Raw genomic sequence first — 60,948 nt, 5'->3', positions numbered from 1 at the left:
TGGCAGGTTCAAATCCCACTGCTGCTCCTATGTGATCTTGGGTAAATCACTTAACCCTCCATTGCCTCAGGTACAAACTTAGATTGTGAGCCCTCCTGGGACAGAGAAATATCCAGAGTACCTGAATGTAGCTCACCTTGAGCTACTACTGAAAAAGGTCTGAGCAAAATCTAAATAAATAATTAAAGATTCTAGAATTCTAAAGAATAGCAAGATTCCATGCCAGAATTTCAAAGTGTAGCAACATTCCATGTAGAACCCCAAAGAGTTTTGGGGTGGAGGAGTGGCCTAGTAGTTAGAGCACCGGTCTTGCAATCCAGAGGTGGCCCGTTCAAATCCCACGGCTGCTCCTTGTGATCTTGGGCAAGTCACTTAACCCTCCATTGCCTCAGGTACAATTTGTGAACCCTCCTGGGACACAGAAATATCCTGTGTACTTAAAAGTAACTCACCTTGAGCTACTACTGAAAAAAGGCATGAGCAAAATCTAAATAAAATAAAATATTATGCCCTCAGACATTAGGGTTTGAAGTACCATCATGGCTTGAACCTTCCACCACATTATTTAACTGTAGCAATGTCTTCATAGTGTAGACCACAGCAATTTATTGTAGTTACTGCAAATACATATGTACCTTTCCTAAATATATTATTTAAGATACTTCATGGATTGAGCCCGGGCTGCTTATCGGTTCTGATTCAATTACGATCGTGTTTTAACATTAAACATTCAGCACAACTCAAAAATCTTGATATTCCTTTTGCTGCTTCCATTAGATTAGGATCAAATTATAAAATGATATGTTTAAAACAGTTGCTTTCAGTTTATGGTAGTTTCTTCCACTTGTATTATAAACAGTTGAAAACCTGGTTATTCTTTAAGGGGGTCCTTTTACATATTAGAAAGTGGCCTTAGCACGTCCTCACGCGAACCTTTCCTGCGCACTAAGGCCATTTGTACTGCAGCTGAAAATCGGCCGATTTTCCATTTTCCAAATTAATGGCTGTGTGTTAATATTGCCATCAGTGTGCGGCTATTAACCAAAATTAGCGCATGAGCGCTACCTATTTTGTTGGCGGTAAGGGCTCATGCGCTAATTTTGTGCTAATTAGTTAGCGTGCGGCAATGCCATTGCATTAACTGATTAGCAGAGAAACACCCACTCTGTGCCCCCTAGACATGGCCCCTAAGCCAAAAAATAAAAATATATTTTAGCGCACCAGTAGCACTCTCACATTTGAAACGTACCATAGGACACCTCAGTGCACCCTGAGATAAGTCCTATTATGTTTCTAATCATTTCTATTAAACCACAATTAAAACAAGAACATTCGGTATTGTATAGATAATAATTGGTGTAAATGTAGAAAATATCCTCCCAATCCCCAACCCCCCTGACCGTTCACCCCACCCCCCTAAAAAGTCCTTCCTTTATGTAAAATAATCCTAAGGTGCTCAAAAGTTCAGTAGTCGACTTAGCACCACTGGAGATAATGTTGACCAAAATGAGGTCCATCTATGTTGAAATTGGAGACCGAAGGCTGAAAAGATTTCCCTAATCCCCAACCGCTCCATTTGTATTAGCACAAGCATTTGGACACGCCACTGTTGCAGAGAAGGGCCACACTTGGAAAGTCATTCCAATAAAATTATTCTCTTGGACAGAGAAGGGTGATGAAAATGATAAAGGGGATGGGACGACTTCCCTATGAGGAAAGGGTGAAGTGGCTAGGGCTCTTCAGCTTGGAAAAAAAAGGCTGAGTGGAGATATGATAGAGATCTATAAAATAATGAGTGGAGTGGAATGGGTAGACGTGAATCGCTTGTTTACTCTTTCCAAAAATACTAGGCCTAGGGGGCACGTGATGAAGCTACAAAGTAGTACATTTAAAACAAATCGGAGAAAAAGTTTCTTCACTTAACATGTAATTAAACTCTGGAATTCGTTGCCAGAAAAGGCAGTAAAGGCAGTTAGCTTAGCAGGGTTTTAAAAAAAGGTTTGAATGGCTTCCTAAAGGAAAAGTTCATAGACCATTATTTATTTATTTATTTGTTGCATTTGTATCCCACATTTTCCCACCTATTTGCAGACTCAATGTGGCTTACAATAATACATCCTGACAATCGCCAATCAAGAGTAGATACAGCCATTGGTTACATAAAGAACAAGTGTAACATAATGGATAAAATCAATTCAATAAATCAGAAAACAGACTGATTAAACAATTCGATAAATCAAAAAACAGATAGATTCTCTAGTAAGTAATGATGTGTTGGAGTTCCTGTTATTGATTATTATGGTAAGTCTTGTTAAAAAAGTAGGTCTTTAGTGATTTTCGAAAGTTGATAAGGTCGTGAATATTTTTTACGTTAAGTGGTACTGTATTCCACAGTTATGTGCCAATGTAAGAAAAGCAGGATGCATGTACTAGTTTGTATTTTAAACCTTTACAACTAGGGAAGTGGAGTCCCAAGAATGTACGCGCTGAGTTTTTAGCGTTCCTGGGAGGTAAATCAATAAGGTCTGACATGTATGCCAGAGCATTTCCATGAATGATTTTATGGACCAATGTGCAAACTTTGAACATAGAACGTTCCTTAACTTGGAGCCAATGACTTGGGGAAAATCCGCTGCTTATTTCTGGGATAAGCAGCATAAAATGTATTGAACTTTTGTTGTGATCTTGCCAGGTATTTGTGACCTGGATTGGCCACTGTTAGAAACAGGATGCTGGATTTGATAGACCTTTGTTCTGTCCCAGTGTGGCAATACTTATGCACTTATGACTGTGGTCCAAGACACAAATTCCTTAGAGCTTATTGTAGCTTAGTAAAAGACACCTAAATATATGAATTGAGTTGGGTAGAAGACTGTTCTCCTTTTTCTTTAAAAAAAAATAGTCTAGAGTGATGGTATATAAGAGTTTTTATATTGTATTGTATGTGTGTGACTGGTGATTCTGTGTGTGTGTATATGTGTTTTGATTATAGCTCAGAAAAAGCTCCACTTCTCACCCACATACAGAGGATATGACATCTCCGTCTCTCTTCCAAGATCAGATTCCTCCATGAAGTGTCAAACCTGCAGGTTTCTGTTTGCTTGTTACAACTACAGTATTAAATTTATGTTTGATGTGGGAAAAGTCAAGACACAGCTCCCTTTCTGTGCCCTATTTTCTCTTGGCCTCAGCTTTTGATGAAAAATCTGTCCAAAGGATTTACCAATAGCCTTGATTATTTTTATTTAAGAAAGATCAAATTAAGGCATTTCAGAGTGGAAGACATTATAATTAGGAGCTGAACAAGAATAGGGAATGTGGTCCTGCTGCTTGGAAATGCATTTAATACTGCAGTGATTTTGTGTGTTTATTTCTAATGCATTTTCATTTTTGTATTTTATATATTCTGCATATTGTACTACTCTGTTGATTTCTATTTTGTGATTCGGTTTTTACCATGTCTTGCCTTGGCCACATTAGCGATAGAGCAAAGAACATTAAACCCCCGTTTGAGGGGCATAATCGAACGGGGTGACCAAGTTTTCCTGAGGGCGTCCTTGCAGGACATCCTTGCGAAGGGGCGGGGAAACCCGTATTATCGAAACAAGATGGGTGTCCATCTTTCGTTTCGATAATACGTTGGGGACACCCAAATCTCAACATTTAGGTCGACCTTAGAGATGGTCGTCCCCGGTTTTCGGCCATAATGGAAACCGAGGACGCCCATCTCAGAAATGACCAAATCCAAGCCATTTGGTAGTGGGAGGAGCCAGCTTTCGTAGCGCACTGGTCCCCCTGATATGCCAAGACACCAACCGGGCACCCTAGGGGGCACTGCAGTGGACTTCAGAAATTGCTCCCAGGTGCATAGCTCCCTTTCCTTGTGTGCTGAGTCCCCCAAAACCCACTCCCCACAACTGTACACCACTACCATAGCCCTTAGGGATGAAGGGGGCCACCTACATGTGGGTACAGTGGGTTTCTGGTGGGTTTTGGAGAGCTCACATTTACCACCACAAGTGTAACAGGTAGGGGGGGGGGATGGGCCTGGGTCCGCCTGCCTGAAGTGCACTGCACCCACTAAAACTGCTCCAGGGACCTGCATACTGCTGTCAGGGAGCTGGGTATGACATTAGAGGCTGGCAAAAAATATTTTTAAAGTTTTTTTTTTTAGGGTGGGAAGGTGGTTAGTGACCACTGGGGGAGTAAGGGGAGGTCATCTCCGATTCCCTCCGCTGGTCATCTGGTCAGTTCGGGCAACTTTTTGAGGCTTGGTTGTAAGAAAAAATGGACCAAGTAAAGTCGCCCAAGTGCTCATCAGGGATACCATTCTTTTTTCCATTATCGGCCGAGGACGCTCATGTGTTAAGTACGCCCCAGTCCCGCCTTCGCTATGCTTCCGACACGCCCCTGTGAACTTTGATCATCCCCGCAACGGAAAGCAGTTGAGGACGCTCAAAATTGTCTTTCGATTATGCCGATTTGGGCGACCTTGGGAGAAGGACGCCCATCTTATGATTTGTGATTTGTGTCGAAAGATGGACGCCCTTCTCTTTCTAAAATAAGCCTGCAAGTGAACCTGCAGTTTTGCACCCTCTGTAATTAACTTCAAGCCTCCCAGGAACTCCTCAAAATCCACCCTCCACGATTTTGATTATTAAGCTTAATCACCTTCCTACCAATTTTCCCAGAATGATCCTGTAAAAATGAATACTTGGAACTTCAGGCCATGTTCCAAAAGGAATTCACCTGGTACATAAGCACATAAGCACCGCCACGCTGGGAAAAGAGTAAGGGTCCATCAAGCCCAGCATCCTGTCTCCGACAGCGGCCAATCCAGGCTTCAAGAACCCGGCAACCCCCTCCCCCCCAAAAAATAATTTTTTAATAATGTTCAATGGACTTTTTCTTCAGGAATCTGTCCAAACCCCCCTTAAACTCCGTAAGGCCAGCCGCTGCCACCACATTCTCTGGCAACGAGTTCCAGAGTCAAACTACACGCTGAGTAAAGAAAAACTTTCTCCTATTTGTTTTAAATCTACTATATTCTAGCTTCATCTTGTGTCCCCTGGTTCTATTGTTGTTTGAAAGTGTAAATAAGTGGTAAATAAGATAGTAACATAGTAAATGTACGCAGATAAAGACCTGTACAGTCCATTTAGTCTACCCAACAAGGCGGCCAGAACTGTATTTGACACTTTGTGCAAATACTCTTCTGATTAATAATGGACAGATTTGGATGGGCTGTAGTGGGGCTTCGATGACAGCTTCAGCAGCAGAAGAACAAAGCCGGTGCTGGGCAGAGTTCTATGGTCTGTGCAGAGCCGTAGCGAGGGGAGCTGACACCCGGGGCTGGTCGCCGCTGCGCACCCCCCCTCGGGTGCAGCATGGCTCACCCTCCTCCCGCTGGAGCGCACCCCCCCCCCCCCGGAGTGCATACCTCCCTCCCCCGGAGCGCATACCTGAGGCGAGGGACGGGCGGGAGGGCCGATCTGCCCCTACTGCACATGGCTGGGCTGGGGTGTGTCGGCTCCGCGCTGGTTCACTGCTCTCTTTGTCCCGGAACAGGAAGTAACCTGTTCCGGGGCAGAGAGGGCAGTGCACCAGCACGGAGCTGACACCCCCCAGCGGCGTGCACCCGGGGCGGACCATCCCCCCCGCCCCCCTTCCTATGCCACTGGGTTTGTGCCCTGAAAAAGGCAAGAACAAATCAAGATCAAATATACATATGTAGTATCACATCATACCTTATGTTATGAGTTTGTCTCGTTGGACAAACTTGACGGACCCTACAGGTCTTTATTTGTCATCATCAACTATGTTACTCATGGGGCCTTTTTATGAAGATGCGTAGGCAGCTACGCGCGTACAATGCACATCAAATTAGAATTACCGCCCTACTACCACATGCCCCGGGCGGTAATTCTAATTTTGGAGTGCATCCAAAACACACGGCAGAAAATAATTTCTATTTTCTACCTCCAGGCGCTAACCGGGCGGTAATTGGCAGTGTACGCTCGCTGACGATTACCGCCCAGTTAACGTGTGAGACCTTACTGCTTAGTCAATGGGTGGTGGTAAGGTCTCAGGCCCAAAATGGACGAGCGCCAATTTTCACTTTGCCGCATGTCCATTTTTGTCCCCCAAAAAAGAGGCCTTTTCTGCAGGTGCGCTGAAAAATGAACCTGCATGCGTACAATACACGCGTCTACACCAGCGCAGGCCACTTTTTGGGGCACCTTAGTAAAAGGACCCCTTAGCGTCCTAGCGTGGGGTTTTCCCATGCACTAAGATCATTTTTACTACAGCAGTAAAACGGCCAATTTTCCTTTTTTTTTTTTTTGCATTAATGGCCATGTGCTAATTTTGCTATTGTGTAGCAAAGAGAGGGAGCAAAGTGCAAACAAAAGTCCAAAAAAGCAAAACAAAAAAGCACCAGAGGTCTTCAAGAAGAGGGAAAAAATAAAACCTTTAATCATGTGTTTAGATAAGAGAATCCTTGAATGGACCCGACACAGTCCATGTTTTGGCGCCCAGCGCCTGTGTCAGGGGTCTTATATCAGTTTCAGGTAGCTTACTTACAAACTATGGAGACCCAGACTCCAGGGCAGCTTCTCACATGTCCCCTTGATGCAAAAGTAAAAAACATTTTTTTTATACAGGTAGCCATGCAAATTAGGAACTTATTGCAGGTTGTCTGAGCGCATCCTGTGGTACGCCATTTTAAGCTGTAAGCATGTGTGATACTATTTACCACAACTCAGTAAAAGGACCTCTCATAAATGGGTATAAATGTTTATGCCAACCTTAGAGCTGGAGTAAGTGCCCATGCTTGAGTGTGGCGAGTATTTTAACTAATTAACTTTTTTTATATTAAGTGCAGTGAGTATTTTAATTAATTAATTGAGGGCTGCCTTCACAATCATGGCAGATTTGATGAAAACACATACAATAATAAATCAGATTATATACAACATAAACCAAAATTCATAAGATAAAGAGGCATCTAATGCAGGTTCATATCCTCATAAGCTTGCACAGCTATCAAATGCTAGAGTGGAATGGGTAGAGATGAATCGCTTGTTTACTCTTTCCAAAAATACTAGGACTAGGGGGCATGCTATGTAGTACATTTAAAACAAATCGGAGAAAATATTTCTCCACTCAACTTGTAATTCAACTCTGGAATTTGTTGCCAGAGAATGTAGTAAAAGCAGTTAGCTTAACAGAGTTTAAAAAAGGTTTGGCTAATTTCCTAACAGAAAAGTCCATAAGCCATTATTAAGATGGACTTGAGAAAGTGCACTGCTTATAAACAGCATAAAATCTGTTTTACTGTTCTGGGACTTTGCTTGGATTGGCCACTGTTGGAAAGAGGATACTGGGGCTTGATAGGCCTTGGGCCTGTCCTAGTATGGCAACGCTAATGTTGTTAGGTTCTTATGCTCACATACAAACTGAACAATATATATACTACAAGCTTCCGATATATACACTGGCTTCCGATCAGATACCGCATCCAATTCAAGCTTCTCCTCCTTACTTACAAATGCACTCACTCTGCTGCTCCACCCTACCTCTCTACCCTCATCTCCCCCTACGTTCCTGTCCGTAACTTCCGCTCACACGACAAATCCCTCCTCTCAGTACCCTTCTCCACCATTGCCAACTCCAGGCTCCGCTCATTTTGCCTTGCCTCACCCTATGCCTGGAACAACCTTCCCCAATCCCTACGACAAGCCCCCTCCCTACCCATCTTCAAATCCTTGCTTAAAGCTCACCTCTTCAATGCTGCATTCGGAACCTAACCTTTCGAACATATAGGTTGCCCCAATCTGTCTGACCTATCTGATTAACTGTACATTTGTCTTTTTAGATTGTAAGCTCTTCGAGCAGGGACTGTCCTTCCATGTTAAATTGTACAGCGCTGCGTAACCCTAGTAGCGCTTTAGAAATGTTAAGTAGTAGTAGTAGTAGTAGTATGGCAACGCTTATGTTGTTACGTTCTTATGCTCACATACAAACTGAACAATATATATACTACAAGCAAAAAAGCCCGTTTCTCCAAAAACGAAATGGGCCATAGGAAGGCTATTGTCGAAGTGATTTCTCCTCTCTCCCCTGCCCTCCCCTCCATGTCCAGTGATTCTCCCCTCCCCTCCCCTCCCATCCATGTCCAGTGACTCGCCCCAGCCCCCACCTGCCCCCCTTTCAAGCACCCGAGTTCCAGTTCAACCCCAGCCCTCACCTGCCCGCCCTCTTCTCCCACAACTGTCCTCCTTTCCTTCCTGCTGCCCTTCCTTTAAAACGTTTATACCTCAAGTTACAGCGGCGTCAGTGAAAGCGGCAGGCTCGGCTCATCTCAAGCCTTCCTTTCCCTTCCCTCTCAGTGTCCCGCCCTCCTCAGATATAATTTTCTCTTTCCGCGAGGGCAGGACACAGAGGGAAGGGAAAGCTGGAGGCGAGCCGATTACGTAGTAGCTCATTTGCATATGGTTACGAACCCAGCCATCCAGGGACGCAGATTGACAAATTATTATATAGGTGATTCTCAGCTATACCCCCGAAAGCAGCCAAAAATAAATAAAAGTTAAACAGTTTCCTAAGGGCTCCAGTGTCAGGTACCATCTTCAGTCTTCTATAAGTTACACGTGTAAGTGAGAGCCCCGTCTGTGTCCTGCGTTCTATCGTTTATGAGAATAAGTGTGCACACGCACATGTAAATGTTAATATTCCATTCACAGGCTGGTGGTGCACGTAAATGTGAGCTCCTGGGTTACAGATTGCCCTTTTCTAAGTATATCTGAGAATACCTGAGCTCCACAGTTCACACCGAACTCCTGATATGATCCATTTGCATATTGTAACGATTCAGACGGTAGTAATGCAGATTCGTATTATTTATTTTATAGCATTTATACCCCGCTCTTTCCCGCTCGATAGCAGGTTCAGTGCGGCTTACAAGGTGTGGTACAATGGTATAACAGAGATAACACAAGGTATGGTACAAAGTACTACTACTACTACTAAACATTTCTAAAGCGCTACTAGGGTTACACAGCGCTGTACAATTTACATAGCGGGACAGTCCCTGCTCAAAGAGCTTACAATCTAGTAGACAAGTGAACAGTCAAATTGAGGCAGTCTAGAGTATCAAAAGATGATCCAGTTAAATGAGTAGGACAATAGGAAGAGATGTGGGGGAGAGGATAGGAGTATGGGTAGTGCTAGTGGTGTGGATTAAGTTCGAGAATTAAGTTGGGTTGTTTAGGTAAGCTTGTTTGAAGAGGTAAATTTTCAGCAGCTTTCGGAAGGGCACTACTACTACTACTATTAATCATTTCTATAGCGCTACTAGACTTACGCAGCGCTGTACAAATTAACATGAAAAGACAGTCCCTGCTCAACAGAGCTTACAATCTAAATTGGACAGACGAACAGACAGCTAGGGGTGGGGAAATTGCAGTGGTAGGGGTGATAAGTGAGGGTGTTGAGTAAGAGAGTCATGGTTAGGAGTCGAAAGCAGTAGCAAAGAGGTGGGCTTTAAGCCTAGGCTTGAAGACAGCCAGAGACTGAGCCTGACGTACCGGCTCAGGGAGTCTATTCCAGGCATAGGGAGCAGCGAGATAGAAGGAACGGAGCCGGGAGTTAGCAGTGGGGGAGAAGGGGGACGACAGGAGACATTTACCCAGCGAACGAAGTTCACGGGGAGGAGTGTAGGGAGAGATGAGAGTGGAAAGGTACTGAGGAACTGCAGTGATTTAACCAGAGCTGACATTGTGATGTCATAATGCCTCAGTCCACCAATGCCTAAGAGCCAACCTCATCAGTGATGTCACAATGGCTTGACTGTCCTATACTTGGCTCATACTACTACTACTACTATTAAACATTTCTATAGCGCTACTAGACTTACGCAGCGCTGTACAAATTAACATGAAAAGACAGTCCCTGCTCAACAGAGCTTGCAATCTAAATTGGACAGACGAACAGACAGCTAGGGGTGGGGAAATTGCAGTGGTAGTAGGGGTGATAAGTGAGGGTGTTGAGTAAGAGAGTCATGGTTAGGAGTCGAAAGCAGTAGCAAAGAGGTGGGCTTTAAGCCTAGGCTTGAAGACAGCCAGAGACTGAGCCCGACGTACCGGCTCAGGGAGTCTATTCCAGGCATAGGGAGCAGCGAGATAGAAGGAACGGAGCCGGGAGTTAGCAGTGGGGGAGAAGGGGGACGACAGGTAGGTGTTCATTGCTTGTTCGAATGTGTCGCGGTATTGCGTTCCAGAGTTGGCTGTATTAGACACCCCCTTCTAAAAAAAAAACACCTTTGGGAAAAATATTTAAAGTCCTTGAAGCTGTGTGTCAAAACTGATAAGAAGCTGATAAAAATGTGTGGGAAAGTTTGCTGGATTGATTCAGCATGCCTCCCTCTGCTCAGCACACACGTTCTCGTTAACTCTCTTGGCTGCTGTGTTTGATCTGAGCGGGTTAAAGACCTGAAAAAGAATGTCAGGCATTCGGCTGGGCCTTCACAGGAGCTGATAAACCACGGGGGCAGCCTGGTTTGTGGGACCTGGCTTTACACCTGTCCGACACTTTCACTCACATTTGTCACTTTTCAGCCCAGCTGCCAAGGTGGTGACAACCGGGGGAAAGAAATGAGACCCTGGGAGTCAACAAATAAAAAAGTTAAAAGTGCAAATCTGATTTTCTGACACACCGCAGTATATTAGGGCTTCTTTTTTTTTCTTTTTCCACTATGGGTGCAATTAGGTCCCTGAGTGCAGTCGGTAGGGCCTGTTCTTCAACTGAATCTGAGCACCTAAATTCCATCCCCTCATATTTAGGTACCTGCAGTTATACCAGCCATAGAGCTGGCATAAATGCGGGTTCCTAAGGGGCCCTTTTAAAAAGCGGTAGTAAGCCCAATGCAAGCTTAACGCAGGCTAATCTGGAACTATCACTGGCCCAACGTGAGCACCGCATAGTAACATATGGTAACATTGTAAATGATGGCAGATAAAGACCTGAACGGTCCATCCAGTCTGCCCAACAAGATAAACTCATTTTACATGGTATGTGATACTTTATATTTATACCCGAGTTTGAGTTGTCCTTGCCTTTCTCAGGGCACAGACTGTAAAAGTCTTGTACTAAAAGTTCTGAAGATTCTGGAATCCTAAAGAGTTACAAGATTCTGGAATCCCAATTAGTAGCAACATTCCATGTAGAACCCCAAAGAGTAACATAGTAACATAGAAAAATGATGGCAGATAAAGACCTGTATGGTCAATCCATTTTGCCCAAGATAAACTCATTTTACATGGTATGTGATACTTTATATGTATTTCCGAGTTTGACAAAAATGATAAAGGGAATGGAACGACTTCCCTATGAGGAAAGGCTGAGAAGGTTAGGGCTTTTCAGCTTGGAGAAAAGGCGGCTGAGGAGTGATATGATAGAAGTCTACAAGATAATGAGCGGAGTAGAGCGGACAGATGTGAAGCGTTTGTTTACACTTTCAAACAACAACAAAACCAGGGGACACAAGATGAAGCTAGAATATGGTAGATTTAAAGCAAATAGGAGAAAGTTTTTCTTTACTCAGCGTGTAGTTAGACTCTGGAACTCGTTGCCGGAGAATGTAGTGACAGCAGCTGGCCTTACGGAATTTAAAGGGGGTTTGGACAGATTCCTGAGGGAAAAGTCCATTGAACATTATTAATTTTTTTTTTTTTGGGGGGGGGGGGTTGCCGGGTTTTTGAAGCCTGGATTGGCCGCTGTCGGAGACAGGATGCTGGGCTTGATGGACCCTTGGTCTTTTCCCAGTATGGCGGTGCTTATGTACTTATGATTATACCGATTTGGCCAGCTTCAGGAGATGGCCGGCCATCTCCCGATTTGTGTCGGAAGATGGCTGGCGATCTCTTTCGAAAATAAGCTGGATAGTACCGTAAAGGCGATCGCCAATTCCGGTATGTACAAATGCAAAGTGATGTAGTGGTAGAATAAAGTGGACTTTGCTCCTTGGAAGTTATATTCTGTTGAAGAGTTTGCAATATCACACCCTCCGAGTGTACATTTGGAAGTGCTTTTCTTGCGATATTAATAGTTTTATCAACTTTTGCCAAGAGATTGTCCTGGAAATAAGTCTGTTGCCACAACAAGTAATTTCCTGCATCTGTCTGTGGCCCAAATAAAAATGTGCCTGTTTTAATTAGATGAAGTGTGTGCACAACAGGGGCAGGGTAAACAGAAGATTGCACCCTACTTGACAAGTTCCGCATAGGATATGGAAAGTGTTAATGAACGGGCATAGCTCACACTTTGTTGCCTGAAGCTGATTGTAGAGGGCACCATGAAGCCAAAGCTGAATTTTTACACTGAAGCCCCTCAGTGTATGACTGTAGCACTGGATAGAGTTGTCACCTCTTTACCTTCTTCCTTGAGGGAAAAATAATACCCCTGTTACTTTCTCTTAAACGTTTTTCTAATGCAGGGGAGTTCACAATGGACACTTCTCCGAACATGTGTCTTAGGAGCTTTTGAATGTTGTCCTGCTGACTGTAAACATATGCAGTGTTCAATCAGGATAGGTAAATGTTAGGTCAAGACGTACGGATATAATAACGAATGTTTGAGAGATTCCTCCCCACTGCAATGTCTGTTCTTTTGCTGTTTTTGGATTTTGTAATTTTGTGTCTTCTGCTTTCTTGAGTTTCTAGTGGGGATATGCACAGGATAAAAGTTATTAGTTCGTTTTAAGTTTTCGGAACTTTTTCAGTTTGTCTCACATATTCGTCAAAATATTGTTATTATTATTATTAGCATTTGTATAGCGCTACCAGACGCACGCAGCGCTGAACACCTGATACAAAGAGACAGTCCCTGCTCAAAAGAGCTTACAATCTAAGTAATACAGACAAACAAGACAGTTACGGGTGAGGGAAGTAATGGGTGAGAAGGGAGGAAGGGACAAGGGGAGGGCAATTGAGTAGTGGCTAGGAGCTAAAAAGCAGCAGTGAAAAGGTGGGTTTTCAGCATAGATTTGAAAACAGGTAGAGATGGAGCTAGACGTATAGGTCCAGGAAGTCTATTCCAGGCATAAGGTGCCGCGAGAGAAAAGGAGCGAAGTTTGGAGTTAGCAGTGGAGGAGAAGGGGGACCACAAGAGAGATTTGTCCAGTGAGCGGAGTTCACGGGGAGGAATGTAGGGAGAGATGAGAGTGGAGAGGTAATGGGGGGCTGCAGAATGGATGCATTTAAAGGTCAGTAAGAGAAGTTTAAGCTGAATGCGGAAGCGGATGGGGAGCCAGTGAAGTGACTTGAGGAGTGGGCTAGTGTGGGTTTAACGATTTTGGCGGAAAATAAGTCGTGCTGCAGAATTTTGGACAGACTGGAGAGGAGAGAGATGGCTGAGAGGAAGACCAGTGAGAAGTAAATTGCAATAATCCAAGCGAGAGGTGACAAGGGTTTGGAAAAGGGTTCTGGCAGCGTTTTCAGAAAGGAAGGGGCGAATTTTGCTAATATTGTAGATAAAGAAACGACAATAAAAAATGTTAACAGGCATTAACACTTTTTAACATGCGCTAATTGACTTAAGGCCCCTTTTACTAAGTGGCGGTAAGCCCAATGTGAGCTTACCGCTCGCTAAACAGGAATTACCACTGGGCTACTGCGGTACTTCCCACTCCTAGTGCGCTGTCATATCCAGCGCTACAAAAATCTATTTATTTTTGTAGCACTGTAGTGTACCTGGCAGTAATCAGGCAGTGCCATGCACTGCCTGGTTACCACCGGGTTAGCATGAGAGCCCTTACCGCCACCTCAATGGGATCCCCCTTGAAATAGCCGCGTGGCAAGTGCTTTACTTGCCGCACAGTCATTTCCTGCAGGAAAGAGATACTTCCCTTTTACCCGCTGCAGTAAAAGGGGGCCTCAGCGCTTGTGAAAAACATGGTCAGACGCCAGTGCAGGCCCCATTTTGCTGTAGCTTGGTAAAGGGGCCCTTAATTTACAAATTAAGACACACGCACACTCAAATCATTTTTGTGCATACTAAATGCGAAAGAGCCAAACCCCTCAGAGAAAAATTACACTGGATCCTACTAAAAGATCGAATTACATTCAAAACCTGTAGCCTGGTTCAAAAAATTGGCGAGGCCCCGATATATATGTCAGACCTCATAGAACACAAAAAAATCATCACGCACATTCTTGAACCTCCATTACCCCAACTGCAAAGGACTCCAATATAAATCATTATATGCATCTACTACTACTACTACTATTTAGCATTTCTATAGCGCTACAAGGCGTACGCAGCGCTGCACAAACATAGAAGAAAGACAGTCCCTGCTCAAAGAGCTTACAATCTAATAGACAAAAAATAAAGTAATCAAATCAATTAATGTGTACACTACTACTACTACTACTATTTAGCATTTCTATAGCGCTACAAGGCATCTAGCTTCTCCTACATCTGCACGCAACTATGGAATGCATTACCAAGTGCCATAAAAGCAACGCACGATTTGGCAGCCTTCCGGAAATTATTAAAGACTGACCTGTTCAAAGAGACTCATCATTTGGAGCCTTCTTAAATGAACTGACATCATAACTTTACCAGATCAAGTCAACATTGAACTATTTTTACTTATTTACTTTAATCTCATTGACATCATTGAATGTTATACATTATCCTTGTCAGGGCCGGTCCTAGGGTCTCTGGCGCCCCCCTGCAGACTATGAGTTGGCACCCACGCGCCCCCCCTCCGGCACCCGCGCGCCCCTGCCCCCCCCCCCCCAGCATCTCTTTTCTCTCTTCTCCCACCCTGCCCCTGTCCAGCGATTCTCCTTTGCCCCCATCCCCCGCCGCCCTTGGTGCTTTAAACCTTTAATTTACCTCCGTTCCAGCAGCCGCGTCATTTGAAAGCCTTGCCCCATCTCTAGCCTTCCCTCCCTTCGTGAGTTCGTTCTGCAGTCCCGCCCTCGAGGAAATGACGTCAGAAGGCGGGACTGCGGAACGAACTCACGAAGGGAGGGAAGGCTAGAGACGGGGCAGGGCTTTCAAATGATGAGGCTGCTGGAACTGAGGTAAATTAAAGATTTAAAGCACCAAGGGCGGCGTGGTATGGTGGCGCAGCACCGCAGTGGTGCCCTTGAAGGCAGGCGCCCCCCTGTGGTGTTTACCCCGCTTACTGGGTTTGACCGGCCCTGATCCTTGTTCTCAAATAACTGAAATGAATTGTATATCTATTCATTTCTAATTTATATTATATTTTCTGTACTTTAAATGCAATAATATTTTGTATTTCTCATTCCGGTAATGGCGATCGCCATTACGGCATAATGTAAACCACATTGAGCCTGCAAAGAGGTGGGAAAAAGTGGGATACAAATGCAGCAAATAAATAAATAAATACATTTCGTAAGGTGCACCAACAAACAAAATATGTGGTATTGAATACACATCCCTAGTTTCTAGTTCACTTGGAATTGGCATCTGTTGGGCTAACGAACTTAGTTAGTATCCAGGGCAGGAGTGATCCCCCTCTGCTTCCACCCTGTTGCTGCCCAGGATCATAGATGCCATTTTGATCCAAGGCAACAAAGAGATGGAAGTGAAGGGGGATTGCTCTTGCCATGACACTAGGCTACCGGTGATACTTCTGGACGAGCGCTTTGGTGGTGTTGGAAAAGGAGTAGAAGGAAGGTCAGATATCGAGCAGAGGGGGTGTGTGATAGGCATGAGGTTGATGTCATTGGAGGGTTGTGTGATCAGCAGGGGAAACGTCATTGGGGGTGTGTCACAGAGGAAGGGGATTTCATCAAGGGGGATCATGTAGGTGCTTGTGATTGGGGTAGGGTTTGTTATTTCAGCAGTGCTGGGGCCCCCATTAACCCCCAGATTTTTGTAAGTGGTGCTCAAAATTGCACCACCAACAACAACTTTGACCCTCCCCCTGCCGACGACCCTCTCGACCCCCCTCCCGCCGCCAACCCTCCCCCGCTGTGCAGGATGTCAGACTCAGAAACAGAACAAAGCCTTGCACCAGAAGAACAGGACCTCGGCTGGCGGGGGTTGGGGTCCCCCGCCAGCAAAGGCAAGCGATGGTGGTTTGGCGGTGGGGGGGGGGGGGGGTCGAGAAGGTCATCGGCAGGGGGGGTCCAGGGCCAAATCTATGGGGATCCAGGTCCCCGTGGCCCCACGTAGCTACACCACTGGTTCAGCACTAGTAAATTTTCAAAGAGGCCAATTTAGAAGCATAACTATCAACCCCCTCTTTTACAAAGCCACATGGGTAATGCCAACACTGCCCATTCTTTGAATAGGCTGTGTCAGAATTACTACACCGGCTGCTGCTAGCGCAGCTCTGTAAAAAGGGGAGAAAGTTAGAAACAAATCCCTTGAATATCGAGCCCTCTCTTTTTTTTCTTCCGAGTCTTCATTCATCCTAATTTCCTTCGTATGAGTTCAGGTTTACTGGGCTCAACAAATAGTTAAGGTCTGGAACTCTTTGCCGGAGAAGGTGGTAACAGCAGTTAGCGTATCTGGGTTTACAAAAGGTTTGGACAAATTCCTGGAGGAAAAGTCCATAGTCTGCTATTGAGACAGACGTGGGAAGCAACAGCTTGCTCTGGGATTTTTAGTATGGAATGTTGCTACTCTGAGATTCTGCACGGAATCTTGTCACTCTTCAGATTTCAGAATCTTGCTATTCTTTGAGGTTCTATGTGGAATGCTGCTAATCTTTGAGATTCTACATGGAATCTTGTCACTCTTCGGATTCCAGAATCTTGCCATTCTTTGGGGTTCTACATGGAATGTTGGTGCTATTTGAGATTCTACATGGAATCTTGTCACTCTTCGGATTCCAGAATCTTGCTATTCTTTGGGGTCCTACATGGAATGTTGCCACGATTTGGGTTTCTGTCAGGTACTTGTGACCTGGCTTGGCCACTGTTTGGAAAACAGGATACTGGGCTACATGGGCCATTGGTCTGACCCAGTATGGCTACTCTTACGTTCGTATGTTCTTATCCTTCTCTTTTGTGTTGACATCTATACGAATGCAGGATTTTTATTTATTTATTTATTTGTTACATTTGTATCCCACATTTCCCCACCTATTTGCAGGCTCAATGTGGCTTACATAATACCGTAAAGGCAATCGCCAAGTCCGGTATGGAAACAAATACAATATGACATTAGGGTCGGGTAAGGAAAGTATAATCATCTACGGCGAAGCCCCTGCATACACGGACACCCTGATCAACTTGCCACCTAGGAACTCACACAGGTCTGCATGATCGTACTTAAACCTGCATTACCCAGTATATTCTGGACTTAAATACAAAAGTATCTACGCATCAACTTTCTCCTACACTAGTGCCCATCTCTGGAATGATCTACCTAAGATAGTGAAATTTACCACTGATCATCCTACCTTCAAAAAGCGCCTCAAGACCTTTCTATTTGGCAAAGCGTACGCACCACTACCGTCTGGCACCTCTACTTTCTGAGCTGTCTTCCCTGCTGTCATATTACCATCTCTGCTTCTTCATCTCGCTTCTGTCCTTCCCATTATACTTCTAGAACATTTACCGTTTGACCTTCTTGCCTGCTGTATGTTTATGTAGATTGTTGTAAGCCACATTGGGCCTACCCTTGGGTGGGAAATTGTGGGATATAAGTGCCGTAAATAAATAAATTAAATAAATAAATAAATAATCAGGTACATAGGGATAGAAAATAGGAAGGAATATATAATGTCCAATACAATCTATAGTTTTGCTGTGTTGCAGGGTTATATATAAGTACATAAGTAGATAAGTAATGCCATACTGGGAAAAGACCAAGGGTCCATCGAGCCCAGCATCTTGTCCACGACAGCGGCCAATCCAGGCCAAGGGCACCTGGTGAGCTTCCCATACGTACAAACATTCTATACATGTTATTCCTGGAATTGTGGATTTTTCCCAAGTCCATTTAGTAGCAGTTTATGGACTTGTCCTTTAGGAAACCGTCTAACCCCTTTTTAAACTCTGCTAAGCTAACCGCCTTCACCACGTTCTCCGGCAACGAATTCCAGAGTTTAATTATGCGTTGGGTGAAGAAAAGTTTTCTCCGATTTGTTTTAAATTTACTACACTGTAGTTTAATCGCATGCCCCCTAGTCCTAGTATTTTTGGAAAGCGTGAACAGACGCTTCACATCCACCTGTTCCACTCCACTCATTATTTTATATACCTCTATCATGTCTCCCCTCAGCCGTCTCTTCTCCAAGCTGAATAGCCCTAGCCTCCTTAGTCTTTCTTCATAGGGAAGTCGTCCCATCCCCGCTATCATTTTAGTCGCCCTTCGCTGCACCTTTTCCAATTCTACTATATCTTTCTTGAGATGCGGCGACCAGAATTGAACACAATACTCAAGGTGCGGTCGCACCATGGAGCGATACAATGGCATTATAACATCCTCACACCTGTTTTCCATACCTTTCCTAATAATACCCAACATTCTATTCGCTTTCCTAGCCGCAGCAGCACACTGAGCAGAAGGTTTCAGTGTGTTATCGACGACGACACCCAGATCCCTTTCTTGGTCTGTAACTCCTAACGTGGAACCTTGCATGACGTAGCTATAATTCGGGTTCTTTTTTCCCACATGCATCACCTTGAAGCATCTAAGTTAGGTCGGTGGGGAATGCTTTTCTGAATAAGTAGGTCTTTAATGATCTCCTGAAGTTTAGGTGGTCGTAGATTGTTTTCACATGAGAAAAGCAGAAATGTAAACCCACCCCCCCATTTTCTTACGTTAATTCAGAGATGCTGAGGGGTCCTTTTACTAAAGTACGCTGAAAAATGGCCTGCGGTAGTGTAAGCGCGTGTTATGGGTGTGGACAGATCCATTTTTCAGCGCGCTTGCAAAAAATGCCTTTTAAAAAAATTTTTTGCCGAAAATGGACATGCGGAAAAATAAAAATTGGCACGCGTCCATTTTGGGTCTGAGATCTTACCGCCAGCCATTGACTTAGCAGTAAGGTCTCACGCGTTAACTATGCGGTAATTGTCTACGCGCATAGAATGATGATTACCGCCTGGTTTCTGCCATGCGCCAGAAAGTAAAAATGATTTTTCCGGTGCGCGTAGTGGAACGTGCATCAAAAATGAAATTACCACAAGGGCCACGCGGTAGCCAGGTGGTAACTCCAAGTTGACGCATGTTGGGCACGCGTAGACAACTACACGGCTTACTAACAGGGTCCCTGAGTTTGTGCAACAGATCTGAGAATATTTCTGACATTTTGACACCCTCCCTGGCACAGCAACAGACAGAACTACAAATCCCACCATGCACTGAGATCTTAAAGTTAAAAAAAAGAGGACCAGCAAAGCCTCTCTGCTGAGATTGGGGGGTGCCTATGTGGCTTTGGGCGTATGCTTGCTGCTTGTTATTGGTTATCAGACATACATAGTAATAAGTCAGCAAATTGGATCAAAGGCTTCAATCGTTGCTATTTGTTCTCTTGTGGCCTCACTAGTTGGCCAGGAGTGTCATGGCGGGATAAGTCACCGCACGGGACGTGCAGGAACCTTTCTGTAACTTCTTTGTTTCCTTTCCCTAGGTACGAAGCTGCTGCAGCCACAGTCGAGCTACGTTAGCCTCTTCCCTCACCACTGAAAGTAGACCTTGTCTTCTTCACTCTGACAACAACCGGAAAAAAAATTGAGAAAGAATGGCTCGTTGGAATGCAACAGAACAGAGGCAGATTGTTCACACTGCCTGAAGAAAGAAGAAAGCATTCCTTGTCAGCTATTTCTCTATAGATATTTTGAGGATACTACAGTTATTCTTTTTTTATTATGGCAAAAAGAACAGGGGTTTGTAGGCACAGCGGCCTACACAGAAAGGTGACATTTGCGAGAACAATTGCTATGTTGTTTGGTACACTTTCTCCTATGAATGGGGCTTAAGAAAGGTGTCCTTGGCCTCCAGTTAATAGTATACATCTTCAGCTCTCTTGCTCTAAGTGTATAAAGTTGCCTTATGAAATAGGGGCACAAGAGGCAATACACAATGAACTATAAAAAGACCAGGCTGTGGCTCTTTCCAGTCTCACTGCTCCGCTGGAAGCAGCAAACCAACTGCTGCAGAGGCACTGGGTGAAGACCATCATTTCTGGCTTGGTGGCCCTCTGGCAGATGTCTTCACTTGAAGAAGGGGGGCTGTAACATTGGCATTCGTAGGGGTCCACTTGAAGCAGGTTCTCATCTGGATTATAGCATGGAATTGTCAATGCATTTCGGGACTATTATTCTCAGCTGCGACCGAGTTAAACCGCAAGGTAAGACCCTGTAGGACTTCTTCCTCGTGCATTGCATCCACCAGCACCTGCTGGCTTTCACACCATCCTCCATAATTTAGTGAGCCAAGAAACAGGTTTGGGATTCTATTCCATCTCATGTTGTCTCTTTGTCAATGCAATAAGTGGCTGGAAACTGGTAGAAATCTCGTCAAAAGAAAAATACAACTTTTATGAAGGCAGGTGTCAGGTTCCCCAGTGACAAGCTGCCAAGACACAAGGAAAGGAAGGGGATGTTTTAACCCAGCAACAATAACCTTTAGGATCCCTGAGACAATGGCTGCGAATGTGGATGTGTTGTTCTTGGTTAAACTGAATCAGATCGGGGGGGCTTTGCAAGATGAATCGCTGTTTGTTATCCTTATATGAGATTTGTTTTAGTATGTATAATTAGTCATATATATTATGGTACTGTTTTTCATATGTTTATGTTTGTTGATATTGGAAACTATATTTTTCTTTAATTTTTTATTATTATTTTTTTTTTGCAAGTCGGTTTGGGCATAAGTCAGAATAGTGCAAATCCCTAAAATATTGTTGACTTCTTTCTTCTGAGGTCACGTCTCCTCCTCTGTCCTAGTCCACATGTGAGCAAGTAATAACTCAGAGCTCTCTGGATGCTGCGGAGATTTCTGGAGCTTAAAAGGGAGCAGATATGTGGGAGAAAACTTTTCCAGCTCAGCCAGTTTTGCTGCCCCCCATTATCCGTAATGTAAACCGATGGAGCCTGTTCAGTGGACAACCTCAGCTGATATGAAGTTAGCTGCAGCAGGTTTTTTATTAATAGCGCAGTGACAGGTAGCGTTTGTCATGGACTGGGTGGTATCTTTAAATTCCTTACGTGCATTGTGACTCATCTCCCCGAACTTGAATCCTAGAAAGAAAGTAAATATATTAAGTAGACTGTAAGTATTTCTGGCACTGTAGTATTGTTTTATAAACTTGCTCTGTTCCCTGATGTTACTTTTACATTTCCTTCCTTGCAGTTTCATTTCATGTCTTCTGACTCTACAGCCTCCACATTTTTGGAAAAAAAAAGTTAGCATATAAATGTCTGTATCGTGTCTCTTCTGTCCCTCTTCTCCTCCAGGGTACATATATTCAGGTCTTCAGATCTCTGGGAAGACCCCACCCCCCCAATACCATTTTGGTTGCTTTCCTATTAAAAAGACTCAAAGCCGCCCAGATAAATGTTACCAACATGGTCTGGGGTCTTTGCTGGAAGACGTTGGGCAGACTTATACGGTCTGTGCCCTGAAAAGCACAGGTAAAAATCAAAGTAGGGTATACACAAAAAGTAGCACATATGAGTTAGTCTTGTTGGGCAGACTGGATGGACCATGCAGGTCTTTTTCTGCCGTCATTTACTATGTTACTATGTTTGAGAAGAGACTGGAAGACCTGAATATGTATACCCTAGAGGAGAGAAGGGACAGGGGAGATATGATACAGACATTGAAATACTGGGACGGTAGACATGAACAAACAGAAATGAACAAACAAACCTTTTCTGAACATGGGGAGGCCATAGAACTAGAAGACATGAAATGAATCTGCAAGGGGGAGGGGGGAACTGAAAAGCAACGTCACACAGAGGGTGCTGGGTGCCTGGAGGAGGTGGTGGGGATGAAAACCATGACAGATTTCAAAATGCCATGCCATGGGATAAACACAGAGGATCCCACTGTGGCAAAAGGATGGGATAAAAGTATAGAAATCTTTCCACTCCAAACAAAACTTAAATAACTTTCACACTTTAATTAAAAAAAACATGGTGTGTGTGTGTGTGTGTGGGGGGGGGGGGGGGGGGGGGGGGGACCTGCAACAACTGTCACTTATAATCCCGTAAACAGAAGGGAGTAACCTGAATGGAGTGACAGGTATAACTGTGGCCCCCCTTTCTGGTCTCTGTCTGCCTTCTGTTTCTATAAGTGTTTGCTGTATGGTGTATACAGTTCGAAGGATTTTTATACGAACAAGAGTTGGACATTTATACATGGGATGCATTGTAATATGAGTTAATAGGTCAGAGTGGGAAGGAGGAAAGAAAATCATAGACTGAGGAAACAACCGTGATAACACATGAGGCAGACGAGATGGATCGTGGTCTTTATCGGGCAACAGTTTCTATACAAGTGAGGAAATGTATCTTCCGTGGGATCTATGGTGATACAGTAGGAAGGGACAACTAGGAAGACTTCATGAACTAAGAAATGCTCATCTATCAATAGCTATACTTGAGGAGAGGGTTCTCTGGATTTTTGGGGGGGACATTGGATGTTTTTATGTTTGTTTGTTTTTTTGTGATGTTTTATGTGTTATTTTATGAGTGTTATATTGTACTCCGCTTAGATGGTTGGATAGGCAGTCTATAAATGTATTACATAAATAAATAGTGCATTATTGTAAGAAAGAGGGCGACGTATTAACGTATGGGATTTCCGGCACATTACAGGCCTTCTTCATGCCAAATGACATATGCAAATTAGCTGTGTCGAAAATTTCCCTACAAACCAAACCTCCGGTGTCAGCATTAAGAAGGGTGACTACATCTCACTGAAATAAAGTTACCCTTTTGTGATAACCACACAGGGGTTTTGCGGTGTTCCGAGAAAATGAGCTGCTTTGTTTAATATTGCATCAGAGCAACTATTAACGCTCATGTAAGACAGATTACTCATGAAAACAGACCACATGCTACAGTCATGAACATTAGCTAATTATACTTCCGCTATTTGACTTGTTTATGAGTAAATGATTGTAATGAGAAATGTTATTGGCATGGAGGCAGTACGGTTACCACTTATGAATTTCACAAGATGCTTAAGAATACGAGAGTTGCCATATTGGATCAGACCAAGGGTTCATCTAGCCCAGGATTCTGTTTCCAACAGTGGCCAGTCCAGGGCACAAATATCTTGTAGACCCCCCCCCCCCCCCCCCCCACCAAAGTAGCAAGCTTCCATGCTACTTACCTGAGGGATAAGCAGTGGCTTTTTCCGCATCTACCTTAATAATGGATTATGGACTTTTCCGTCAGGAATTTGTCTAAATTATTTTTAAATCCAACTTAATTAACTGCTTTGGTCCAGTCTTATCAGCCAAGTTTCATTAGTTGTAACATGGTGTTAATAGTAATGTGTGCAGAAAGGGAAACCCCAGAACTCAATGGGACATGAATTAAACTCAATTTTTCTGTTGTGCCAGAAGCAAGACGTAGGAACCGTTTACGTAGGAACCAGTGTACCTCCACCCCTTTGGGGTGGTTTTCTTTGCTCTGTTGTGTCAGAACCAGCTGGTCCCTCTTGAAGTTTGCAAATCAGTCTTAAGGATTCCATTACTTTTGAATGCTGTTCCTTAGCGATTATGGGTTATCAGCAGTAGAACAGGGCTTCCTGGTCCCTATGACTCATTCAACCAATCTGGTTTTCAGGCTGTCCACAATGAATATGCATGGGATAGATGTGCATGCACTGACTTCATTTTACATCATCCCACATCTACATTTATAGAGAAGGTGAGCGTTATTAATATCGTTTATCGCTTATTACAACTTTTTATACTGCCTGGTAACCAGTGATCATGATGGTTTACAATACAGAAACAGAGAACATGATGGCAGATAAAAGTCTTACGTCCTATCCAGTCTGTCAATCCATATCATCCTCCCCCTAAGAGATCCCACATATAAAATACATAAATGGAAAGGAACTCCATAATAGATAGGACAGACCTAAGCCATACATGCAGTAGTAGGTAAGTAGAAACAATAATAATATAAAAAAAGACCAGATGCTATATTTGTTTCCCTATTTATCTGAGACATTAGGAAGACTAAATGCTAGGGTGAAAAATATGTCTTAAGTCTTTTTTTGGATTTAGGTAAAGATTTTCTTTTATGGATGTTGTCAGGAAGGTGGTTCTAGCCTAGTGGTTAGTGTAGTGGACTTTGATCCTGGAGAACTGAGTTCAATTCCCACTGTAGCTCCTTGTGACGCTGCGCAAGTCACGTAACCCTCCATTGCCCCAGGTACAAAATAAGTACCTGTATATAGTAAACCGCTTTGAATGTACTTGCAAAAACCTCAGAAAGGCAGTATATCGAGTCCCCTTTCCCTTTCCCCTTTTATAGTTCCAGCTTAGCTGCAGTGGGCCTCATTCACAACTTTCAGGGTTTTTCTAACAAACTTACCCTTTCACTGCAGTGATGATCCTCAGCCAAGGCCCATATAACAGGGTGCTGTTATGAACTCTAAACCTAGTCTCCAGATATCACTCTTAAATAATGACTATGATTCCCTCCTTCTTCTTCCCCTGCCCCCCTGGGGAATGTGAATGCTGCCTCCTCAGTATCCCAAGCCCCAACTGACCCAGGGAGTTTAGGACTTGATTTAGGGATCAAACCATGGACCTTCTGTCCTTTTCAGTATCATTTGAGTTACTGGATCAGCTTCTGTCCTTTCTTGAAGGTCATATCAAGTTTCGAGTTTAATGAGGCTTGATATACTGTCAAATCGGAGAACTTTCTATGTGGTTTACAAATTTACCGATTGAAATGTATTATTTGTAATCTGACCTTACCCAGGGCAGATTAGAAAAGAACATGCACAAATCAGAAAAACAAAACACATGAACCAAGAAGATCTTAATAAAGAGAACAACAACATACAATCCCAGAAGGGGAGTCCAACTATTGACCAACGTCCTTTCTTTAGACGGAGTCATGATAAGTCTGGAATAGTAAAAATTCTGCCAAGCATTTCTTAAAAGTGGACAAGCAGGTTTCACTTTGAAGCTGCAAAGGCAGTTTATTAAGTTCGATGGGTCCATAAAAGGAAAAATATCAGACCACGTAACCTCCGAATGTATATGTTGAAGTGCTGGAATAACAAGTTCACATTTGTGTTGGGATCTCAAGGATGGAGCCGGCAGATACCATTTTACAACATGCCTAAGATAATACGAAAATCATGGTGGATCTATATTATATTAATAAGACAGTAATAAAGGGGAAAGGGATTAGGATAGTTACATTGTTACAGTTGGAGGTAATCAATAGAAATCAAACAAAATAAAACATGGAAAAGAAAATAAGATGATACCTTTTTTATTGGACATAACTTAATACATTTCTTGATTAGCTTTCGAAGGTTGCCCTTCTTCCTCAGATCGGAAAGGCAACCTTCGAAAGCTAATCAAGAAATTTATTAAGTTATGTCCAAATAAAAAAGGTATCATCTTATTTTCTTTTCCATGTTTTATTTTGTTTGATTTCTATTGATAACCTTTAAAAGTGGACTAACGGCTTCCACACCTCTCTACTTACAGTTGGAGAGAAGAGAAGTTAAAATCAAGAAATGAAAAAGGGTTAAAGGCACTTCAAGTTCTGGTTCCAGGCCGGCCCAGCACAAAGTCCTCTCACCAGCCAAAAAGAGGGAGGTAGAAGGGCAAACTGCAGACTCAGGTGACGTAGCTTTCTGTATACTTCTCGCTTGGAAAAAATAAATATAATGAAAGGAACGGAGCGAGAACAGGAACTTTATTACCTTGGAAATGACATCATTGAAAGAAGCCTGAAAGGGAAGTGTTTACGAGGAAAGATGAAGGGAAAAAGGTACATAGGAAATTGGAGAAAGCCTGGGGCTGATTATTATAGGAACTGCTACCAACAGAACTTCTAGACAATAACCAATATATAGATGAGCTGAAGAAAGAGCAGCAGGGTAACAGCTGGGCTTCATGGGCATTTGCCATATTTAACTTGCTGTAACATAGAAACATGACGGCAGATAAAGGCCATATGACCCATCCAGTCTGCCCATCCTCTGTAACCCCTAACTCTTCCTTTTCCTAAGCGATCCCACATGCTTATCCCATGCCTTTTAAAATTCTGGAACAGTCCTCGACTCCACCACCTCCACCAGGAGGCCATTCCATGCCTCCACCACCCTTTCTGTGAAATAATACTTCCTTAGGTTACTCCTAAGCCTATTCCCATTATGACATCACAATATGAGCTCTGGTTATCAGAGACTGAAACTCTTCACACTAAGTGGGGAAAGTAAGCCAAGAATAGGACAATTGAGCCATTGTGACATCACTGATGAGGTTGGCTCTTAGGCATTGGTGGAATAGAAACATAGAAGCATGACGGCAGATAAAGGCCATATGACCCATCCATCTGCCCATCCTCTGTAACCCCTAATTCTACCTGTTCCTAAGAGATCCTACATGCTTATCCCATGCCTTTTTAAATTCTGGAACAGTCCTTGACTCCACCACCTCCACCAGGAGGCCATTCCATGCCTCCACCACCCTTTCTGTGAAATAATACTTCCTTAGGTTACTCCTAAGCCTATTCCCTCTTAACTTTGTCGTATGCCCCCTCATTCCAGAGCTCTCCTTCATTTGAAAAAGTTTCTCTTCCTGTACATAAATGCCCTTGAGATATTTAAACGTTTCTATCATGTCTCCTCTCTCCCTCCTCTCTTCCAGCGTATACATGTTGAGGTTCATAAGCCTGTCCCTATAATGTTTACATTCAAGACCGCTTACTAATTTTGTAGCCGCCCTCTGGACCGACTCCATCCTGTTTATATCTTAGGTGCGGTCTCCAGAACTGCACGTAGTACTCCAAATGGGGCCTCACTAGAGACTTATACAACGGCACTATCACCTCCTTTTTTCTGCTGGTCATGCCTCTCTTTATGCACCCAAGCATCCTTCTGGCTTTGGCCGTCGTTTTTTCAACCTGTTTGGAAGCTTTAAGGTCATCAGACACAATCACCCCAAGTCCCGCTCTTCCTTCTCACACTGAAGCACTTCACCCTACCGTTCCCTCGGATTTTTGCGACCCAAGTGCATGACCCTGCATTTTGTAGGTGTGAACATTTTACTCCTCAGCATTTGTTTAAAAAAAAAAAATCCCATTTTGGTGCCAGACAGCTCTTGAAAGTGGTATTTTCTAAGGCTGTATTCGAAAGAGAATTTTCGTACCCTGTGTTGATGGAAAAATGTTTCTGTTTAATAAGGCCCCCAGACTGTTGCTTGTGCTGTGAGAGTCTCTTGGCATGTGCAGAGCCTGCATTTGTCTAAAGTCTTCCACATTTGCAGCATATGCCCATCTCATAGCAGGGGCGTAGCCAGACAACAGATTCTGGGTGGGCCTAGACAAGAAGTGGGTGGGCACCAAGTGTTCTTCACCACCACCACCACCAAAAAAATATTTCAGCTGGCGAGAAAACTCTTCTTTCCATCTTGGCTTACCATCAAAGGGAAGTCTTCAGCTGATAGAGCTTGGGATCTCCACAAGCTACCACTAAACGTATGCTACTGTTGGGTGGGCCTGAACCCTAAGTGGGTGGGCCCTGGCCCACCCAGGCCCACCTGTGGCTACGCCACTGTCTCATAGATGCCAAGCTATCCAGTTCCAGGCTGGAGACATTATGGCCAGTCCCGGTTTTGAACTTACATCCCAAAGCAAGTGTGGGGTTTGTAGTGCCTAGTCCTGCCCATTGAAATCAGTGTGCAATTCCCATAATACACTAGGAAGGGGTAGTCAAAAATCCAGGACAACAATGAATATCACAGGTCCTATGGTTTCAGAAGATCACTGCGCTTGGAGTGATGAGACCCAATTCCATTTGCGCACCGAACATCCTATGGAAGTCATGGAATTATTTTATTTATTTATTTTATTTATTGCATTTGTATCCCACATTATCCCACCTATTTGCAGGGTCAAAGTGGCTTACATAGTTTTGTTAACATATTCATTGCGGATTCAGTGTGGCTTACATATTTTGTTAGCAAAACCTCCAGGGTTCAATGTTAGCAGTCAAAGGGGCCCTTTTACTAAGCTGCGTAGGCGCCTATCCAGCTTATTTTCGAAAGAGAAAGACGCCCATATTTCGACCCAAATCAGGAGATGGGCGCCTTTCTCCGTGGGCGCCCAAATCGGTATAATCGAAAGCCGATTTTGGGCGCCTCAAACTGCAGTCTGTCGCGGGAACGAACAAAGTTGACGGGGGCGTGGTGTTTTATAGGCACTATATTAAATAAACTAGACCATCGACCATGATCTTAATTCTCCTAAAACTACGCCATGAGCCTTCATATTATCTCCTTGAGTCTCTTTCTGCTCTTTGACCTTATCTTTCTGCGTCGGTCTATTCTTGGGGCTGATGGAACAACCTTCTGCAATCCCACTCACTGACATTAAGAAGTGAGGGGTCCTTTCACCAAGCTGCGGGAAAAAGAGCCCTGCGGTAGCTGTTTTTCCCGTGTGCCAAAGCCCTTTTTAGTGCAGCGGGTAAAAAGCCCTCAAAACAAAATGGCTACGTGGTAAGAAAACTCTTACCGCATGGCCAATGCGGCGGAAAAGACTTACCGCCACATCAGTGAGGTGGTGGTAAGGGCTCTTGCGGTAACCTGGTGGTAACCGTGCAGCCCGTGGCAAGGCCCGATTATCACTGGGTTCCCTCCATGCTAACCATTTCTGGGGTTTTCCCCCCCAGAATGATGCATGCTCGACCCGGATCTACCGCCGGCAGCTCTGTTGGACCAGTGATGGTCCTGGCATAGCGAGTGGTAAACCTGCGTTGTCATTACTGCCGTTCTGTTGAAGGTGGCCCCTGAAAGACTGGATGTGCCATCATGTTTCGTAGAGTTTCCTTTATTTTGAATACTTCTTCCTTAGCCCACTCCTTCCGCAGAGAGATCTGGACTTCTGTTCACTCATGAACCTAAATAAGCCCCCAGTCCTGCTGTAGGTTTATTTATTTTTAGGATGCTGATTTTCTACTGATCCAGGGAATTCCTTCTCTCTGCTTATTACAATAAAAACACAGAGTACAGTCAACACACAAAAGGGAAAACTAAACTGGGGAATTAGGTAAACAGCTTTGCAAAAACAATAAAAGCATGGGTTAAACAGATGTCGCTGCTGAGTGATTGTTGGACTCCCTTATTTCTGGGTGGCTGCGACTATTTGCCTGTACAACATCTGTCCTCCCTGCTGAACAGACTCTGCTTCTAAACCCTGGACTGGAGTCGCACCTAATCCGATCAATATTCGGGCAATTTCAGGGGCATTTTCGAAAGAACACCCCACCAGTTCAGGTATTTCTTTTGGTGTTTGGAGGGGGTGGGGTGAGGAAGAGATGAATCTTTGGGCTCACCCTCCTTGGACTCAGGACCACTATGAATTGGTCATCTGGCTAGGCCACTGATTCACACATGGCCATTAATGCAAAAAAAAAAAAGGCATTTTTACAGCTGCCTTAGCACGTGGGAAAGACCTGAGAAAGGGTGCACTAAGGTTATTGTTACTGCAACTTGACCGTTGAGAACAGGCCCCTCCAAACCAAAAGGTGTTCTACTGCCCATGAATGTATGCAAGCCTATCTAGAACCAGACCGATCCGGTAAGAGTCTAGGACATAGCTCAGAACCACTGGACTACATGCTCTTTAGCTCTCCGAATGGCCACCGTGCTTTGCAAGAAATTTCTTTGTTTACATGGCTACCTAATTGGCAACACAAAAATAGGTAAGCTCAGAAAATGCTTTCATAAAAGGCAAGATAGTGTTTGAAATAACATAATATTTAACCTGATTTGACGGAGCTGCACTGGCTCCAAGTTAAACACTGAAGGCTGCAAGGGGCAGGAGTGAGTGGTCTTCGCTCCTACCCCCATTGCCCCCAACTGGACGACCAGGGTATCAGGTAGGCCCAGGGGACTGAGATGGGGGTTGGGGGGGGGGGGAAGTCTGGTGGTTATTCCAGGGGATGGGAGTGTGGTTTTTACTTTTAACTCTCACAGACTGGGAGGAGAGGGATGTAGGAGGGGGGCTGTTTCAGTGAGGCCAGAGGGGTCTCCTAGGCAGTGGCGTAGCAAGGGGGGGGGGGCGGGAGGGGCGGTCCGCCCGGGTGTCAGCTCGGGGGGGGGGTGCTCCCTGCCAGCCCCCCCTCCTCGGCGCATCGACCCCCCCCCCCCCCGACCAGCTCCCGCACCCTACCTTTAAAAAGAATATCGGAATCCCAGGCGCCTGCCCTGCACGTAAAACAAATGTGGACTGTCGGGCCTTCTCTCACTCTATCTGTCCCGCCCTCCGCTGATGCAACTTCCTATTTCCGCAAGGAGGAGTGGAGGAGTGGCCTAGTGGTTAGGGTGGTGGACTTTGGTCCTGGGGAACTGAGGAACTGAGTTTGATTCCCGGCACAGGCAGCTCCTTGTGGACTCTGGGCAAGTCACTTAACCCTCCATTGCCCCATGTAAGCCGCATTGAGCCTGCCATGAGTGGGAAAGCGCAGGGTACAAATGTAACAAAAATAAAATAGATACTATTGGAGATTCTACATGGAATGTTGCTACTATTGGAGATTCTACATGGAATGTTGCTATTCCACTAGTAACATTCCATGTAGAAGCCTGCGCGGCCACATTGGTGATCTGCAAGGGCCGACTTCTACATGGAATGTTGCTAGTGGAATAGCAACATTCCATGTAGAATCTCCAATAGTAGCAACATTCCATGTAGAATCTCAAATAGTAGCAACAGTGGAGGAGTGGCCTAGTGGTTAGGGTGGTGGACTTTGGTCCTGGGGAACTGAGTTTGATTCCCACTTCAGGCACAGGCAGCTCCTTGTGACTCTGGGCAAGTCACTTAACCCTCCATTGCCCCATATAAGCCGCATTGAGCCTGCCATGAGTGGGAAAGCGTGGGGTACAAATGTAACAAAAAAAAGTTTTAATCCAATAATGAAATACAAAAATAAAAATACATACCTAGGAATCTATTAAGTCAAACATATTCCCAGACAAGTCATGAAACAAGGTCTCCTATTGACAATCTAAACGTTGTAAGTGAAAAAATAAATAAACAAAGAAGTTGTACATTCAACAGATAAATACAAATTGGCATGTAAGAGACATATAAATAAAAAGGAAGCTGTCATATAAGATCATAATAAATATAGAGAGACATCAAAATCATAAACTGGCTTGTATGAATCTCACCCGTGGCTTTCTTCATTTAGTTTCCTGAGCTAGTGCATTTCAAGTTGTAACATTCAAACAAAAATAAAACCAAGCAGGCTGATGCTCAGAACCAAACTTGGGCATTAGAAGCCATTAGTGAGCGTAGAATGCTCAGAGGCTCTAGCGCGGGAGGCAAGGAACGTTCCAAAGATTAGCGCCAATAGCATGCTAATGCAGTGAAACGGATGTTAATGAGGTCATTTCCTCTTCCCTCCCTTGCTCAGGGAACAGCGCCTAAAACGAAGCCACCTTACGGCTGAAAAAAATAACACCAGCTCAGAGCAGTCATTAGAAGGTTTGAAGAGAGGATTTCTCATGATTCTTTCTTTAAGATCTGCCGAGTTTTATTTCATTCGGAAGCAGAAGGAAGCCCAAGCAAGCCCCTAAGCGCTGCTAGTGAGAGACAAATGTGTGCGAGTCGGAGCAAACCTGAAAGTGAAAGCGCACATTGGTGCTTGTTTCCCGCGTTTAAATATAAGCAGTGCCGTAACGAGGGTGCCTGACACCCTGGGCGGGTCGCCGCTGCGCACCCCCCCCCCGGGTGCAGGGCATGGCACCCCCCCTCTGGAGCGCACCCCCCCGAAGCGCACCCTACCTTGCAGTGGGGGGCAGGCGGAAGGGCCGATCCGCCCCCAGTGCACGTCACTGGGAGCTGCGTCGGCTCTGCTGCTTCCCTGCTTTCTCTGCCCCAGAACAGGAAGTAACCTGTTCCGGGGCAGAAAGAGCAGAGAACCAGCGAGCCGACACCCCCCCCCCCCCAGCGCGTGCACCCGGGGTGGACCGCCCCACCGCCCCTCTTCTTTAAAGGTGGAGAAAACAGATCCCAATGTGGTCTTCACATTTGGGTTTGCACAGAAGCTGAGCTTACCATGAAACTCTTCTGCTCGTGTGCCAAGCATGTTCCGCCTTGCTTTGGTGAGCTAGGTTTCTGCGTTGTTCTGGTGGTACGGTTTCTGCGCTGTTGGCTTACCATGAGAGTTTTGAGCATCGCCGTGAAGGCTTGGTGTTGCTAGTGTTAACATATATAGATATGTTACCCATCTTCAAATCAATGCTCAAAGCCCACCTCTTCAATGTCGCCTTCGGCACCTAATCACTACACCTCTTCTCAGGAAATCTTACTACCCCAACTTGACATTTCGTCCTTTAGATTGTAAGCTCTTCTGAGCAGGGACCGTCCTTAATTGTTAATTTGTACAGCGCTGCGTAACCCTAGTAGCGCTCTAGAAATGTTAAGTAGTAGTAGTAGTATATTTATTTTTAAAAATCTAGCTTAGATGAGTGGAGCATTGCTTTTCGCTTAACTCCTCCCATCTCAAGTCTCCAAAGCTCTGCCTTGCTAGGATGGACTGACCTGCCCCTACAAGTCTCCCTTGGCTTCCTTTCGTCTTAGGCCTCAGACCACAGCATAACAGCCATTGTATAATGCTGTCAGCTGACCGTGAGGTGATGTTAGTTTACAGAAAGAGCACACGCTGAGCTCTGAATGCTATTTTTTCAGGGCAGGAGCTTGGCGTATAGCACAGTGAATTATAGCACGTAAACCAAGGAGACAAGAGAGTGCAGAGCATCCCTCAAAGAGCAACCCGAAAGGTGTCAGTTTTAGTGGTTTTTACCACTGCCAAAAACTCTGAGAAGAGCTTTCAGCATATTTGCGACCTGGCAGGCAATGACATGGTCTGATACACCAACGCCCATGGGTGTGTTGAAGTCCAGAGACCACAATATTGAACAAATATCAATGATTCTGACGGGGAGCCAGAATACGAGGGCACACATCAGGGCTCACCAAATCTGTACTGGTAACCCCAGGGAATAAAATCTAAGATTAAACTGACTCTGTTGTTTTGTTCTCAGGCTGCTTTTTACTGGAATGCTTTACCATTAGTTATTAGAAGGAAACTGGGGACCTTTTACAAAGACGTGTAAGAGCTTACATGCATCTAGCATGTGCAAAATCAGCATTACCAACCGGCTACTGCATGCCCCGGGCGGTAATTCTGAACTTGGTGCATGCCGAAAACACGCGGTAGTGTGTCACGAGCATTCCGTCTATTAACATGTCGACTTATAGAACATTATGAGTTGTGCGCGTTGCAAGGCCAACTTAGACTAGCCAGCTTATAATCGAAAGTAATCGCCGGCTAATTCCCGACACAAATCGGGATATGGCCGGCGATTTCGCAAAAGCGGCGAAAAGCATATAATCGAAAGCTACATTTGTGATAGCTTCGCCGCTTTCCCTTCGCCTCGCCGGTGAAAGTTCAAAGGGGCGTGTTGGCGGTGAAGCGAAGGCGGGACATGGGCAGGCTTAGGCGTGGCTACCAGATGGCCGGCTTTCGCGGATAATGGAAAAATAAAACCCGGCGATAAGCAGTATTTCGCCGGGTTTACTTGGTCCTTTTATTTTCACGACCAAGCCTCAAAAAGGTGCCCCAACTGACCAGATGACCACCGGAGGGAATGGGGGATGACCTCCCCTTACTCCCCCAGTGGTCGCCAACCCCCTCCCACACTAAAATTATTAAAATACAAACCTTTTTGCCAGCCTGTATGCCAGCCTCAAATGTCATACCCAGCACCCTGACGGCAGTATGCAGGTCCCTGGAACAGTTGTTGTTGGTTGCAGTGGACTGCAGAAAGGCAGAGCCAGGCCCATCTCCCCCCCCCCCCCCCCACTTGTGGTGGGTAATGTTGAGCCCTCCAACCCCCCAAAACCCACTGTACCCACATGTAGGTGCCCCCTTCAGCCCTTAGGGCTAGGGTAATGGTGCACACTTGTGGGCAGTGGGTTTTGGGGGGAATTTGGGGGACTCAGCACACAAGGGAAGGGTGCTATGCACCTGGAAGCTAATTTGGTTGTTTATAAAAGATGTTTGAAGTGCCCCCTAGGGTGCCCGGTTGGTGTCCTGGCATGTGAGGGGGACCATTGTACTACAAATGCTGGCTCCTCCCACGGCCAAATGCCTTGGATTTCGCCGGGTTTGAGATCGCTGGCAGTTTTTTCCATTATCGCAGAAAAACAAAAGTGGCGATCTCAAACCCGGTGAAATCCAAGGCATTTCGCCGGGCCACACCGTATTATCGAAAAAATAGATGGCCGGCCATCTTTTTTGAAAAGATGGTTCCGGCCAGCTGTTGCGCCGCTGCCAAAATAGATCGCTGGCGACCTATTTCGCCGGTGACATTCGATTATTCCCCTCCACGTAACTTACACCTGCTAATGAATTGGCATAAGCTATTGCACCTAAGTTTTGGTATGTCAAAGTGCTTTGAGGTGAATTGTATATATGGCACTGAAAAAGCACTATTCTATAAGCCAGGCTTAAAGTTAGGCTCAGTTTATAGAATAGTGCTTATGCTCAGGAATCACATCTAACTTTAGGCGCAGCCATTTGCACCAATTGAACGTGGTGCAAATCTTTGTGCCTAAATTAGCCATATTTACCCCTTCTTCTATAAATATGTGCTAAAATTTTAGGAACACCCCCCATTCCACCCGTGACCCTCCCATTTCACGCCCCATTTGTTTGCTCACATATAAAATTTATGCATGTAAATTCCAGTAAATCTAATTAATGTCAATAATTGCTTTTTTAAAAACCAATTTATTGGTACAATTAGCACATTATTAAATTAAATTGTGCAAGCATTTGGGACACGTACCCAAATCTGTGCGCACAATTTTTGGTTATTTTATACAATTAGAGGGTTGTGCTGTTATCCTATAATGGATTAAGGGGTCCTTTAACAAAGGTGCGCTAAAAAATGGCTTGTGGTAGTGTAGATACAGGGTTTTGGGTGTGCGCAGAATCATTTTTCAGTGCACCTGTAAACAAAGGCCTCTTTTATTTTCCAAAAAATGGACGTGCGGCAAATCTAAATTGCTGCGCATCCTTTTTGAGGCTGAGACCTTACTGCCAGCCATAGACCTAGCGGTAAAGAATTTGTGCGGTAATGACTATGCGCGTCAGATGCCACTTGGCGTGCGTCTGCTACGCGGCAGAAAGTAAAAAATATTTTCAGGTGCGCGTAGCGGACGCATGCCAAAATTGTAATTACCGCAAGGGCCACGTGGTAACCAGGTGGTAACTCTAATTTGGCACGCGTCGGGCGCACGTAGGCGCCCACGTGGCTTAGTAAAAAGGGCCTTAAGCGTTATGGAATTGGCATTAAGTTTGCTGCTTTGTGGTACCTTAATTTAGGAATGACCTTAGAGAATTGCCCCCTACGTTTTGTGAGAAAACCAGCAGAATGGTTTTGGTTTAAAGAAGAAAAGACAACAGGGATGGTTTAATATTTCCCGGAGGCGGGGATAGTGCTGGGCAGACTTATACGGTCTATGCCAGAGCCGGTGGTGGGAGGCGGGGCTGGTGGTTGGGAGGCGGGGATAGTGCTGGGCAGACTTATACGGTCTGTGCCCGGAAAAGGACAGGTACAAATCAAGGTAAGGTATACACAAAAAGTAGCACATGTGAGTTTATCTTGTTGGGCAGACTGGATGGACCATGCAGGTCTTTTTCTGCCGTCATCTACTATGTTACTATGTATGATTGGTTTGTGTGCCACAGCTACCTGTTGGGAAAGGAGGTGTATCCTACATTTGACCAAGATTTCACAGCTGCCGCTGGGCTACATCCTTGCGAATTGGGCGGGAGAAAGCAGGCCAACTGGAGACGTTGATAGCTCTTTTTTCCCCATCATTTATTGTTCTACTATGTAGGTCATAGCTGCCCCTTGACAAGATAAAAAGTCCCGTTTCTGCATTTCTTTGGCTGCTGGACCTCCTAAGTTTTGCAAGAATGAAATGATTCAAAAGCAAGAACAGTTCCTTCTTGGACGTATGTGCGGCTTGTGAGCACTGAATTTTGATAAATTTATCTTAGTTTCAGCTAACAAGAAACAACAAAAAGAGATACAAAGTAACCTCATGATCGTCCGAAAGAGCAAGTAACTCAATATCTGGAATAGTTGAAACAGTGGCATTCAGAACACTGGAAAAAAAACCCGAAGAGAAATTGTTTTAAGAAACTTGTTGAGTTTGAATCTGCTTAGAAAGAAAACATGCGTGTAAAAAAAAAAAAAAAAAACCCAACCCCCTCCCCCCCCAAAAAAAATCAAAAACAAAAACTCCAAACCTAATTTTAACATTAGTTTACCTGTTTTTAAGACCCCAGGGAGTCAAAATGAATCTATTTAAATCATTTATTTATAATATTTCATTTTACAAGGGTCACTTGCAAACAGTAATACAGAGATGACTTCACATTAATACAAGATAAGAAGAAAACAATCCCAACTAGATATATGGATTATATACAATCTTTCTCTTTCTTAGACCACAAAGTGGAGAAAAATAGGGAGAGTGAAATAAGACAAGGAGATCAATTAATCAGTAAACAGAAAAAAGAAAACATGGTATTAACCTGATTATCCCCAGATATTACTCATCTAATTCATTATTCCACATTGATCATTTGGTTGGCTTCTTCAAGACCAAATACAGTGTATAGTCAATTCATTTCATTGAGAACATACTTATTGTCCAGGTTTTAGTTAGAAATAATACATCTGATTACATTCTCTCTCTTTTAAAAACCAGAAATTATTTAACGATACATATACTCAAGTCTCTAATTCAAATTCCACTGATTAAAGCAATTCCAGTTTTCACAGGCTTCACGCCTTTTGAAGTAATAATTAAGGAATATTTCGTCAAAATGAATCTAAACTTGATCCAAAAATATAGCTCAAACCTTCATCTTTCCCTGGACTGAAACCATTATTTGACTGACTCTGTTGAACCTGAACTGGTTGACAAGAAACAGAAGATCAAAGTCCTTCGCAAAACACAAATCTAGCAAACACAGAGAAGGTGACATCAACAAGGATGAAGCTAGATGATGTGTAAATCATGCAAGAATTTTTATTCAAACATCCAAAGACTTGACACAAATCGTGTTTCGGCCACAATGGCCTGCTTCAGGAGTCTTCCAAATGGATGTCCTCTAACACTCTATTCTTCAAAGATAGCTCGAGAAACCAATGCAAGTTGAAACATGCCAACGCTGTCCCGTAGACAGTTGTGACTACTTGTTCACTCGAAAGTTAACAAATATTATTTTACCTGTTTTTAAGACCCCAGGGAGTCAAAATGAATCTAAACTTGAACCAAAAATATAGCTCAAACCTTCATCTTTCCCTGGACTGAAACCATTATTTGACTGACTCTGTTGAACCTGAACTGGACCACCAAACAATAAAATTCAGGTAATTGGTTTGAATAAAGGTTTCAGAAACAAAAAAACAAACAAAAAAAGGAAAACTAAAATTTAAGTAAACTGTTTAAAAAACAACTTCAAAACAAAATTTATTATATTATGAAAAATTTCAAATTGTGCTCAGTTTTTTTGGTGTTTTACTGCGACTCGAAGGCTCGAGATATGTAGAATCACCTATATCACCATCATAGCACACCCTACCTCCACACCACTATCTAATCAGAGAACACCTAGAACAGTCTATGCAAATGATTTCCAAAATAGATGAAATAATATCAACTTAGCTTTGTGTAAATTAGAGTTGCTGCAGTGTTGTTCGATGTTCAATAGGATGAATATTAAACAATGGATATTTATTTGTACACATTGAAGTAAAAAAGTTTCACTCCGGCTTGAGACTCACACAGCCCTTGTACACCGGTATCCTATTGAACATTGAACAACACTGCAGCAATTCTGCGCCCTCCCTGCCCATTTTCAAGTCCTTACTCAAAGCCCATCTCTTCTCCCTTGCTTTTGGCGCCTAACCACCTTCCCCATTCATGATACCTACACTGACTACATAGTTTGTAACCTTTAGATTGTAAGCTCTCTTGAGCAGGGACTGTCCTTCCCCATGTTTTAACTTGTACAGCGCTGCGTAACCCTGGCAGCGCTATAGCAATGCTAAGTAGTAGTAGTAGCTCTAATTTACACAAAGATAAGTCGATATTATTTCATCTATTTTGGAAATCAAAATGAAATTAGGACGATAGCTACCTAAGAAAAAATTCAAAAACAGTATTGGCTCGTCAAGCTGCTACAATTATTGTGGGATTTTTGTTATATATTTTTATTTTTTTATTATATATATTTTTGTTTTTATTTTATGGCACCAATTTTGCTGACGGTGATGCCCACCATGAACAAAGATGAAAAGTGTGAAATTCCCTTAATCTAGTGAAGAAATACCGTCTGTACTGTGGTGCCCTGAGCTAACTGGCATCGGTGCACCATCCCCACCCATGATCAGGTAGCTCCCTTCGGTTTCAAGTGCCCCCACCCCCTCCCCATTGCTGGTGATAAAGGGCACCAAACTCCTGAATCTGGATCTGGCATCTCTCCCTCCCCTCCCTCCCCACATAGCGGGGGAAGGAAGAGAGAGGGAGAGATGGCAGACCGGGATTTTGGCGTCCTGTATCATCAGCACCCTGAGTCGGTTACTCACCTGGTCCATAGGCTGAGCTGGCCCTGGTCGTATGCTAATTCAACAAAAATGGAATGGCATATATTCGTATAATTAATTTTCTTTACTGGCATTCATTTTTCAAGTAGATTTGCAGACTTTATACATTTTTACTTCTCTGCTTTTGTCCAAAATGTAAATCAGACTAAATGTTTCTTAATAACTGTAGGAAACATTTCACAGGAAGATGCTAGAGCATGAATGGGGGGACAGAAGCACCTGAACCTCAGCATGAGTTAGAAATGAAAAACATTCATTCTTTGCATGAAAGCCCACTGTATTATCAGTGAGTAGTGGCTGCAGGACTGTGACAGGGACATGGGGTGTCACTTAATCTCACTTCTTTATTAAGACTTAGGCTGTGTTCATCAGGGTGATTCCTGAATTAAACCCTGAAGCCCCCCCCCCCCCTCCTTTCTGCTGCTCAATACAGGAAGTTGTCCGCCTCTATTTCTGGCTTCTACTACATTATGGGGGGGGGGGGGGGGAGTGATCTGGAATTTTGTTAGATTTCATGGGGATGGATCTATGTCCTCTGCTTCTCCGCTGACATTTTCCTGCAGGTGGCGGATGAGATGAAAGAACTCCACTGGCTAGATTGTTTGACACCAGGGCTTAAAGTGACTGACTTTTTTTTTGCTTCAAATGTACTGTTATAGTTTCTAGAATGGACAATCTTAGCTAAGTAAATTTGATTTCCATGTGCAGAATGAACTTTTTTTTTGGCTCCTGAATGATATATTTATTTTAGGTTTGCAGCAAGCGAAAGGCATGCCAGGGGGACATTATTTAGTTCAGTTTAAATAGTGTGGCAGCTTGTTAATTACCATATTAATCACAGGGGCTTACATCCTCATTACTTAGGGGACAGTCTTCCCCGCATGGCTGAAGGCTTTAATAGAGGGACCGGGATCCTGTTCTCCACACCTTCTGGGAATTCTCCTTTAGGGGGAGTTGTGGGGTAACAATTGCTTTTCAGTTCTTCCGATTCTGAGTTCAAAAATTGCAAAGTTGTTGGCTTTGAATATCATCATCAATATATATAAATGGCGAGTGTCGTACTCACTCGCAAATGCGCAGTACAGACCCTCTCTGCCCCGCCCCCCCGTCAATACGTGATGACGAGGGCGGAACAGAGAGGGTCTCTACTGCGCATTTGCGAGGGACACCGCCGTCGCTAACGCTCCCCCCACCCGGAGTCGCCGCCGCCACCCACCTTCCACCCGGTCGGGCCCTCGCTCCGCTATTGAAACAGCGAGGGCACGCAGCACACAGCTCTCCTGAGCTGCTGTCGGCCTTCCTTCTTCTTCTCTGCCTGTGTCCCGCCCTCGACGACGTTACGTCACACGAGGGCGGGACACAGGCAGAGAAGAAGGAAGGCCACGGCAGCTCAGCAGTAGAGCTGTGTGCTGCGTGCCCTGCCCTCGCTGTTTCAATAGCGGAGTGAGGGCCCGACCGGGTGGAAGGTGGGTGGGGATGGCTTTGGGGGGAGGGACGAACTCAGAGGGGGAGCGGCAGCGGCGAACTCGGTGGGGGGGCCTTTCAACCCCCCCTTCCTATACTAGCCCGTTTTTACGGGCTGAACGGCTAGTTCACTATAAAGAGCTTGTGCACATTCTTCATTGATGAATGATGCTGGAAGGCAGCTGCGTACCTACCTTATATTGCATCCGGGGTAGAGCACATCTCCCCCCGGCGGAGCACACACCCCTCCTCCAAGCAAGGGGGTGCACAGGGCAGGCATGCAGCTGTCGCCCTGCCAGTCCTCTGCCCCATCTGACATCAATTTCCTGTTCTGGGGCAGGGGAGCGGCAGGGCCGACAGCCATGCACTTGCACCGCACACCCCGTTGATGCCGGCACCCGGGGTGGACTGACTCACCACCCTGCCCTAGGCATGCTAGAGCTGTAAGAGGGCTCAGAAAATCTCTTCATCTAGGTTTCCTCATGCTTGTTCCTGGTAATCTTCAGCCAGATTTTCAGGGTATCTGTCCTGAAAGTCATGTGAAGAATATAACTAAGTAGATGTTTCAATCAATGTGGAGACTCAAGAGATTAAAACCTTTCTTCCCAAGAGCCATCTTCCGCAACCCGGTACAGTCAATGGTGCTAAGTCACCTAGACTATTGCAATGCACTTTATGCTGGTTGCAAAGAGTATTTCATCAAGAAACGTCAGACAACTCTAGAACACTGCAGCTAGACTAATATTTGGAAAAACAAAATACGAAAGTACTAAACCCCTAAGAGAAAGGCTGCATTGGCTTCCAGATAAAGAACGCACGGTGTTTAAGGCATGCACTCTGATTCATAAGATCATTCATGGAAACGCTCCAGCCTACATGTCAGACCTTATAGATCTCCCACCCAGGAACGCTAAAAGATCAGCACGCACATTCCTGAAACTTCACTTTCCAAGCTGTAAAGGTCTAAAATACAAGCTAGTACATGCGTCTAACTTTTCCTACATTGGCACGCAGATGTGGAATGCATTGCCACCTGATCTGAAGACTATGCACGACCTAACTAACTTCCGAAAATCAATAAAAACGTATCTTTTCAACAAGACTTACCAGAACAATCAATAATAGGATTTCTAACACATCGTTAGTTACTTGATATCCGGACTGTTTACTTGTTTACTGAACTGATTATATCCATTCTGTTACACTCATTCTGTTTTTAAGTAATTGTTTATCAACGCTTGATATTCTGACTGTTCACAAGCATACTGAACTGATAATACCCATTCTGTTACACTTCCTCGGTATGTAATTAATTGTATGTCTACTTTCTAATGACGCTTGTCATGATGTAATATTGTAAGCCACAATGAGCGTGCAAATAGGTGGGAAAATGTGAGATACAAATGCAATAAATAAATAAATATGTTTTACCAGTGCTGTTATTATGGGCAAGTAAGAAAGTCACTCTAAGGAGGTTTGATAACAGGAGACAGCATGAGTCTAACTGGCACACACGTGAGCTGAAGCTAGTAGGTGGAGCTTGTCGCCCCATCAATGTCATTGATTTCGGTGTACCAAGATGGTGGCTGCATTGGGGAGAATTAAAAACCCCTTGGGTGGAGTAGGTAAAGACTGGCTTCAGCCTTGTGACATCATGCCATCTCCTGTTATCAAACCTCCTTGGTCACATCACCTGGCATCTGGATATGCGTGTGTATACCATGGGGTCCAACTTGCTCCAGCATATGGGAAGGAGATATGTAGCCAGCCAGGGGGAGGAAAAGTGCCTGGGAGGAGTGATGGGAAGTCAGTGCTGATGACTACTCTTGTCTGGGGCAGCATACTGCCGACATCAAGCCTGTCTCTGCACATTGAGAACCTGATTAATTTGCATATTTTAATCTATGCTGAAAAACAGACCAAGAAGGCTTTGAGGGGCAACTTTGAGAAATTATTTTACTTCATCTGCTCTGTTTACAAGTAGGATTCATTGCACTCATCTAGCTTTGTCTTGGAGGTTCTTCCACTCCCAACCTGCCACTAACTTCAGCCAATGGTCCACAACACTCATCCATTCCAGACCCATTCCTTCATGTCATTTCCTCTGTGGAGACGTAGGATAATTCTTTGTCATTCCCATTCCCCCCTTCAATCCGTTCAGAACTCTGCTACACGTCTTATATTCCGCCTGAACCGATATACTCATATCACCCCTCTCCTCAGGTCACTTCATTGGCTTCCGATCAGATACCACATACAGTTCAAGCTTCTCCTTCTTACCTACAAATGCACTCAGTCTGCAGCCCCTCACTACCTCTCTACCCTCATCTCCCCTTACGTTCCCGCCCGAAACCTCCGCTCACAGGACAAATCCCTCCTCTCAGTACCCTTCTCCACCACCGCCAACTCGAGGCTCCGCCCATTCTGCCTCGCCTCACCCTATGCTTGGAATAAACTTCCTGAGCCCCTACACCAAGCCCCCTCCCTACCCATCTTCAAATCCTTGCTCAAAGCCCACCAATGTTGCGTTCGGCACCTAACCTTTATACCTTTCAGGAAATCTAGACTGCCGACATCAAGCCTGTCTCTGCACACTGAGAACCTGATTAATTTGCATATTTTAATCTATGCTGAAAAACAGACCAAGAAGGTGCTATTTTGGGAAATTATTTTAGTTCATCTGCTCTGTTTACAAGTAGGATTCATTGCACTGATCTAGCTTAGTCTTGGGACTTAGTCTTTCCACTCCCAACCTGCCTCTAACTTCAGCCAATGGTTCACAACACTCATCCTTTCCAGACCCGTTCCTTCATGTCATTTCCTCTGTGGAGACGTAGGAGAATTCTTCATCATTCCCATGCCTGGAAGGTGTCAGGATAAGGGCTACTGTGTTTTGAAAATCTCATCGACTTACAAACGTTAGACACTGTTTGCACTTCAATAAAGGAATTTTGCACATGTCAATCATCATATATGGTAATGGTTATAGTTTAGAGTATTCTTACCATTTCCATGGGGAGAAGCTTAGGATCCAATATCTAAAATTATTTAGTTGGCAGGAGAAGAGTCTGCCTGGTTAAAACCCTACTGATTAGGTGATTCTCAAATTTTCAAAGGCACATTCCTGCCATAGCACTATCCGGTTTTTGCCAAGGTATTCCGGGATGAAGTGTGGGTGGAGCCAGGTTTTAATAGAGGTCGACCAAATGAGGATCCAACTCAGGAGATGTTGCTTGAAAATCCTTTTATTCAAAACTCCAGGATAAGGAAGACTTGGGATAAAGTGTATAATATCACATTCTTTGTTTATTTAATCATGAATTGATAGTGAGTATGACTGTTGGGCAGACTGGATAGACCATTCAGGTTTTTATCTGTCATTACTATATATGTTACTATGTATATTTTGCATATCACTTGGACACACGCCTATGGCCATCCAAGTGTAGTCCCCATGACTCCATAGGAGCCGGCTCTGTGGGTACTGTGGGTGCTTGAGTACCCCCAATATCGAGACAATTCCTTGTATGTATCCAGGGAGGGGTTATTTCCACTGGGCTTAGCACCCCCAATAATTTTGAAAAGTTGGCTCCTATGCATGACTCTACCTTATTGAGTAGCACCTAGTGCACCTTTCATGCGTAAAAAATAATTATTGGTGTCTCAGTCTATCAGAATACAAGACTTTGGCGATGCCCACCTAGCTATAAGTCAATCCATCTCTCCTAGACCACGAAAAGACCAAGCTTACCTGAGAGCGCCATTGTTATCTGTGGGGTTAGATGGAAATGAGGATTTAGTCTTCTGTTTCTGGAGTAGTTATATATATGTATAAGGGTTATTGAGAACAAAGGATAACTGACTGCATATTTTGAAAGTTGATAAAGATACTATATCGGATCATAGCAGGATGATAGGGAATAGTTTTGTGTTTTGGATGAGCAATATATGTGAAATGAGCTCTAAGGAATTTGTTTTATTATTTTTATTATAGGTTTTTTAAATAAAAGTATTTAAGAAGGGGAATTCCATCACCCCTTGTTTTTTTTAGGTATGTACACATATTTTGATCAGTCACCTCCTTTCTCCATATGTTTTTTTTTATAATTATGTTTTGATGAATTTTTACATGTGATTGATTTTTTATGTTATAATATGATGAATTTCAAGTTTTTTAACTTTATCATATATTTTGATATTAGTTTATTTATATTGTTTTTTAATTATTTATTAGTCATGTATTTTTAAGCTAGTTTTGCAATATTTTATGACATACATGAATGTTTATCATGATTGACACATATGAGTTTTTTATATAATTGTTTGATATTCATGGTTGACTGTATATCTATATTGATGTTGCTTGTTATTTATTTGAAATTATTTTGAAAATATAATGACACATATGAATCTTTTATAATGAAAGTTGATATATATGAATTATCTTTGATGATTTGATATCTATGTTTTTATTTCTTAGTTTTGACCCCTGACGCAGCCTGAGGGCAAAACACGGCCACGTCGGGTTTGTTTTTTTATTCACACCAATAAATTATTTCATATGTTTATGTTTTCTATTAGTCTACCTTTTTTACTATTAATAAGTACATAAGTACATAAGTAATGCCATACTGGGAAAAGACCAAGGGTCCATCGAGCCCAGCATCCTGTCCACGACAGCGGCCATTCCAGGCCAAGGGCACCTGGCAAGCTTCCCAAACGTACAAACATTCTATACATGTTATTCCTGGAATTTTGGATTTTTCCAAGTCCGTTTAGTAGCGGTTTATGGACTTGTCCTTTAGGAAACCGTCCAACCCCTTTTTAAACTCTGCTAAGCTAACCGCCTTCACCACTTTCTCCGGCAACGAATTCCAGAGTTTAATTACACGTTGGGTGAAGAAAACGTTTCTCCGATTTGTTTTAAATTTACTACACTGTAGTTTCATCGCATGCCCCCTAGTCCTAGTATTTTTGGAAAGCGTGAACAGACGCTTCACATCCACCTGTTCCACTCCTCTCATTATTTTATATACCTCTATCATGTCTCCCCTCAGCCGTCTCTTCTCCAAGCTGTATAGCCCTAGCCTCCTTAGTCTCAGGATCATCCAGAATCTAGTGTTGCCGTGGGAAAAGGTTGAATGTTAGGTGGTTGTTTGCCGGTAATACTGAGCAGCTGAGTGTGAGAGCGCAGCATGGGTACTGAGGAGTTAATAACAAGATTTTCTGGGCACAAAAACAGGGGAATTAGAAACAGAAAACTGTAGCTCCTTGGAGAGTCGAGGTATGTGTAATTATTATTAAGACTAAAAGGAACGAGTTTGTATTACCTACAAAGTCATCCGCATGCTCCTGGTCCAGAAATGGCACTGGGCAGGAAATGTTAGTGGAGCCGTTCCCACTGGTTGGAGAACTCCATTTCTTTCCCGAGAGTATGTGAATTGTGTTAGCTCGGAGGTGGGAGGGGGGGGGGGGGGAAGGAAGTCAGTAGGGCTGCTTTCAGTGTCCTGGGAGAGGACCAAACCTACAGCAGAAGACCTGGGTCAGTCTTTAGGGTCATTACTGCACAGGCTGTGAAAGGTTAGGGAGGAAGGAGCTTTTCAGAAGTCTTCCCTAGGTAATTAATTGCAAATGTTGGAAGGAAGGATGTACTAATAAAGGGGAAATAATGAGACCCCCTGCCTTTCTGGGAAGAAACTGAAGGCACGTAGAAGCATATTAAGACTCAGCTAGAATTTGCGAGATCAGTGCTGTGTCGAAAAGTTCAGGGGGATGGGAGGCAGGAGGTACTTGTTTGTCTGACGCAGCAAAAAAATAACAGGGGCTGGTGGTTCCAATGGAGTAACCAATGTTACTCAGATGCATTTACTGAATTAATACCTTTGGTGTTCAGTGTATTACTTTATCTCCTGACTTTGCAGATCCACTGCAATACCAGTATGATACCAACACAACATCAACACACTGCATGCTAAGTATGGAAATGAACAGAGAAGAAAAACATCTTTAGTAGGACTTGGATCCAATTCACTTAAGAACCAAAGATCTGCCATACTGGGTCACAGCAAAGATCCATTGAGCCCAGCATCCTATCTCCCACAGAAGTCAATCCAGCCATCTCAGAAGGGTCTCAACATATAGGTCCATTTCCCCGTTGCTCACTCCTAGGGGCCAGTGGTAATTTTCATGTTTGCCTTGCTAATAATAGTTTGTGCACTTTTCCTCCGGGAACCTGTCCAAATTCTGGCAACAGAATAGGCAGCTGAATTTTGTTGTGTGATTAGTATCAATAATTGTTCATCAAAATCCAATTGTTGGCACTAATTGGCTCATTATTCAATTAAATTTGTGTGCACAATTTTTGGACACTTTCATAGAATTAGTTAATGTCAATATCAGTGCATGATCCGCAAATAAAAAAATAAAGAAAAACCTTTATTTTACTGTCGCATTAAATATGAGCTTAGGGTGTGGGGAAGTCCCAAGTTGAAACACGTTACGTCACTTGTTTAATACATTTTAGTAAAAGGCTCCTTATTCCTCTAATTCTATGAAAGTGTCCAAAAATTGTGCACACAAATTTAATTGAATAATGAGCCAATTAGTGCCAACAATTGGATTTTGATGAACAATTATTGATACTAATTAGATTTCATTGGAACTTACAAATTTACATGAGTAATAAAAAGGCGCACAGAAATGGGAGGATCATGGGCGGAACGGGGGCATTCCTAGTATTTACACGTCTTGTAATATAATAATGGGGATATAGGTATAAGGGGCCCCTTTACAAAGCGACGGTAAACCCAACTTTTACCTTCCGCTAAAAGGAAAGTACTGCCGGGCTACCGCAGCAGCCCGGTGAAAGTTCCCACCCCCAGTGCATGCCATTTCCGGTGCTACAAAAATATTCTGATGCCAGTGCAGGGCCCCCTTTTGCTGAAGCTTCATAAAAGGACCTCCTAATTTAGGTGCGTACATTCGCACTACATTTCTGTCAGTGCAGGTGGCCACGCCGAAGGTTAGGTGCACATCCTGGGCATAAGCACTGTTCTATAAACCAGGCCTAACTTTAAGCACGGCTAGATTCTATATATGGAACCTCAAAAAAGTGTCGCTGAAAAACGCACTATTGTATAAGCCAGGCTTAAAGTTAGGCACAATTTATAGATCAGCACTTATGCTGGAGATTGACAGCTTTAGGTTCAGCCATTTGCACTAATTGAAACGTGGTACAAATGTACGCACCTAAATTAAGCGCATAACCCCGTTATTCTATAACAACATATGAGTTTGTCTTGGGCAGACTGGATGGACCATGCAGGTCTTTTTCTGCCGTCATCTACTATGTTACTATGTTACTATGTAACATACGTAAATGATAGGAACACTCCCATTCCACCCATCAGTGGCGTAGCTACGTGGGGCCGGGGGGGGGCATGGGCCCCCGTAGATTTGGCCCTGGACCCCCCTGCCGATGACCCTCTCGACCCCCCCTCCCGCTGTCGCCGTCGCCTACCTTTGTGCAGGACGTCAGAAACAGAAGGAAGCCTTTTGCGGGAAGAAGAGGACCTCGGCTGGCGGGGGTTGGGGTCCCCCGCCAGCAAAGGTAGGCAACGGCGGGTTGGCGGTGGGGAGGGGAGTCGAGAGGGTCATCGGCAGGGGAGGCAAAGTTGGTGGTGGTGGTGGCGGCGGGGGTCGGCAATGGCGGGGGGGGGGGTGTCGGCGGTGCTGGGGGGAGCTAAAATGTGCCCCCTCACCTCGGGCTCTGGACCCCCGTCCCACCGAAGTCTGGCTATGCCCCTGCCACCCATGACTCTCCCATTTCCACATCCCTTTTTTTCACTTGCTTGTAAAATGTAGGTGTGGATCCCACGCCTAAATTTCCAGATGTAAGTTGAATTACATCTAATTAGTGCCAATAATTGCTTGTTAAAATGCCAATTCTTGGCACTAATTAGCTCATTATTCAATCAAATTGCTCTCACAGTTGATCCTTGTTTCTCTTTTCTTATAAGCAATTTACCTTGGACAGCCGAACGGTGGAACAACTTCCTGAAACATTTCCTCATTTCTTGTTAACTCGACAGTACTTAGATATAAGTTAGCCCAGCACAATTTACTTTCAACATGTGTTTCTGATTTTAAAAATGTCCAAATCTAAATCTTTAATCAACTCACGCCTGCTTTTATTCCTTTCTCTTTGTCTCCTGGCAGCAAACGTTGATGCTGGTTCGCAGAGGAAGGGGCCCAGGGCTCACCCACTCTTTCCGGGGCAGCTGGAGATATCCCTTTATCGAAATGAGGAGGCTGATCCGTGCTCAGATTTAAATACTTGAAGAAATAGTTATGTGTTAAATTTATTTATGTCCTGTTTTACATACTGTGACCTAAGCTTTCGTAGCGAGTCTTCTGGATTATTTTACTAAGCTGCGCCAAAAGTGGCCATAGCACACCCTTGTGTGAGGTTTTTCTTGCATGCAAAGGCAATTTTTATCGGAGCTGTAGAATGACTGATTTTCTTTTTTTTATATATTAATGGCAATTTGCTAATGTTTAATAACAAAACAGGGTCTTATTCACTCAACAATAGGTAGAACAAACCTCAACAAAGGTACAGAGAAAGGTGACAAAAATGATAAAGAGGATGTGACGACTTCCCTATAAGCGTCTAGGGCTCTTCAGCTTGAAGAAGAGATGGCTGAGGGGGAGATATGATAGAGGTGTATAAAATAATGAGTGGAGTGGAACGGGTAGACATGAATCGTTTGTTTACTCTTTCCAAAAATACTAGGACTAGGGTGGGGGGCATACAATGAAGCTACATAGTACTAAATTTAAAATGAATCAGACAAAAAAATTTTCCCTCAACATGCAATTAAATTCTGGAATTCGTTGCCAGAGAATGTGGTAAGGGCGGTTAGCTTAGCGGGGTTTAAAAAAGGTTTGGGCGGCTTCCTAAAGGAAAAGTCCATAAACCATTATTAAAATGACTTGGGGAAAATCCACTGCTTATTTCTGGGATAAGCAGCATAAAATGTATTGAACTTTTTTTGGAATCTTGCCAGGTATTTATGACCTGGATTGGCCACTGTTGGAAACAGGATGCTGGGCTTGATGGACCTTTGGTCTGTCCCAGTATGGCAACACTTATGTACTTGGGATTCTGAATGGAATCTTGCTACTCTTTGGGGTTCTACATGAAATGTTGCTACACTTTGAAATTCTGCATGGAATCTTGTTATTCTTTAGAATTCTAGAATCTTGCTACTCTTTGTGGTTCTACATGGAATGTTGCTACTCTTTGGGGTTCTGCCAGGTACTTGTGACCTGGATTGGTCACTGTTGGAAACAGGATGCTGGGCTTGATGGACCTTCGGTCTGTCCCAGTGTGGCAACACTTATGTTCTTAGGATCAAGATTCCGGAATTTCAATGAGTACCAAGATTCCATGATACTGACCCCCAGGGATAAGTTGTGTCCTTAATAGCAGTTTATTTTCCAAACTATTTTTCAACCCAACTACGCAAACTGCTTTTACCATATCCTCTAGCAATACGTTCTAGAACTTAACTATTTATTGAGTGAAAATTATTTTTTTTGCTATTTGTTTTAAATGTCCCACTATGTAATTTGTACTTTTTGAAAGTGCGAACAATTGAGTCATGCTTTCCCGTTCTACTCTACTCAGGATTTTGATCTCTATCATATCCTCCCTTAGATATCTCTTCTCCAAGCTGAAAACCCCTAATCTCTTAAGCCTTTCCTCTTAAGTTCCATCCCTTTTAATCATTTTGGTCATCACGCTTTAACCTTTCCTAATTCCATTTTATCTTTTTTGAGATATGGTGATCAGAATTGCACACAAAGACTCAAGGTGAGGTTGCACCATAGAGCGATACATTCATTTTGTGTTCCTGTACTAATAATTCCTAACATTCTGTTTGATTTTTTGGTCACTGCTACACACTGAGAGATTTCAACATATTGCCCATGATGATACCTAGATCTTTTTCTTGGGTTGTGACTCCTAAAGTAGATTGTTTCTCCCAACGTACAACATGTTGAATTTGTCCACATGGAATTTCATCTGCTATTTAGATGCCCAGTCTTCCAGTCTTCGAAGTCCTTCTGCAATTTCTCACAGTCCACTGTTTCGTCACCTTAAGACCATTAGATATTATCAGCCCCAGGTCCCACTCTTCTTTGTACACAGAAGTACTTCACCCCCTCTATTGAACCATTCCCTTGAGTTTTTGCCACCCATATGCATGACCCTGCATTTTTCTTTTCTTGCATTACATCTTAGCTGCTGGCCATTCCTCTCCCTTTGTGTCCAAGCATCCTGATCTTCAACAATAATATGATGATTTGCAAAAGGAGGGAGACAGGTGCTGCATTGGGGGGATACGGAGGAAAAGAGATGCTGCATCCGGGGGGGGGGCAAGGAGGGAGACAGGTGCTGCATCAGGGAGGCAAGGAGGGAGAGAGGTGCTGAATCTGTGGGGGTGGGGGGGAGGAGGGAGACAGGTGCTGCATCAGGGGTGGGAGCAAGGAGGGAGAGAGGTACTGCATGGAGTGGTGGAAGAAGAGACAATGGGATTGCATCGGGAGGGGGGGGTGGAGTCAAGGAGGAAGAGAGGTGCTGGACAGGGAGGTCAGGTAGGGAAGAGAGAGATCCAATGAGAGCGGTGAGGAAGAGAGTGGGCATGGAGAGGAAAATAAGTGATGCACTTGGGGGTAGGACAAGGAAGGAAAGAGGTGTGGGAAAAGAAGGAAGAGGGAGAGGTGCTGGTCCTGCAAAGGGGAGACAAAACAGGAGCAAAGGAAGAGAGGGGAACATTTGCTGGATCCCTGGGGGTGGGGGGAACAAAGAGGAGGAAGAGAGAGGAAGAGATGCTGGCATGTGGTAGGGAGCAAAAGGACACAGAAGAGATATGTTGGACAGGGCAAGAATAGGGACACAAAGATGGAAGAAGCTCAATATTGCGGAAGATGGGATGATGCTGGGTCAGATAGATAGGGATGCAGAGAGAGGATGGATGGTGGACATGGAGAGAAAAGAAGTGCCAAATGGACAAAGAGACTGGCTAAACAAGAGAAGAAAGAGGAAAGCAGAAACCAGAGGCTAGGACCAACATAATGAGAAAAATAAAATGACCAGACAACAAAGGTAGAAAAAAATAATTTTATTTTCTATTTATTGATTAGAGTATGTCAGTTTTCGGAATGTGTAGCTACCAGGACTGGTTTTAGACATGGCTGGGGCCAGCGAGAAAAGCCTCAGTCATTGGCCTTCAATCTCCAGCATAGTGTGATAAATCTCCAGCTTTGAGACAGACCACCCTTGGTGTCTCTGGATGTGCAACTGAGGACTTACGCTAGTATTTTATAAAGGGAATTGCGTTTCGTTTGCATCATCCTGTTACCTAACTTTAAGAGATCTAGAATGAGACTACAATATATAAACCACAGCAGAGGACAGGGGACACTCAAAAGAGGCAGGTTCTGCATCGGGGAGCCAAGTAGGAAGAGAGGTGCTGGGTGCAAGGAGAGACGATGGGGTTGCATTGGGGGGGGGGGGAGGCAAGGAAGAAGAGAGATTCTAGACAGGGAGGTCAGGTAGGGAAGAGAGAGATCCAATGAGGGGGTGAGGAAGAGAGTGGGCATGGAGAGGAAAATAAGTGATGCACTTGGGGGGGGGGGGGAGGACAAGGAAGGAAAGGGGTGCTCATATTTCCCCCTAAACCCACCTCTCCTCTCCCCCCTTTCTCTATTTCTGTGGATGGCACTCTCATTCTCCCTGTCTCATCAGCTCCTAACCTTGGGGTCATCTTCGACTCCTCTCTCTCCTCTGCTCACATTCAGGAGATTGCGAAAACCTGTTGTTTCTTTCTCTATAACATCAGCAAAATCCGTCCCTTCTTCTCCGAGCACTCTGTCAGAACCCTTCTCCACACTCTTATCACCTCTCGCCTAGATTATTGCAACCTGCTTCTCACCGGCCTCCCACTTAGCCATCTCTCTCCTCTTCAATCAGTCCAAAACTCTGCTGCACGACTCATTTTCCGCCAGAGTCGCTATGCTCACATTAGCCCTCTCCTCAAGTCACTTCACTGGCTCCCTATCCGTTTCCGCATTCAATTCAAACTTCTCTTACTGACCTATAAGTGCATTCACTCTACCGCTCCCCAGTACCTCTCCACCCTTGCCTCTCCCTACGCCCCCCCCTCGGGTACTCCGTTCTTTGGATAAATCTCTCTTGTCCGTCCCCTTCTCCTTTACTGCTAATTCCAGACTCCGTTCCTTTTATCTCGCTGCACCTCACGCCTGGAATAGACTTCCCGAGCCTGTACATCTAGCCCCGTCCTTAGCTGTCTTCAAATCCAGGCTAAAAGCCCACCTCTTTAACGCTGCTTTTGACTCCTGACCACTTCTCACTTGCTTTTGACTCCCAACTACTACTCACTTGCCCTATACCTTTTATCCCCACCTCTTTAACTCCCTTACCTCTTAGTTGTTCTGTCTGTTTGACTGTCCTATTTAGATTGTAAGCCCTTTGAGCAGGGACTGTCTTTTCATGTATGGTGTACAGCACTGCGCTATAGAAGTGATAAGTAGTAGTAATGTAGAAGCCTGCCCTTGCAGATCAGCAATGCGGCCACGCAGGCTTCTGTTTCTGTGAGTCTGATGTCCAGCCTGGATTTGAAGACAGCTAAGGACGGGGCTAGATGTACAGGCTCGGGAAGTCTATTCCAGGCGTTAGGTGCAGCGAGATAAAAGGAATGGAGTCTGGAATTAGCAGTAGAGGAGAAGGGTACGGACAAGAGAGATTTATCCAAAGAACGGAGTACCCGAGGGGGGGCGTAGGAAGAGGCAAGGGTGGAGAGGTACTGGGGAGCGGTAGAGTGAATGCACTTATAGGTCAGTAAGAGAAGTTTGAATTGAATGCGGAAACGGATAGGGAGCCAGTGAAGTGACTTGAGGAGAGGGCTAATGTGAGCATAACGACTCTGGCGGAAAATGAGTCGCACAGCAGAGTTTTGGACTGATTGAAGAGGAGAGAGATGGCTTGTAAGTGGGAGGCCGGTGAGAAGCAGGTTGCAATAATCTAGGCGAGAGGTGATAAGAGTGTGGAGAAGGGTTCTGACAGAGTGTTGCTAGTGGAGGAGTAGCCTAGTGGTTAGTGCAGTGGGACATGGGATGTTGTTACTATTTGAGATTCTGGAATGTTGCTATTACTTGAGATTCTACATGGAATGTTGCTACTATTGGAGATTCTGTTGCTACTATTTGAGATTCTACATGGAATGTTGCTACTATTGGAGATTCTGTTGCTACTATTGGAGATTCTGCATGGAATGTTGCTACTATTGGAGATTCTAGATGGAATGTTGCTACTATTGAGATTCTGTTGCTACTATTTGAGATTCTACATGGAATGTTGCTACTAGTTGAGATTGTACATGGAATGTTCTGTTGCTATTCCACTAGCAACATTCCATTTTTAGATTGTGAGCTCTTTGAGCAGGGACTGTCTTTTCATGTATGCTGTACAGCGCTGTGTATGCCTCGCAGCGCTTTAGAAGTGATAAGTAGTAGTAGTAGGTGCCAGGCTGTGCTTCAGGAAGCTGTGGCAGGGCAGTGCAGGGATAAGAAAAATCCCATTGTCATGAAACCTGAGTGGTCAATTTCTCTAACTGCCAGCTCCAGGAGAGGGACAGGGATCCCTGGCTTGCTATCCTATCCTTCTTCGAGAACTGGGTGATCTAATTAGCCCCACACCCTGGGAATCAGAAAGTACCCTCAGATTTGGACGGAGTGTATTTTTACATTAGCAAGAAAATGACCGAGATGCCTTGCCAGCCCTGTTTCTTTTTCAAGTACTCTTTGATTAAGATAACCTGCATTCAGAGACACTGCAGTGATCTGGCAGGATTTCATAGTCCCCTGATATTTATTTGCATTGACATTTCTGACTGAATTGTGAGGAAACCAGAGCCACGTTTAAGATTCAGGTCAGAGTCTGTGCTTTTCGCAATTTTTTTTTTCTCTTTCTTGAGCTTCATTAACATTGCCTTTCTAGGCTTTCTTTTTTTTTGTTGTTTTTTTTTCTTTTCACTGGAAAATAAAAATTTCATGGAAGCCAAGCGATTTTTATCTCAGTGAAAGAGAACTTGACATTTCCTGAAAACCTACCGCTGCCTTTTTAAATACTTTCTGTGCATGGAATACACCCAGGTAATCTGATCAGGAGTTAATGAAGTCGTTGAATAGAAATTAACTTTGTTTGCAAAAGTGCATTGAAAAGCTGGAGGGTTTTTAGGCTGCTGGTGAAAAGCCATGATTACTGACTGTACTGTTGGATATGGTACTTGGAAACATTACTGTGATTTTTTTTTTTTGTTTGTTTTATTCATAATGGTCTTTCAGGGTCAACATACATTCCCAGGGGAAAAATTATGTCTTTTTTTTTCCATTCCTCTTGAAATTATATTAAGCTTTGCACAGAAGTCATTTAATAAGTACACATGAAACATATCTATCTCTTTGCTCTGTATACCAAATCTATCTTTCTGTTATCCCTCTGTTTATCTGCAATGGTGCCTTTAATACAGCAAAGAGAGGGGACAAAGTACAGACACAGGTCCAAACAGCAAAAAACAGCACCAGGAGCCTTCAAAATAGGGACACAGTTCCTTTAATCATAAGCCTTTGGAGAACAATCTTCAACAATGCCGTGTTTCAGCCAGTGACGTAGCTACGTGGGGCCAGGGGGGCCTGGGCCCACATAGATTTGGCCTTGGACCCCCCTGCTGACGATCCTCTCAATCCCCCATCCAGCTGCCAACCCGTCGTCGCCTACCTTTGCTGGGGGGGGGGGGGGACCCCAACCCCCGCCAGCCGAGGTCCTCTTCTTCCCACAGGACGTCAGAAATGGAAGGAAGCCTTTTGTGGGAAGAAGAGGACCTTGGCTGGCGGGGGTTGGGGTCCCCACCAGCAATGGTAGACGATGGCGAGTTGGTGGCGGGAGGGGGGTCGAGAGGGTCAGCAGTGGGGGGGGGGGGGCAAGGTTGGTGGTGGCGGGGTCGGCGGGGTTGGCAATGGTGGGGGGGGGGGGGGGGGGTCGGCAGCACCGGAGGTGCTAAAATGTGCCCCATCACCTCGGGCTCTGGACCCCCTCCCGCCGAAGTCTGGCTACACCCCTGGTTTCAGCGCACAGCGCCTGCGTCAGGGGTCACAACAGTTGCAGGAGTAATATTCGGCAATAAATTTGCTCCACAGGAGTAGTGGAAGCTATGTGCAGCGACAGTATTTGATCTTCCGCACATATAGTGAAATGAGAACACTCTCCTTCAATATTGGAGCCTGATAAGTTAAACCGACGGACTCCGAAATTGAAGGAGAGCGTTCTCATTTCACTATATGTGCGGAAGATCAAATACTGTCGCTGCACATAGCTTCCATTGTTCCTGTGGAGCAAATTTGTCGCCAAATATTGCTCCTGCAACCTTTGTGATCTTTGACGCAGGCGTTGTGCGCCGAAACACGGCCTGTGTTGGGTCATTTTTTGAAGATTGTTCTCCAAAGGCGTATGATTAAAGGAATTGTGTCCCTTTTCTGAAGGCTCCTGGTGCTGTTTTTTTTTGCTATCTTCAATGGTGACCACATTGACCGAGAGGAAATATGTGAGAATCCTTGTACTGACCCTTAGAAACACATGGTTATTCTGCTGAATGGAGTGGAGCCTCTATGCCCTGTTTCTGTGACTTTTGGCACATCTACCATGACTAATATAGAATTTTCCACAAATACCAGGATAAAATTAGAGCCCTAGGTATTGTGTGGAAGTTGGGTACAGAGAACCTGATGCTCCTGGCTGCAATAGGAGACTTTCTTTCCAATGCAGACTTTAGGAGACCTATTTGGATCTTAACCTCATTGTTTGTCCATTAGGCCAAGTTGAAGTAGCTGGAAAAGGTAATTAAAGTCACTAGCTGTCTCCAGATCATCGGAGAGACAGGCTGAGCTAATCTAGTAAAAGGGATGACAGTATAAGGCAGAAAAGGAGGGGGGGGGATTCAGGAGTAAGATTTTAAAAGAAAATGTACAGAAAGGGTGGTCAATGTATGGAGCAGACCCCCAGGGAGGCAAAAGCTGTATAATTGAAGAAAATCTGGGATAAACATAAGTACATAAGTAATGCCACACTGGGAAAAGACCAAGGGTCCATCGAGCCCAGCATCCTGTCCACGACAGCGGCCAATCCAGGCCAAGGGCACCTGATGAGCTTCCCAAATGTACAAACATTCTATACATGTTATTCCTGGAATTGTGGATTTTTCCCAAGTCCATTTAGTAGTGGTTTATGGACTTGTTCTTTAGGAAACCGTCTAACCCCTTTTTAAACTCTGCTAAGCTAACCGCCTTCACCACGTTCTCCGGCAACGAATTCCAGAGGATCCTTGGTGGTGAGGAGATTAAAAAAAAACAAAAAAACAACAGAGGTCAAATAGATTGTGCAGTAGAAAAACAGAAAAGAACGAAGAGTGGTCAAGATGGTCCCATCATTTTCTCTGTTTCAGTCTTGGATTTATCCCCTGGCTTCAGGCATGCCGATCTAAGTTCCTCTTTCTCTAAGAACTGTCTTCCGTTTCCGTAGGTACAACTGGAGCAATACCAAGGCTGGTTCAGTCAACGCTTGATGAAATTGAAGCATCACCAAACTAGGGCTGTCCTTAACAGAAGCGTCCTATAGATGGGAAACCGAGTACCCATTACTGGATAAAATCTGCCATCAAGGTGCTCCACTGGAAGAAACACATAACATAAAGATAAGTATATTCATTAAAAAACGTGCTTTCCTATATACGTTTCTTTTTCTTGAAAGATAAGTCTAACAATCGTGTGATTTCAATCTTTTCTGCTTATTCAGTGTATTGCTTCAGACTCCTGATTGGAACCAGATTTGTGGGAATTAGGAGCAGAGATTGGAAGGGCAACTGCGGTGTGCAGGATGTAAAGAGAAGAGAATGAATGGGCTTATTAACCTCCAACCACTGAATATTAATCAGCATTTTAGAAAAAAAAAAATACAGGCGCCTGCCATATTAAATATTTTCTAACACTTACTGACGGCTAAGATTTCCCTTTCCTCTGACTCCTTTCCAATCGTAGATCAGAAACAACACAGTACAAGCACACGTTTCAATTACTATATATGAATGATATGTGTGGATGAACATTTGCATGTATGCAGACCCCTAATTAGCTGCAATGACTCGGTAGAGATCTGTGACCATTCCTTGAGTGAATCCCTGTAAAAACAATTACGCATCCTCTTGAGCCTAAATGTAGTCCCATAGTTCCCATATCTAGCCCTTGAGATCCTCCCCTCTGTTCAACCAGGTCCATTTTTCGGGGAAACCAAATTATACAAATTGGCTGGTTCCTTGCCCAAATGTATGTTGCTTCATCTCATGAAAATTCACTATGGATATGTTAGAAATCTAATCTGTTTTGGGGTTAGAAGCATTGGATGTGGTCATTCACAGGAATGCGCTGGAGGAAAGAGGGAAAGAGAGGCTGTGGAACGAACATTCAACTGTTTAACAGAGTCGGAGGAGCACAGCTTTTTTTGAGGGGGTACCTGGGGGTACTGAGTACCGGCACCTTTTCAATTGTCTGCTAAAATTGATCCATGGATCCCAAGTTTTAATGAAAGAGCTCAGGCTCTACACACCAATTCTGCCTTGTTATAGATTCTGTGACTGGTTGCAGGGGGGCCTGGCTATTGTGGGGTGGGTCCTCTCAGTGATCACCCCACCCTTGAAGGATGACCTAGCATTTGAGTACCTGCACCTTTTTTTGTTAGAGAAAACACACTGCGGAGGAGTAACCTAGTGGTTAAAGGAGCAGACTAAAAGCTGTGATAGCCAGTGCTCAAATCTTCTCCCATTGATGGTCCTCATGACCTTGAGTGAGTCACCCTGGGGGAAGTCCTATAATTGGGGCCCCAATTCCAAACAGGGAAATCCTATTTTATAACGGCATCTGGGCACCAAGATTCTGTTAAGAATATAAGGGGCAAAGCCAGACATGCCAATTTGGGTGGGCCTCAGCCCAAAGTGGGTGGGCACACACTATCCCCCCCACCCCCCCGGTGACCCCAAATTCGGAGCTGGCGGGGATCCCCAAGCCCTACCAGCTGAAGAGGTCCTGCTCCGGTGGCCCAGAACATACCTGTATTCGCTGCAGCCACCTTTCCTCCCTCCTGCGCATGCACAAAAAACGAGCATGCACGGGAGAGGGGGTAAGCTGGTGCAGCAACGGCACATAGAGCGGGCCACTGGCTGAAGCAAGTACAGTAGCATTGTGGGCTGTCGGAGCAGGATCCCTTCAACTGGCTGGGCTTGAGGATCCCTGCCAGCCTTAATAAGATTGCCACAATTTTGGGTGGACCTGAGCTAAAGTGGGTGGGTCCATCCGTGACAACACCACAGTAGAATACTAGCATAAACCTGGCATCGGTGTGCCTTAAATTTAGGCACACAGTTATGCCAGCCACAGGCCAGTGGGTGTCCAAATACAGCAAGAGTTCATGTATTTTACTGTTTGCTGTAAGTTATGCATACGTCTCCCGTGTGTGTTAGGCGGTGAGAGTCTGTTATGTTATAATTCCCCTTGTGCAGCCATCTATCAACTATTTTGGAATATGTAACAAGCCTTAAGTTTGATAGTAGTTAAATCTAAAAGAAGAAAGAAAAGATTAACCATCCCCCCCCCCCTCCCACTCGATATTCAAAGCTATTTAACTGTCCAGAAACAGCTGTTGACCGGTTAAATAGTGTTTTGGTGTCTAACTGCAAAAATTCGGAGCGAGATAACTGGTTATCTCTGATCAATATTCCTGGTCACTGCCAAAAAGTTAATCGGCTATATTGCACGATAACCAAGTTTACCGGGCAAATCAGACTGCATAAATAGCAGTCCTATCTTTGCCCGCTATTAACCGGCCAGCAAATGAATTTTCGCTTAGCCGGTTAAGTTAGCACTTGCCAAAAAAAAATCATGGATATTCAATGCTAGGACTGGAAATGGACAAAAAAATCTAACTGTGCAGGGACATACATATAACGACCCAATCAACTTTCGTAAATTACTGAAGACTTATCTCTTCAACAAGGCATACCACAATGATCCATAACAGGAAGTGCAACGCATCACCACTTACTTGATAATCTGAATGTTTTCTCTTTATACCTGATTGCTTAATCTTATTATGTTATCCATGTCCTTTATGTAATACCAATTGTATCTTTTACTCTGGAATGGCGAATGCCATGATGGAAAATTGTAAGCCACATTGAGCCTGCAAATGGGTGGGAAAATGTGGGATACAAATGCAACAAAAAAACAAACAAATCAAACAACGAGTGACCGTACTCACTCGCAAATGTGCAGTAGAGACTTCCCTCTCTGTCCCGCCCCCGCGTCAATACGTGATGACGGGGGGCGGGACAGAGAGGGAAACTATGTGAAGGGGGAGGGAACCGGCGAGGTTGCCACCGCTCCCCTCCGAGGTTGCCGCTACTGGTGCCCCCCCCCCCGGAGTCGCCGCTGCCACCCCTCCATCCGGCCAGTCTCTTCGCTATTCAACTTACACAAACACCAGCAGAGTAAATGTCATTTCAGAAAGACTATCAAAAATAATTCAGCTTACTCCCAACATATTTTCACACATTTTCATAGATTTTTATAAGGATCGTCAGAATTCACAGCATCAACATTGCAATCCAGACTTTCAAGCGCAACGATGTGCAAATCTTCATCGATCCATCTTTGTGAGTTTAGTAGATAATTTCACTTGTCCAAGCGGCCATTTTTCTCGACGTGAGAGGGGACGTGTGTTGCTAAAAATGGAACCTCTTCCCTGCGGAAGATGCGAAACTCAGCCATGTTGGTGGAGGTTCTCACAGTGAGCAAAACAGCCGCAAGTTAAGTGGTGCTACTGATATTAATCAAGTTTTGATTTCTTTTTGGACTCTTCTTAAAGATAAATTAACAAAATGTATTCAATAATTATGGGAAAGCTTGGACAAGTGAAATTATCTAAAAAAAACCCTCAGAGGTCCTTTTACTAAGCCGCATAAGCGTCTACGCATAACAAAATGGAGTTACCGCCAGACTACCACGCGGCTCTTGTGGTAATTTCATTTTCATGTCTGCGTAATGGACGCGCGCCAAGTGGCATTTGGCATGCGTAGGTCATTACCGCCTGGTTACTGCGTGAGTCTTTACCGCTAGGTCAATGGCTGGCGGTAAGGTCTCAGACCCAAAATGGACGCCCGGCAATTTTCATTTTGCCACACGTCGATTTTTGGCAGAAATTTTTAAAAAGGCCTTTTTTATAGGAGCGCTAAAAAATGGATTGGTGCGCCCAAAACCCACGCCTACACTACCGCAAGCGATTTTTCAGCCCGCCTTTGTACAAGGACCCCCACAGAAAGACGGATCGATGAAGATTTGCACATCGTTGCGCTTGAAAGTCTGGATTGCAACGTTGATGCTGTGAATTC

At 44.3% G+C, this 60,948-nt stretch overlaps 1 long non-coding RNA gene across 1 annotated transcript; it reads left to right on the top strand.

Moving 5' to 3' along the window:
* The first annotated feature begins 2,861 nt into the window (after positions 1-2,861).
* LOC115472746 lies at positions 2,862-48,701 on the top strand. Its single transcript, XR_003942555.1, has 3 exons — positions 2,862-2,874; positions 20,151-20,341; positions 48,587-48,701. It is a non-coding gene; the product is annotated as an uncharacterized LOC115472746 (long non-coding RNA).
* The last annotated feature ends 12,247 nt before the right edge of the window (positions 48,702-60,948 follow it).

The sequence above is a fragment of the Microcaecilia unicolor genome, chromosome 6 (assembly GCF_901765095.1).
Source record: "Microcaecilia unicolor chromosome 6, aMicUni1.1, whole genome shotgun sequence".
In the NCBI taxonomy this organism is placed as follows: Eukaryota; Metazoa; Chordata; class Amphibia; order Gymnophiona; family Siphonopidae; genus Microcaecilia; species Microcaecilia unicolor.
The sequence above is the reverse complement of the archived record's forward strand: the minus strand, read 5'-3'. Positions and strand labels throughout refer to the sequence as shown.